The 72,089-nt window shown below is 39.9% G+C and overlaps 3 protein-coding genes across 3 annotated transcripts; all 3 read right to left on the bottom strand.

The window, feature by feature from the left end:
• Positions 1-1,404: 1,404 nt before the first annotated feature.
• Positions 1,405-6,531, bottom strand: krt78.7.L (keratin 78, gene 7 L homeolog). Its single transcript, NM_001135064.1, is given in 9 exon segments — positions 1,405-2,079; positions 2,163-2,197; positions 2,818-3,038; positions 3,126-3,251; positions 3,791-3,955; positions 4,576-4,671; positions 5,184-5,244; positions 5,414-5,634; positions 5,851-6,531. Coding segments are annotated over 9 exon segments (1,893 nt in total). The 5' UTR covers positions 6,460-6,531; the 3' UTR covers positions 1,405-1,720.
• A 5,547-nt stretch (positions 6,532-12,078) lies between these two features.
• On the bottom strand, positions 12,079-17,269 carry krt78.8.L (keratin 78, gene 8 L homeolog). Its single transcript, XM_018247589.2, has 9 exons — positions 16,571-17,269; positions 16,152-16,372; positions 15,921-15,981; positions 15,311-15,406; positions 14,450-14,614; positions 13,792-13,917; positions 13,484-13,704; positions 12,837-12,871; positions 12,079-12,753 (listed from the first exon to the last, which is right to left on the bottom strand). The coding sequence occupies exons 1-9, from the start codon at positions 17,168-17,170 to the stop codon at positions 12,395-12,397; spliced, it is 1,884 nt and encodes a 627-aa protein (XP_018103078.2). The 5' UTR covers positions 17,171-17,269; the 3' UTR covers positions 12,079-12,394.
• Positions 17,270-32,857: 15,588 nt separating this feature from the next.
• krt78.9.L (keratin 78, gene 9 L homeolog) lies at positions 32,858-39,987 on the bottom strand. The gene is made up of 9 exons (XM_018245729.2): positions 39,351-39,987; positions 38,864-39,084; positions 38,225-38,285; positions 37,941-38,036; positions 36,204-36,368; positions 34,606-34,731; positions 34,298-34,518; positions 33,773-33,807; positions 32,858-33,688 (listed from the first exon to the last, which is right to left on the bottom strand). Exons 1-9 carry the CDS (start codon positions 39,891-39,893, stop codon positions 33,408-33,410), a joined length of 1,749 nt encoding a protein of 582 aa, XP_018101218.1. The 5' UTR covers positions 39,894-39,987; the 3' UTR covers positions 32,858-33,407.
• Positions 39,988-72,089: the final 32,102 nt, after the last annotated feature.

The following is a 72,089-nucleotide window of genomic DNA, read 5'->3' as shown; positions in this document are numbered from 1 at the left end:
ACAATAATCACAACCACAGAGCACCTAGGACCAAGCACACTGGGACCTATAACAGGCAACAAGTCAGTGCAGAGCAGGGGGTTTATAGCCAGACAAATGGCTAACACTGAGCAGTGTGTCCATATTAGCAATAGCTGAGTTCACCATACCTACCAGGGAATAAAAGGGGATACCAATAATAGTTACCCAGGTCTTTACCTGGCTGCCTGAATAGCACAGCATTATCGAAGACTACATAACAACTTGCAGGTTAATGGTTGAAACCCAGGCAGGATGTCCCACTAGCCAATCTTTTCCTTTCAAATGTAATCTTACCCTCCCAATTTAAACATGTACTTATCACTTTTCTACTGAAAAAATCCTTTCTTTCTCTCATCCCTTTGCAATACTCAGTTCCAGATCTTCCACTGATCTTGCCAACCCCTCACCATGTATCTCATACTCCCTTTCTCCCTTTAGTGTGGTGGCAGATGGGGAGATTAGTCGCCCAGTGACAAATCTCCTCTACTGCGGGTGATTAATCTCCTTGAACCTCCTTCCCGCCAGCAAGAATACAAATCGCCAGCAGGATTGATTCAGATTTTCCGAAGTTGCCCATAATTGACGATCCCACCAGCGATTCATATTCTTGCCAGCGAAAAGGCAGTTCAGGGAGATTAGTCGCCCGCAGTAGAGGAGATTTGTCGCTGGGCGACTAATCTCCCCGTCTGCCACCACCCTTAGACTGTAAACTCATATAATATATAATCAGGACTCTTTTTACCTCCTTTCAGTATTTTTGTGGAAGCTGCATTAATATATCTGATGTATATTGTTTTTTTCTTATATTACCATCCTCTGTGCTGGGTGTGCAGTAACAGATCCTTCACTGTCTGCGGCTACACCTAAGGTAAACAAACTCCCATATTTTTCCTCATAAATATTTTTTTTTAATAGAGGGCATGTAGGCATTCACCAGTAGCCTCATATACTTCCATCAAGTTGAAGATTTTCACATTTTCATGTCACTTTTGTGTCAATTTCTTTCTATTTTTTTAACTATTCATTGTCACCATTTTGGGGGATCATCTTCCAAAGACATCTGAAACTGGCAAGGAATGGATGCAGAAAGAACTGTACAAAAATATACTGAGGTGCCCAATGGTTTCTGTAAAATGAATTTCCTTTTTATTATATTTTGGTGGAAAACTTGGAGCGTCCCTACTCATACAGAGACTCCCACATCTCACATCTCTCAACTTAAGGCCACACCTCAAGGTAGAAGAATCAAGTGTTGAACATCAACTCCACATAAAATTGATTTTGGGAAGTTTGTTAACATTGTTAACATTGATAACATTAAACCTATATGCATGGGTTTTTTTTCCATCATATTATCACTATAAAATAAATTTTGCTACACAGTTTGAGATCCAAATGCAGTTTATTGAAGATGCAAAGAAAAGTTCTAGAACATTTTAGGAAAATGCAGCAACGCATTTAAGAGGAAGCTATGTACAAACACCCAGGCTCCCCTTTCCTCTCAGCTAAAGGTTAAGCGGAAATTTACAGAACTAGATGCAATCATGACTTGCATGATTGGAAACCTGTTTTCTTGGATATTTATGATGGAAATTGAAACAGGAACAGATGTAAATGACACAATCATTACAAACTACTCAATGTTAGTTAGGCAAAAGTGTAGTGATCTGTGGCTTTAAGGTGTGGCTATCGCTGTAAATTAATAGGTTTTCTTGGTTGTGGATGTTGTTGATGCAATTGCCACTGAGGTTTTGCCTCCAGAATGGCCATATGAGCTTCCTCCTCCATGCATGGATCCACCTTCATATCCCATTCCTCCAGCTCCGAAGCATGCAGCTCCTCCATGGCCATATCCACCACCATGGCCAGATCCCATGCCACCTCCCATTCCGCCACCTCCCATTCCGTCTCCCATGCCGCATCCCATGCCGCCTCCAATTCCCATGCCGCCATATCCACCACCGTGGCCAGATCCCATGCCGCCGCCGCCACCACCTCCCATTCCGCCTGCTGCACCGCCAAGAGCAGTGTATACACTTGAGCCTCCACTGAGAACAGCTAAGATGTAAGGAGGAAATTAATTAGTTACTACTTAAATCGGCAAAACATAATTATAACATAAACGCATTGTAGTTACTTACATATGCTGACATTGTTTACAATCTGTCCAGACATTCTGCAGAAGTAAAAAAATAAATATTAGGACACATTCATTTTTTAAAAAAAACTTAATGTTGCACAGGTTGCTCTCTTTAACCTAAAACGTCCTACTAAATCTGGCAAAATAAATGTACTAATAGAGTTTTATTGTATTTCTCTGGATTAACTATGAGGAATGCATGTGCAAACCCCTTACAACCTCTTTCAGGTTCAGCCCTGACATCAGACAATATCCTTCAGGTTTAATGCAAGCCCCCCCTACTGGTTTCCTGTAAGGAATTATGAGCACTATGGAAAAGTTTTGCCATATAATGGAAGGTGATGGGCAGCCGTGTGGACAGCCAATCTATAACTATTTGCATTAGAGGAAAAATAAAACAAAAGCATTTTGAAGTAAAGACTAAGATTGTAGCAGCAAAACAGTTGGCATTAATCAAGCTTCTAATTATTAGCAAAAACAATGATCAAAATGATATAATTCATTGCATATAATTGCAAAGTATTTCAGATACACTAAACATTTTGATCATAGTATCCCTATAAGAATGTTACAGATTTTGTATAACCGAAATGGTCCCCCTTAATATAGATTGATAGATTGATGGCAAAAGCAATTATGTCCCCCATTTAACTGACCTGCCCTCTTCTCCTTCCAGCATGTATCTGTAAGTGCTAATTTCAAGGTCCAGAGCAAGCTTAGCAGACATAAGTTCTTGGTATTCCTTAAGCTGACGAGCCATGTCTGCTTTAAGTTTCCTTTCAGCATCTTCAAGATCCTTAAGTTTCTTTTCTGCGTCCTTGAGAGCAAGGTTTCCACGTTCCTCAGCCCCAGCAATGGATTGATTCAGAGATGCAATCTATCATTTAAGGAAAGGCATGGGTCCTGAGTATGGAGCTGCAACTGATTTTATACCTGAGTCACTATTGGCACAGCTCTGACCTACCTGTTTCTTGACATTTTCAATTTCAGCCTTCAGCCTCTGGATCTTACGGTTCAGATCTGATATTTCAGTCTTGGAATTCTTTATGCTGTCACCATGTCCTTCAACTGTTTGCTGCAGCTGCTTGTACTACAGTGAATATATATGAGTGAAAAACATCACTAACGTGTATCACAAACAGACTTCTTTTTATATTTCCTTATGATAACAAGCCATAGATTAACATGTTTGATTTCATAGGCTGGAAGTTTTAAACTTTTGTTGTATTTATTATTGGGCTAAGCTGTGCAATTGCAACCTAAACAAAATGAACAAAAAGATTCTAATGAATATAATTGAAGACTGTCAAATCCAACAGTCAGATGTGGCTACAGCCGATACTAGAGAAAACTGCTATCCATTCAAGCAGAGAAAAAAAAGCAAAATTTAAGGGGCTCTACTTCACAAACTAATAATATCAAATGGTACTACGCACATAATGGCTGTAAGGTCATTAAAACACCATAACACCATACAATTGATCTAGACCATTATTTGTGGTAATTTAGTTGAAAACTGTAGCTTTGAAATGGCGAATTGTCACCTTTAATAACTAACTTTACTTTATTGCAGAATATTGCATTCATTTCTCTTTCATTGAAGTTACAGTAGGGTATAGACATACTCACCTTTTGATCGTACAATGCTTCAGCTTCCAATTTGCTTCTTTGTGCAATTTGTTCATACTGACATTTAACTTCTTTAATGATGCTATCCAGATTCAAGTCACGGTTGTTATCCATAGTCAGAACAACTGAGGTGTCGGTGACTTGATCGTGTACCTGAGACAATTCCTGAAAAATACAAAATCATACAAAAACATTAAACAGAAAAGGGGCCACGTTGGTTCCCTTTGAAGTTTTTGCACAAAGTAGGGGAACACGGAACTAGGAGGACAAAAATGCACTTTACGTGTGATCCATCCCACACTGAGTTTAGTTGTTATGGGGCCTGGTGCAAATCAGAGCTTTGGGCACCTTTATATAAAGTTGGATGGATCAACCTGTAGTCCATCTACTTGTGTTAAATCCATCTGGATTCACCTGCCCAGAACCTCAGGAAAGTTGTGCTTCAAGATCACCTGTAGGGTCCCCTCTTGAGCAACTGATTGCCCTGTTGCCATCTTGCCCTAATGCCTCCATCTTAAACTACTATGCCTCCTACCACAACTTTTACTAAGTTCAATAGCTACTCTACAGGGTCCTATTATGTGTGTGTCTCCTACCTATGACAGTATGTTGTGATTTGTCTTTGGCTAAACAATACTATTGCTTTAACTTGAAGATAACATGCATAGAAGTGATACAGACTACAGAATAATCTGGAAAAACTCTGATATTGTATCTATGCTGAATATAACAACAGGGGATTGTAACAATATCATTCCTGTTTTATACATATAGATGGTTCTTACTGCAGCATAAAGAGTTCTTAAGAAGTTGATTTCACTTGTCAGTGTATCCACTTTGGCCTCAAGTTCAGTTTTCACCATGTAGGCAGCATCAACATCCTGGAAAAGGAACGATAGTTCTTTTATTAATCTTGAGAATTTGCTAAACTGGCTTTCAGTAGGAGGGAGAGACAAACACTGATCAGAGGATGATAAAATGTATTGTTCTTGTTGCTCTCTGTCTCCATTGACTATTAGCTGGGAATTGTTTGCAGCCGAGGAATGGGACCTATTGCCTGGAATGTGTGGGGCCGTGGGTTTTCAGGGTAAGGGATCTTTCAATAATTTGGAACACCATACCTTGAGACTTCTAAAAATGTAAATATTAAAAAAAGCAATAGAATGACTTTGCCTCCAGCATGGATATATGCAGCTTAGTCACTCTCATTATTACTGCAGAGAAAAGGGAAATCATTTTAAAATGTAATATCTTTTTGCTTAAATTGAAATGATATTCCTATATTTTGGAACTTTCTAGACCACCCTATACCTGTCAGTGCCTCTCACATGATATATAACAGCATATTATAGAAGCTTAATATTGACGTTATTAACCCAATGATGAGACTCACCTTCTTAAGTACCACAAAATCGTTTTCTGCTTTTGTACGCTTGTTAATTTCATCTTCATATCTGTTTTAAGAGAACAGTGTTGTGAAAGCAGTCTTTATTGTCAAATCAACAAGAACATGCAGGTTACGCGTATGAGCAGAGCTTTAACTTCACAGTTAACTGTTCTCAGTGAACAGATTGAAAATAATCTAACTGTACACCTGAGAAAGTAAAACCTGTGCAGACATACTTTTTCTTATAGTCCTCTACAAGAAGTTGCAGATTCTTCAGTTCTTGCTGCAAACGACTCTTTTCACTTATTAAATTATCTAAATATTTCTTCAGGTCGGCAATGTATTTCTCAAACAGGGGGTCTAGGTTGGCTCTTTTGGTGGTGCCCATAGTGCCCTGTTCCTGCAACAGTTTCCATTTTGTTTCCAGGACTTTATTTTGCTGTTCCAGAAATCTGACCTGCAAGCAAAGAAGAGAGTTTAGCACTGAAAATTTAGAAAGATAGAAAAGTTAACAAGACATGTCTTAGTTCTTTTCAGGACTTTGGTACTATACTTTTGTACTTTATAAACTAAATGCCTTCTAAAAGGCAGCTTACATTATAAGTTAAAGGTATCAAGCTATAAACACTATAAATTTGGACTTTTGGAATATTAACATTAATAACAGCCTTACCTTGTCAATGAAAGTTGCAAACTTGTTGTTGAGAGTTTTAATTTGTTCTCTTTCCTCTGCTTTTACTTTCTGGATTGCTGGATCTATAGCCAGATCAAGTGGTAGCAGAAGTTGTGAATTGATAGTAACCTGCTGGATTCCACCAGGTGGGCAAACTGGGAATCCCATATCCCCTCCATCAAATCCTGGGCCTCCCATTCCACCCATTCCACCCATGCCTCCCATGCCTCCACCACCCCTGCCACCCATGCCCCCTGCACCACCAAAACCGCCACCAAACCCACCACCAAACCCGCCACCTTGTCCACCTCCAAAACCACCACCTTGTCCTACTCCAAAGCCACCACCCTGTCCACCTCCAAAGCCACCACCATATCCTCCACCAGCAGCACTACCAAGTCCTCCTGCCCGAGTACTGACTGCACTTATGGAAGTTTTATATTTTCCACCAAGGTTATAAAGACTGCGTGACCCAAAGCCACCTCCAGCCCGAGATCCTCCTCCAGTTCCTCCAAGCGAGCATGCACTAAAACCCCCCATTCCACCACCACCACCACCAACACTGCTAACAGTGTGCCGCTTCTTGATGGAGACTTGGGAGAAAGACATAGTGGCTTTGGATTAAAGCAGTTAACAGAGAAGATCAGAAATTTGAAGGGACAGATAAGACGAAGGAGATTTTGCCCCTTTGCACTAAGAGAGAGATGTGTCTCCCTTTTATCTGCTTGAAGTTAAGGGCTTGGTTGCATGGGTGTCAGAGGACCAGTTTACAGCAATAGTGGGTTTGGCATAGTTGGCAGGCACCCATCCACTCAGTCTATTACATTGATCACACCTATGGAAGAATATTGCTTTGCTTGCAGTCCTCGATCCCGAGACATTAACTTATGCAGGGTTTGTTTTACAGGTGCAGGTAATGACTAAAATAACAGGTGAATAGACATGCTAGTTATTTAATAAAACATCTAGGCTGAAAGAGTCACCTGGAATTATTGATTTTTTAAGCGTTTGCAATAGCTGGTGCAGAAAATAATTCCAGCTTTTGGGAAAATCTATTTGTATATGCAGAGGATGATCTAGGGATTAAAACACTGCAATGGGTTATTTATAGTGACTCCTGAAAGGAGTATGTTCCTGGGGAATGGCATATTCTTGTATTTGTATTATCCAAGAATCCATGGTAGTGAAGCTTTGACTTTCAACTGTAGGTTGCATTTCCACTTCAACACAAACCAAAGAGGAAAATGTCCTTTAAATTAACCTGTGGTACGATACAGGCAATTATATTTTAAGATAACTTGCAACTGGTCTTACTCAGTTTTCCTTAGTAATTAGAAAGTAGTTAGAATAGCAGCATGTGATGAGTGATAATAATTATAAGAAAGTATCTAATCTTAGAATTACATGATATAAGGCCTGTGATCCTAATAACCAATAACATTTTAAGTTGGAAAGAGACAAAATGAAAAGGCAAATAGCTAAAATCTTACAGACACACAGAAACTAAGACCAATTGTCTCAGGATATCACTGTCTGTGTCTCACGCTGCTCTCCATAGTTGATTATAAAATTATAGTCCTCTTTGAAGTCTGATTTAACACTAATTTATTGAAAATTTTTAAGAATTTACTGAAAAATAAAAGAATGCCGACCTGGGTGACAAAAAACAGAGGATCTATAAAATGTAACCTAACAAGCATTGTATTAATTCAAGTATTGCAACATAGTCTCTGGTTTTGCACAAGCCCACGACATCAGGAACAAAGATTATTGCCTTTGGATTCTGTCCAATTAAGCAGCTTTACACATTGGGATCAGAGGGCCACACCTCAGGGTAATTAGGCCCAGAGCTTGCTGTCTATGCAGAATTCATATAGATTATCATTCACTGGGGGTGACTGTTCCAGTTTATGGATCATTTGCTAAATGTAGCACTGCAGACTCTTTCAGACAAGTACAAACACATTGATAGCATGACCATAACATGTATTTTTAATATTTATTATCCTTTGTGATGTTTAAAATTATATTTTTTATTACCAACATTGAGTTCATTGGAATAAAAATATGCTATGGTGCCTTGGGCCCCACTGACCCTAGAAACCAGGCACTGGCTGGAAGAAAATTAGGAGTGGGCTTAATGGGATACTGTCATGGGAAAATATTTTTTTTTTTCAAAATTAATCAGTTAATAGTGCTCCTCCAGCAGAATTCTGCACTGAAATCCATTCCTCAAAAGAGCAAACAGATTTTTTTATATTCAATTTTGAAATCTGACATGGGGCTAGACATATTGTCAATTTCCCAGCTGCCCCAAGTCATGTGACTTGTGCTCTGATAAACTTCAATGACTCTTTACTGCTGTACTGCAATTTGGAGTGATATCACCCCCTCCCTTTCCCCCACAGCAGCCAAACAAAAGAACAATGGGATGGTAACCAGATAAGAGCTCCTTAACACAAGATAACAACTGCCTGGTAGATCAACACTCAATAGTAAAAACCCATGTCCCACTGAGACACATTTAATTACATTGAGAAGGAAAAACAGCAGCCTGCCAGAAAGCATTTCTCACCTAAAGTGCAAGCACAAGTCACATGACTGGGGGCAGCTGGGAAATTGACAAAATGTCTAGCCCCATGTCAGATTTCAAAATTTAATATAAAAAAATCTGTTTGATCTTTTGAGAAATGGATTTCAGTGCAGAATTCTGCTGGAGTAGCACTATTAACTGATGCATTTTGAAAAAAACACGTTTTCAGATGACAGGATCCCTTTAATATAAGCAAAACAAAATAATGAGAATTATTAAATCAGTTATCTGGCTGCTAGGCAATGTTGACCATTATACCACTATATTACATTATGGGGCCCATTTATTAAACCTCAATTGAGGGGCAGATTTATCAAGGGTCGAATTTCGAAGTGATAAATACTTTGAAATTCGATCATCGAATGGCTTTACTTCGAATATCGAAGTCGAAGGGGCACATTTACCTAGGGTTGAATATCAAGGGTTAATTAACCCTTGATATTCGACCATCTAAGTAAACGATTCGAAGGATTTTAATCCATCGATCGAAAGATATTCATTCAATCAGAAAATTGTTAGGAAGCCTATGGGGACCTTCCCCATATGCTAACATTGGCCTCGGTAGGTTTTAGGTGGCGAACTAGGGGGTCGAAGATGTTTTTTAAAGAGACAGTACTTCGACTATCGAATAGTCGATTTTTAGTTCCAATTGTTCGATTCGAAATCGAAGGTCGTAGTCGAAAGTCGAAGTAGCCCAATCGATGGTCGAAGTAGCCAAGAAAAACATTTGAAATCCGAACTATTTTTCCTCTATTCCTTCACTCGAGCTAAGTACATGGGCCTCGAAGTTTTTTTCACCGAATTTGACCGTTTTGCGGTCGAAGTAATATTGTCCGATTGAACGATGAAATCCTTCGAAACGAACGATTCGAAGGATTTCATCCATCGATCGAATGATTTTTCTTCGACTTCAAAAAACGTAGAAAACTGCTCTAGAAGGTCCCCATAGGCTAACATAGCACTTCGGCCGGTTTAATGTGGCAAGATATTAAAGTCAAAGTTTTTTTTAAAGAGACAGTACTTCGATTATCAAATGGTCGAATATTCAAACGATTTTACTTCGAATCGAATTCAAAGTGGAAGTCGTAGTATCTTATTCGATGGTCGAAGTATACAAAAAATTACTTCGAATTTTCTTCGAAAATTTCCTCGAAATCACTTCGACCTTTGATAAATCTGCCCCTTAACGTTTTTATGGGGAAAACTCAAATTTTTTGTGGGAAAATAAAAACTTACATTTTTTATCATACCCCAAAGTTGCTTAAAATCAGAATCTAAATATACTCCATCTCAAACCTGTTGACATCATGTAAAAGTCAATGGCAGATGTTCCTGAAGTTGTTTCTTGATATTGTGATCTGCGCTGAATAAGTCTTGGGTTTTGGACGGCAACTCAGAAAGATCGTTAGTTTCGGGTGATGATTCGTCCAATACGAATTGACACTTAATATTGTCAGGATGTTTTGATGCTCTGATATATTTGAGAAAAATTAATGATAAATAAGTTCAAATCATGAAAGGGAGTTTGGTTGATTTTGTTTTCATAAAAAATTGATTAATTTGAGTTTTAGCAAATCAGCCCCTAGATGTAAAGTAGGGATGCACCGAATCCAGGATTCGGTTCGGGATTCGGCCAGGATTCGGCCTTTTTCAGCAGGATTCGGATTCGGCCGAATCCTTCTGCCCGGCCGATCCGAATCCGAATCCTAATTTGCATATGCAAATTAGGGCGGGGAGGGAAATCGCGTGACTTTTTGTCACAAAACAAGGAATTAAAGAATATTTTCCCCTTTCAACCCCTAATTTGCATATGCAAATTAGGGTTCAGATTCAGCTCGGTATTCGGCCGAATCTTTCACAAAGGATTCGGGGGTTCGGCCGAATCCAAAATAGTGGATTCGGTGCATCCCTAATGTAAAGGTGGCCATACACGGGCCGATAAAAGCTGCCGACAGACCGAGTCGGCAGCTTATTGGCCCGTGTATGGGGGCCCCCGACGGGCTTCCCCGATCGAGATCTGGCCGAAAGTCGGCCAGATCTCGATCCGATGGGACTAAAAATCCCGTTGGAACGCGGCCGCATCTGTTCGTTGATGCGGTCCCGCGATCCGACCGCCTGTTCGCTAGGATCCGATCATTGGGCCATAGGGCCCACGATCGGATCAGGCCGATATTGCCCACCTCAAGGTGGGCATATCGGAGGGAGATCCGCTCGTTTGGCGACATCGCCAAACGATCGGTTCTCTCCATGTATGGCCACCTTTAGACAGGGAAAAAGCAAAATAATTCTTATTGTTTCAGAGAATCAAGTTCTATATCATTGTAACTGTAAAAGAGACATATGGTACCTGCACATCACTTTCATTAAAGGTACTTGTTCTCTCCTTGCACTTTTGTATAGTTGCCACTGCTAAGTCTTTCTTGCCTTCCGTTTCAAATTGAGCACTGCTGTCCTGGAGCTACCACCACCTTCAGCCAGATGGTCGCTCCATGGTTCCTTCAATGCTCTGCTCCAATTTTAGCAGTTGTGCTGAAAGAATCACTCACATGCCAAAATGATGCCAGCAAACACCGGAAATAATGATAATGTACTTATCACTTTTCTACTGAAAAAATCCTTTCTTTCTCTCATCCCTTTGCAATACACAGTTCCAGATCTTCCACTGATCTTGCCAACCCCTCACCATGTATCTCATACTCCCTTTCTCCCTTTAGTGTGGTAGCAGATGGGGGTGACTAATCTACTTGAACTTCCTTCCCGCCAGCAAGAATACAAATCACCAGCGGGATTGATTGCGATTTTCCGAAGTTGCCCATAGTTGACGATCCCACCAGCGATTCATATTCTTGCCAGCGAAAAGGCAGTTCAGGGAGATTAGTCGCCCGCAGTAGAGGAGATTTGTCGCTGGGTGACTAATCTCCCCGTCTGCCACCACCCTTAGACTGTAAACTCATATAATATATAATCAGGACTCTTTTTACCTCCTTTCAGTATTTTTGTGGAAGCTGCATTAATATATCTGATGTATATTGTTTTTTTCTTATATTACCATCCTCTGTGCTGGGTGTGCAGTAACAGATCCTTCACTGTCTGCGGCTACACCTAAGGTAAACCAACTCCCATATTGTTCCTTATAAATATTTTTTTTTAATAGAGGGCATGTAGGCATTCACCAGTAGCCTCATATACTTCCATCAAGTTGAAGATTTTCACATTTTCATGTCACTTTTGTGTCAATTTCTTTCTATTTTTTTAACTATTCATTGTCACCATTTTGGGGGATCATCTTCCAAAGACATCTGAAACTGGCAAGGAATGGATGCAGAAAGAGCTGTACAAAAATATACTGAGGTGCCCAATGGTTTCTGTAAAATTAATTTCCTTTTTATTATATTTTGGTGGAAAACTTGGAGATGTTCCTACTCATACACAGACCTACATAACATTTTCTGGCTCTCACATCTCTCAACTTAAGGCCACACCTAAAGGTAGAAGAATCAAGTGTTGACCATCAACTCCACATAAAATTGATTTTGGGAAGTTTGTTAACATTGTTAACATTGATAACATTAAACCTATATGCATGGGGTTTTTTTCCATCATATTATCACTATAAAATAAATTTTGCTACACAGTTTGAGATCCAAATGCAGTTTATTGAAGATACAAAGAAAAGTTCTAGAACATTTTAGGAAAATGCAGCAACGCATTTAAGAGGAAGCTATGTACAAACACCCAGGCTCCCCTTTCCTCTCAGCTAAAGGTTAAGCGGAAATTTAGAGAACTAGATGCAATCATGACTTGCATGATTGGAAACCTGTTTTCTTGGATATTTAGGATGGAAATTGAAACAGGAACAGATGTAAATGACACAATCATTACAAACTACTCAATGTTAGTTAGGCAAAAGTGTAGTGATCTGTGGCTTTAAGGTGTGGCTATCGCTGTAAATTAATAGGTTTTCTTGGTTGTGGATGTTGTTGATGCAATTGCCACTGAGGTTTTGCCTCCAGAATGGCCGTATGAGCTTCCTCCTCCATGCATGGATCCACCTTCATATCCCATTCCTCCAGCTCCGAAGCATGCAGCTCCTCCATGGCCATATCCACCACCGTGGCCAGATCCCATGCCGCCTCCCATTCCGCCACCTCCCATTCCGTCTCCCATGCCGCATCCCATGCCGCCTCCAATTCCCATGCCGCCATATCCACCACCGTGGCCAGATCCCATGCCGCCGCCGCCGCCACCTCCCATTCCGCCTGCTGCACCGCCAAGAGCAGTGTATACACTTGAGCCTCCACTGAGAACAGCTAAGATGTAAGGAGGAAATTAATTAGTTACTACTTAAATCGGCAAAACATAATTATAACATAAACGCATTGTAGTTACTTACATATGCTGACATTGTTTACAATCTGTCCAGACATTCTGCAGAAGTAAAAAAATAAATATTAGGACACATTCATTTTTTAAAAAAAACTTAATGTTGCACAGGTTGCTCTCTTTAACCTAAAACGTCCTACTAAATCTGGCAAAATAAATGTACTAATAGAGTTTTATTGTATTTCTCTGGATTAACTATGAGGAATGCATGTGCAAACCCCTTACAACCTCTTTCAGGTTCAGCCCTAACATCAGACAATTCCCTTCAGGTTTAATGCAAGCCCCCCCTACTGGTTTCCTGTAAGGAATTATGAGCACTATGGGAAAGTTTTGCCATATAATGGAAGGTGATGGGCAGCCGTGTGGACAGCTGATCTATAACTATTTGCATTAGAGGAAAAATAAAACAAAAGCATTTTGAAGTAAAGACTAAGATTGTAGCAGCAAAACAGTTGGCATTAATCAAGCTTCTAATTATTAGCAAAAACAATGATCAAAATGATATAATTCATTGCATATAATTGCAAAGTATTTCAGATACACTAAACATTTTGATCATAGTATCCCTAAAAGAATGTTACAGATTTTGTATAACCTAAATGGTCCCCCTTAATATAGATTGATGGTAAAAGCAATTATGTCCCCCATTTAACTGACCTGCCCTCTTCTCCTTCCAGCATGTATCTGTAAGTGCTAATTTCAAGGTCCAGAGCAAGCTTAGCAGACATAAGTTCTTGGTATTCCTTAAGCTGACGAGCCATGTCTGCTTTAAGTTTCCTTTCAGCATCTTCAAGATCCTTAAGTTTCTTTTCTGCGTCCTTGAGAGCAAGGTTTCCACGTTCCTCAGCCCCAGCAATGGATTGATTCAGAGATGCAATCTATCATTTAAGGAAAGGCATGGGTCCTGAGTATGGAGCTGCAACTGATTTTATACCTGAGTCACTATTGGCACAGCTCTGACCTACCTGTTTCTTGACATTTTCAATTTCAGCCTTCAGTCTCTGGATCTTACGGTTCAGATCTGATATTTCAGTCTTGGAATTCTTTATGCTGTCACCATGCCCTTCAACTGTTTGCTGCAGCTGCTTGTACTACAGTGAATATATGAGTGAGAAACATCACTAACGTGTATCACAAACAGACTTCTTTTTTTATTGCCTTATGATAACAAGCCATAGATTAACATGTTTGATTTCATAGGCTGGATGTTTTAAACTTTTGTTGTATTTATTATTGGGTTAAGCTGTGCGATTACAGCCTAAACAAAATGAACCAAAAGATTCTAATGAATCTAATTGAAGACTGTCAAATCCAACAGTCAGATGTGGCTACAGCCGTTACTAGAGAAAACTGCTATCCATTCAAGCAGAGAACAAAAAGCAAATTTGAAGGGGCTCTACTTTAGAAACTAATAATATCAAATGGTATTACGCCCCTAATGGCTGTAAGGTCATTAAAACACCATAACACCATACAATTGATCTAGACCATTATTTGTGGTATTTTAGTTGAAAACTGTAGCTTTGAAATGGTGAAACCTTTAACAACTAACTTTACTTTATTGCAGAATATTGCATTCATTTCTCTTTCACTGAAGTTACAGTAGGGTATAGACGTACTCACCTTTTGATCGTACAATGCTTCAGCTTCCAATTTGCTTCTTTGTGCAATTTGTTCATACTGACATTTAACTTCTTTAATGATGCTATCCAGATTCAAGTCACGGTTATTATCCATAGTCAGAACAACTGAGGTGTCGGTGACTTGATCGTGTACCTGAGACAATTCCTGAAAAATACAAAATCATACAAAATCAGTGTTTTTTCTCAACAATAAAAAAACATTAAACACAAAAGGGGCCACGATGGTTCCCTTTGAAGTTTTTGCACAAAGTAGGGGAACAAGGAACTAGGAGGACAAAAATGCACTTTACGTGTGATCCATCCCACACTGAGTTTAGTTGTTATGGGGCCTGGTGCAAATCAGAGCTTTGGGCACCTTTATATAACGTTGGATGGATCAACCTGTAGTCCATCTGCTTGTGTTAAATCCATCTGGAATCACCTGCCCAGAACCTCAGGAAAGTTGTGCTTCAAGATCACCTGTAGGGTCCCCTCTTGAGCAACTGATCGTCCTGTTGCCATCTTGCCCTAATGCCTCCATCTTAAACTACTATGCCTCCTACCACAACTTTTCCTAAGTTCAATAGCTACTCTACAAGGTCCTATTATGTGTGTGGCCCAAAGCAGTTGCCCTTTTTTGCACCTCCTGAATATAGCTTTGCATCAATGTAACAATGAACTTGCAGTGTCTCCTACCTATGACCGTATGTTGTGATTTGTCTTTGGCTAAACAATACTATTGCTTTAACTTGAAGATAACATGCATAGAAGTGATACAGACTACAGAATAATCTAAAAGAACTCTGATATTGTATCTATGCTGAATATAACAACAGGGGATATACATATAGAAGGTTCTTACCGCAGCATAAAGAGTTCTTAAGAAGTTGATTTCACTTGTCAGTGTATCCACTTTGGCCTCAAGTTCAGTTTTCACCATGTAGGCAGCATCAACATCCTGGAAAAGGAACGATAGTTCTTTTATTCATCTTGAGAATTTGCTAAACTGGCTTTCAGTAGGAGGGAGAGACAAACACTGATAAAATGATAAATATATAAATTATGATTATAAAATGTATTGTTCTTGTTGCTCTCTGTCTCCATTGACTATTAGCTGGGAATTGTTTGCAGCCGAGGAATGGGGCCTATTGCCCGGAATGTGTGGGACCTTGGGTTTTCAGGGTAAGGGATCTTTCAATAATTTGGAACACCATACCTTGAGACTTCTAAAAATGTTAATATTAAAAAAAGCAATAGAATGACTTTGCCTCCAGCATGGATATATGCAGCTTAGTCACTCTCATTATTACTGCAGAGGAAAGGGAAATAATTGAAAAAGTAATATCTTTTTGCTTAAATTGAGAAAGAATGATATTCCTATATTTTGGAACTTTCTAGACCCTATACATGATGTATAACTGCATATTATAGAAGCTTAATTTTGACGTTATTAACCCAATGATGAGACTCACCTTCTTAAGTAGCACAAAATCGTTTTCTGCTTTTGTACGCTTGTTAATTTCATCTTCATATCTGTTTTAAGAGAACAGTGTTGTGAAAGCAGTCTTTATTGTCAAATCAACAAGAACATGCAGGTTACGCGTATGAGCAGAGCTTTAACTTCACAGTTAACTGTTCTCAGTGAACAGATTGAAACTTAATCTAACTGTACACCTGGGAAAGTAAAACCTGTGCAGACATACTTTTTCTTATAGTCCTCTACAAGAAGTTGCAGATTCTTCAGTTCTTGCTGCAAACGGCCCTTTTCACTTATTAAATTATCTAAATATTTCTTAAGGTCGGCAATGTATTTCTCAAACAGGGGGTCTAGGTTGGCTCTTTTGGTGGTGCCCTTAGTGCCCTGTTCTTGCAACAGTTTCCATTTTGTTTCCAGGACTTTATTTTGCTGTTCCAGAAATCTGACCTGCAAGCAAAGGAGAGAGTTTAGCACTGAAAATGTAGAAAGATAGAAAAGTTAACAAGACATGTCTTAGTTCTTTTCAGTACTTTAGTACTATACTTTGTACTTTATGAACTAAATGCTTTCTAAAAGGCAGTTTAAATTATAAGTTAAAGGTATCAGGCAACACTTTTGGAATATTAACATTAATAACAGCCTTACCTTGTCAATGAAAGTTGCAAACTTGTTGTTGAGAGTTTTAATTTGTTCTCTTTCCTCTGCTTTTACTTTCTGGATTGCTGGATCTATAGCCAGATCAAGTGGTAGCAGAAGTTGTGAATTGATAGTAACCTGCTGGATTCCACCAGGTGGGCAAACTGGGAATCCCATATCCCCTCCATCAAATCCTGGGCCTCCCATTCCACCCATTCCACCCATGCCTCCCATGCCTCCACCACCCATGCCCCCTGCACCACCAAAACCACCACCAAAACCGCCACCAAAACCGCCACCTTGTCCACCTCCAAAACCACCACCTTGTCCTCCTCCAAAGCCACCACCCTGTCCACCTCCAAAGCCACCACCATATCCTCCACCAGCAGCACTACCAAGTCCTCCTGCCCGAGTACTGACTGCACTTATGGAAGTTTTATATTTTCCACCAAGGTTATAAAGACTGCGTGACCCAAAGCCACCTCCAGCCCGAGATCCTCCTCCAGTTCCTCCAAGCGAGCATGCACTAAAACCCCCCATTCCACCACCACCACCACCACCACTGCTAACAGTGTGCCGCTTCTTGATGGATACTTGGGAGAAAGACATGATGGCTTTGGATTAAAGCAGTTAACAGAGAAGATCAGAAATTTGAAGGGACAGATAAGACGAAGGAGATTTGGCCCCTTTGCACTGAGAGAGAGATGTGTCTCCCTTTTATCTGCTGGAAGTTAAGGGCTTGGTTGCATGGGTGTCAGAGGACCAGTTTACAGCAATAGTGGGTTTGGCATAGTTGGCAGGCACCCATCCACTCAGTCTATTACATTGATCACACCTATGGAAAAATATTGCTTTGCTTGCAGTCCTTGGTCCCTTGCATATATTTAAATGTACCTGACTGTGATGAAATTAAAAGGCAATCCTGAATAAATGTAATCTTCTTCTATCGGTTACCAATGTTGCTGAAAGAAGCCTTGAGGGGTTTTAACGCACCTTTCTCACAATTATTATGAGACATTAACTTATGCAGGGTTTGTTTTACAAGTGCAGGTAATGACTAAAATAACAGGTGAATAGACATGCTAGTTATTTAATAAAACATCTAGGCTGAAAGAGTCACCTGGAATTATTGATTTTTTACGAGTTTGCAATAGCTGGTGCAGAAAATAATTCCAGCTTTTGGGAAAATCTATTTGTATATGCAGAGGATGATCTAGGGATTAAAACACTGCAATGGGTTATTTATAGTGACTCCTGAAAGGAGTATGTTCCTGGGGAATGGCATATTCTTGTAAGTATTTGTATTATCCAAGAATCCATGGTAGTGAAGCTTTGACTTCCAACTGCAGGTTGCATTTCCACTTCAACACAAACCAAATAGGAAAATGTCCTTAAAATTAACCTGTGGTACGATACAGGCAATTATATTTTAAGACAACTTGCAACTGGTCTTACTCAGTTTTCCTTAGTAATTAGAAAGTAGTTAGAATAGCAGCATGTGATGAGTGATAATAATTATAAGAAAGTATCTAATCTTAGAATTACATGATATAAGGAATGTGATCCCAATAACCAATAACATTTTAATTTGGAAAGAGACAAAATGAAAAGGCAAATAGCTAAAATCTTACAGACAAACAGAAGCTAAGACCAATTGTCTTAATCACTGTCTGTGTCTCACGCTGCTCTCCATAGTTGATTATAAAATTATAGTCCTCTTTGAAGTCTGATTTAACACTAATTTATTGAAAATTTTTAAGAATTTACTGAAAAATAAAAGAATGCCGACCTGGGTGACAAAAAACAGAGGATCTATAAAATGTAGCCTAACAAGCATTGTATTAATTCAAGTATTGCAACATCAGGAACAAAGATTATTGCCTTCGGATTCAGTCCAATTAAGCAGCTTTACACATTGGGATCAGAGGGCCACACCTCAGGGTAATTAGGCCCAGAGCTTGCTGTCTGTGCAGAATTCATATAGATTATCATTCACTGGGGGTGACTGTTCCAGTTTATGGATCATTTGCTAAATGTAGCACTGCAGACTCTTTCAGACAAGTACAAACATTGATAGCTTGACCATAACATGTATTTTTAATATTTATTATCCTTTGTGATGTTTAAACTTATATTTTTTATTACCAACATTGAGTTCATTGGAATAAAAATATGCTATGGTGCCTTGGGCCCCACTGACCCTAGAAACCAGGCACTGGCTGGAAGAAAATTAGGCGTGGGATTAATATAAGCAATACAAAATAATGATACAATAGATTCAGCTTCAGAATAAATCAGTTTTTCTGGCTGCTAGGCAATGTTGGCCATTATGCCAGTATATTACATTATGGGGCCCATTTATTAAACCTCAATTGAGGGGCAGATTTATCAAGGGTCAAATTTTGAAGTTATAAATACTTTGAAATTCGACATTCGAATGGCTTTACTTAGAATATCGAAGTCGAAGTTTTTTTCACCGAATTTGACCGTTCTGCGGTCGAAGTAAAATGGTTTGATCGAACGATGAAATCCTTCGAATCAAACGATTCGAAAGATTTCATCCATCGATGATTTTTCTTCGACTTCAAAAAACGTAGAAAACTGCTCTAGAAGGTCCCCATAGGCTAACATAGCACTTCGGCAGGTTTAATTTGGCGAAGTATTAAAGTCAAAGTATTTTTACAGTACTTCGATTATCAAATGGTCGAATATTCAAACGATTTTACTTCAAATCTAATTCGAAGTCGTAGTATCTTATTCGATGGTCGAAGTATACAAAAAATTACTTTGAATCTCAAATTTTTTTACTTCGAAAATTCCCTCGAATTCACTTCGACCTTTGATAAATCTGCCCCTAAATGTTTTTATGGGGAAAACTCAATTTTTTTGTAGAAAAATAAAAACTTAAATTTTTTACGATTTATCATACCCCAAAGTTGCTTAAAATCAGAATCTCAACATACTCCATCTCAAACCTGTTGAGATCATGTAGAAGTCAATGGCAGATGTTCCTGAAGTTGTTTCTTGATATTGTGATCTGCGCTGGATAAGTCTTGGGTTTTGGATGGAAACTCAGAAAGATCGTTAGTTTCGGGTGATGATTCGTCCAATACGAATTGACACTCAATTTTGTCGTGATGTTTTCATGCTCTGATTTTTTTGAGAAAAATTATTGATAAATAAGTTCAAATCGTGAAAGGGAGTTTGGTTGATTTTGTTTTCATAAAAAATTGATTAATTAATTGATGTTTTTTTCAAAACCCACCAGTTCATAGTGCTACTCCAGCAGAATTCTGCACTGAAATCCATTTCTCAAAAGAGCAAACAGATTTTTTTATATTCAATTTTGAAATCTGACATGGGGCTAGACATTTTGTCAATTTCCCAGCTGCCCCTGGTCATGTGACTTGTGCCTGCACTTTAGGAGAGAAATGCTTTCTGGCAGGCTGCTGTTTTTCCTTCTCAATGTAACTGAATGTGTCTCAGTGGGACATGGGTTTTTACTATTAAGTGTTGTTCGTAGATCTACCAGGCAGCTGTTATCTTGTGTTAGGGAGCTGTTATCTGGTTACCTTCCCATTGTTCTTTTGTTTGGCTGCTGGGGGGGAAAAGGGAGGGGGGTGATATCACTCCAACTTGCAGTACAGCAGTAGAGTGATTGAAGTTTATCAGAGCACAAGTCACATGACTTGAATATAAAAAAATCTGTTTGCTCTTTTGAGAAATGGATTTCAGTGCAGAATTCTGCTGGAGCAGGACTATTAACTGATTCATTTTGAAAAAAAAAATTTTCCCATGACAGTATCCCTTTAACTTGAGTTTTAGTAAATCAGCCCCTAGATGTTAGACAGGGAAAAAGCAAAATAATTCTTATTGTTTCAGAGAATCAAGTTCTATATCATTGTAACTGTAAAAGAGACATGTGGTACCTGCACATCACTTTCATTAAAGGTACTTGTGCTCTCCTTGCACTTTTGTATAGTTGCCACTGCTAAGTCTTTGCTTTCTGTTCCAAATTGAGCACTGCTGCCCTGGAGCTACCACCACCTTCAGCCATATGGTCGCTCCATGGTTCCTTCAATGCTCTGCGCCAATTTTAGCAGTTCAGTTGTGCTGAAAGAATCACTCACATGCCAAAATGATGCCAGCAAACACCGGAAATAACATCAGGCAGTTGCATCATAAGTTGCAACGGTGCCCAATTTGTGAAAAATAGTGAGAACAGTTGCACTAGTAACCGTGGATCGGTAGGTGCAGCACAATTTTGTTTAAACTGTTGCCTCTGTGTAAAAATGTCAAAATTATGGGGAAAAAAATGCTGCATTGAGGGAAAAAAGATGGCGCTTGCATTCAAAACTGTACTTTGTGGGCATACATGTGTGCTATTAATATTGTTCAGGGAAAATAACAAAGCACATATATGTACACAGCTGCACATGCACTTCATCGTACATCAGGCAACATTAATAAATTCTATACAGAAATGTCTTCAGGAACCCCCAGCATTCTCTAGGCCCTTGCCCAACCAACCAGCTGATTGGACCACTCCACTAGGTATGACAAAACAGTGTGTGAATAATAAGCAGGCAGTTCCCCAGTGGTCTAACAAATAATGTCTGAAGAAAGCAAACATGCAAAAAGAGTTGAAATTAACCTGAAGGGGAACGTAATGCAACAATGTCCATGAAGTTACCTGCAGCCCCTAAATTAAAGAAGGCCTAATGAATTCTTCAAGTTTAGCTGGATCTGGATAGGAAGGAAGAGACAGTGCAAATATATCTAGAAAATAATCTTCCCTAACACATCTGGGTGTTGTTGTTTCCTGACTTTACTGAGAAGTTGTAGCTCCAGTTTCCATGTGTTCCTCCACTCAAGTAGGAGGAGGAGAGGGATGCACTAAGGGTTTTTTAGAATGAGGGCCTAAAACAGGATGGAAATTCATATCAGCGGATATCCACTGTGATGGCAGGTTGTCAGCTCTTTGCATTGGGCACATGTGTGACTTACCTCTGCCCTGGTGATCAGGTTCTCTAGTTGACTGGGCAGGTCAGACAGCCCTTTCCAGTTTCATTGTTCCGGCTAGTCTCTGCAGCAAGAGTCCAAAAATGAATAGCATACTGAATACTCTGCTTCCTCCTAGTCCAGACTTTCAAACCATAATACCAAGTGACCTTGAAAGTATATCAAGCTCTGCAAGCTACTTAAGAAGCTCTGTTTACCTAAAGAAGACTCTACATGGTTCAACATTATACATGGAGGCTTTTGAAGCGCAACAGAGTCACATAGGGTAAACTCTGGAAGCCCTATTCACCTGTTTGCTTTCTACCACCAGGCATCTGGGAATCCAGTTGCAACTGTCACTTCTGTGCTTACAGCTACTGCTGACAAAGAACCCCATATTCCACCTCTTTCTCATTACACCAGGGATCTTGACACTTGCAGGAACTTCATCAAGAAATGCCTCACACAATTCAAAAGTACAACACCTCATTGAGCAGGAAAAGCTTAGTTCTGTAGGTTTCTGTCTCTACTGCAACTGTCCATTGAAGCAGGGAAACTCTAACTCAAGCATTGACAGGTAAGTGTTGGGAGTCTAATATAGGCAGTATGAACCCATCTCCCTAGAAAGTTCCACACTGATCCATGCTTCCTGTACAGTTCCAGCTGTCTGCTAAGATCTTCACCACACATGAAGAATTTAACATGGAATTTATCTTCAAGCCATGCCTATTCCCCAACATGTGTTGGCAATAGAGAACAGAACACTGACCTCTGGAGTGATTTATAGGTCATGGTTCCTTCATGTTTGATCATGTGTTCTTTCCTGGCCCCTGTTTGTCTACTTTCCTACTATAGCCACTCATATACAGGACAAATGGACTTCTCAAAACCTCTGAAAGTCCTTCTTGATTGGTGGGTTTGAATAATGCTAGCGTATTCAGAAAGTTATTGGTAGTTGCCCTTTAACCATCTGCCATTTGAAATATGCATGTTTCTGTATCTCCTTAAAATAAGTGGCAGTCATTGTCCCTTCCTGATTATTGATTATGCATATTTACCTGGGTCCTATTCAATTCTGGTTTCAGAGGGCCCGATTCATTGTTTATGCAAATTTGTTTTAGCTGTGATGGCCAATACTAAGCCAGTTCTTTGTCTTCTAAATTAGAGAGTACTAGTGATGGGTGAATTTGCGCCGTTTCGCTTCGCCGAAAAATTTGCGAATTTCGTGCAAAATTCGCGAAACAGCAAAAAATTCTCGAAACGGCGCCGGCATCTCGTTTTTGACGCCGGCGTCCGTTTTTTTGAAAAAAAAATTAACGCTGGCGAATTTTCACAGGCGTTTCGCGAATTTATTCGCTGGCGGCGAATCAAGCAAATTCGCCACAAATCGCACAAATTCGCCGCGAATTCGCGCCTGGCAAATAAATTCGCCCATCACTAGAGAGTACTCCTGTTGTGGCTCAGACAACAAAGTGACAAGTTAATAAGGCAGTTTCCAGAGTTTCAGTATTAATTAAGAAAAATCATATAGTGGTAGTACAGTCGATACAAAACAATAATCCTACAGTCCCCGCCTGTAAATGGGGCCCAAGCGACATGATCCCTTTCAATAAAATGTTTTTCCTACAGTTTGGAAATATTTTTCATATTTTCTTTCCTGTGCAAATGCTGTGGAATACAAGGACAGAAGTGATGTTAGAACCACTATTGACTGTATGCAACAGCAGCAGGATGTCATGATTTTTAAATGGCACCTATTTATGCTTAACCTCCTTTCAACCACATTCAGTACTATTACCCATATACTAGTCTTGCTCTAGGATGTTGCTGAACCCCATTTTTAGCAGGCTGTCACACAACCAGAGCATCAATGCAGAAGCCATGCAGTTAAAATAGTTTATTTAAAGAAAATACATCTCAAAAACCATAGGCTAGATGAATACTGAACATGCCACGGTAGTTAAACCTAATCATGTGTAATCCCTTTTTGGCAACCCCCCTGTGCCAAAGGTCATACATCACATATTTCTTACCACTTCAGGCACTATAGCAAATGGTTGTGCAGCAGCAAAACCTTGTGACACACTCTGGTATCTGCCAGACACACTGCACAGGGTCAACCCTACGATCCCTACACAAACATCACAATTAAATTGCCAATCAGAGAGAAGTTTACAAATGCAGTAGTGCATCTCTGACTATATTATTCCATTTTTCAAAATGAAAGTACAATTACAAAATCATATTATTTCAACTATTACAGAAAAAATATACTAAGTGCAAAGATTTGGAAAAATCCAGTTTAGTCAATAGTTAATACAAATCAAGAAACTCAAACGTCATCCCCATGGGCTGTCTAATACCCAAATGGAAAATCTACTTAACTTTTCTCAGTAGTAAATCGAGGATTTTCTCTTCCTCGATGTTGGCTAATTCTCTCAATACCTACTACTGAAAATTATAATTTCACTAACCTTCTTGACATAAATCCTTTTTTTCTAGTCCAGAAATATCAGTAAATACGGGGCAGTATTGTCCCTCCCAGACTAAGAGGTAGGACCTATAACATAGCCAATCAAATTTAATCATGACCTATAAGATCACATCAATTTACGTCAAGAAAGTAAGTAAAATTCTCATTTTCTTCTGCATAGCCTCCATGTCAGTACACATGGGATCTACTGAGCCATGCCTGAAAAACAACAAGGGGTGGGAATAATCAACATAAAAGAAATAACCAAACAGATGCTATAGAGGCCCTGAGTAACAAGGCCAGCATCACATCCATCCAACAGGGAAGTTGATAAAATGTATAGCTCCTGAAAAGCAAGACAAAAGGCACAAGAACATGAATGACATGTACTTGAACATGGTAAGCAACTGACAACAGGAGCTACAAAAAAACAACCACTAAATTACCAAGACTAGCACTTGATGAGAAACAAGCATTGTAGATCAAGAATAGCCATATTCTGCTTAAAGGCTTCCCTCCGCGACAAGAGGGATACCTGCATCATGGCTGTTGGACATAAAACCCCACCTTGGGGAAAACCCAAAATCCTCCAACTGTACCCCTAGGACATAACCAGCACCAGCAATCTCAGAATTAAAACACCCTAGAAACCACGAGGAAACCAAAATATCCAGATCAGAAACTAACCACAACTTGGATGCATCTATCACCAGTGCTCGAGAAATATACTCTATCCTCAGCACTAGCTGTTGGCCCTAGAAATTGGCACACACTAGCCTAGCCCTGCAGCTCAGTGGAAGCAGCTTACATCTGTGCTGACAGCAGTCAACTTCACACCACAGACCAGCCAAAGATCCTCAAACTCAAGGCTGGCAGACCCATGAAAGCCAGCGACCACAAGCCCCCCCCCCCTGACTATAATAAAAATTAGTAGCCACCTTAGCCAAGGGACACAGAAAAAAGCCAACAGCCCAAGAATCCTAGTAAAAGTTCAGCAAATACATGAGCTAATGATCATGGAAAAGCCAACAAAACACTCAAGCCAAAGGCCCTGGTAAAAGGCCAGCAGATAAATGACCCAATGGCCATGGAATAAAGGCCACATGAGCCAAAGGTCCATGCAAACGGCCAGCAGAAACAAGGGCCAAGAGCCCTGGCAAAAGGCTCACAGACACATGGGCCAAGGACCCTAGCAAATGGTCAGCAGAGACATGGGCCAATGACCTCGCGAAATACCAGCATACACATTTTATCAGAGTTTATCAGAGCACATGTCACATGACTGGGGCAGCAGGGAAACTTACAATATGTCTAGCCCCATGTCCGATTTCAAAATTAAATGTAAAAATAATATGCAGCACTATTAACTGATTTTGTGTTTTGAAAAAAACATGTTTTCCCATGATAGTATCCCTTTAAGGGAGTTCCCAAACATCCAGATAGTAGATGCTTCGATACATTTGTTGTTAAATTCAAGTGCTAGTGTGGATTTAACCACTTTACATTGCCTTGCATTACATTTTGTTATTGTTTGCTGTTCCTACTTTCTGCATTTAATTTCCAATTCATTTCAGCACAGTTCCTGTGTAATAAATCTGGATTCAGCTGCTGCTTGTGTTGCTATTTACTGGGAATATTTGGGGTGTCACCACAGTCATAACCTTAGGTGGGCTACACTAGTCTCTAGGGTCTTTAAATACATAGTAAAAAAAAAAAACTTGGTCCTAAGGTGTAGTCCAAGAAATTAGTCCAAATGTTTTCATGCTGGAAAGCTGCTCTTTTGTCAACTGCTGTGGATAAATTTACCTTAACAGTCTAATGATGGAGGTTCAACTAATACCTGGATTACCTGGACCTGTGAAATATGGTTTATTAGTCTTCATTGAAAAATATGATCCAAATCAACACCATACAGCTTACACCTGTGCTGACAGCAGTCAACTTTACACCACGGACCAGCCAAAGATCCTCAAACTCAATGCTGATAAAAACATAGTGAAGACTTAAAAAACATATGAACTTCAACTCTGCGATACCTTAAACCAGAATCCCACTGTAACCATTGTAGGGCAATGCTGGTACAGCCCTGCAGCTCCACGAGCAGCTCTTCATTGAAAAATAACATCCAAATCAACACCATACTTAGTCATAGGGAATATCGTCCTTTTCAATAAAAGCAATGCTACATTAAAGTTTGTATTAAAAGGTGACAAAAGCATGACCCACGCATCATTCTACACTCACTCACCTGACTGATCAAATAAAAACTGTGTGACAATATCATCACTGAAAATGATAATGGACACAGCTTTATTAAAGTTGCAACAGTACAAACATCAACACAATTTGATAAACATAGATAAGCAATCAACCATCTTCAGGGCCCACCAGAATTTCATAGCACACATCTTTCAGCACTCCGATTCCAAGTCATTGGAAAACATCTTTTTTTACAAAATGCATCCGTTATTAGTGCTCTTCCAGCAGAAATCCATTTTTCAAAAGAGCAAACAGATTTTTTTATATTTAATTTTGAGATCTGACATGGGGCTAGACATGTTGTTATTTTCCAATGTGCCCCCAGTCATGTGACATGTACTGCTGCACTGCATCATCCCACTTCTTTTCCTCCAGCAGCCTATCAATAGAACAATGGGAATGTATCAGAAAACAGCTCCCTGACATCTGCATTGCTAAAAATGCTCTCCACCTAGTGGTAGATATGAGAACAGCACTCAAAAGTAATAATCCATGAGTCACGACTCCTTCAGTTACATTGAATAGCATAAACCAGGGCTGTCCAACTGGCGGCCTACTGGGCCGCATGCGGCCAGCAACCCCATTGTGTGGCCCCCCACATGAAAGTCTGTCTGCTGTGTCTGCTTACCATGTGTAAGATTTAAAAGGTATTACTACAGAAATTAACTGGCCCTTGCATTGTTTAAATCTCAAATTCAGACAGTAATCCCCTGTATTGTTCACACTTGTAACACCGCTATTGTTCACACCCCTAAAGCCCTGTACTGTTCACACCGAGACCCAGACTGAAACTGCCCACATTGTTCACCTGTTCAAACTCATACAAACTGCTGGAGGGACACCAGCATAGTGTCACTGTATGTAGCACAGTATGAACTGTTCATATTAGAACCTGATAGGTTTCCGTCCATGTGTGTGCCATACTTTGCCTGTCCTACTCTGCCTGTGTGTGCCATAATCTGTCTGCCCTATGCTCCCTGTGTGTGCCATACTCTGCCTGTGTATGCCCTGCTCTGACTGTGGAACATAAGCCTGGTATTTGTTCTGGGGGTTTGTTAGCATTTGAAAATTATTGTTAGGGGCCCCTAAGGTGTTTAATCGTGTGCTGGGGGGGTGCTGTGTTATCCACCGGGGGTTGAGGCATATGAATTTAAGGGTATGTCTTAATATGACTGAACTTTGTGATGAGTGATATCCCTGCAGTGAGCACAAATCATTTGGTTTTTTTGGTGTGCTACCACAATGTGGATATGGTCTTGTGGTAACATGGGTGTGGTTTAAAGTGGGTGTGGTTTAAAAACATGGAGTGGTCAACACTGGCTTCCATTACCGGCCCTCCACCATGTAGGCCAGAACAAATCCGGCCCTCTGTACCACAGAAGTTGGACAGCACTGGCATAAACAAGAGCTTATCTGGAAGCAGTTCCATTTTGAAGTCCTGGCTATTTTTGAAAGCACATGACCACATACAATGACCCTGAGATGGCTGCCTACACACCAATAATACAACAAAAAAAAAACCAATACATTTATTGGTTCAAAAAAATGTAAAGATAGAATGAATTATGTGCAATGTACATAGTTTAATTTAGCAATATAAACTAAACCATAAAAATCATGACAGAATCCCTTTAACTATATGCCCACTCCACCCCCTCCTTCTCTAGACCTTCCCCTTTAACACTGACCAGCCTATCCCCAAACTAGTGATGCTGAGCTGGGTCATGCAGCCAGTCCTCCGACCTGTTGCTATACGGGACTCAAAGCACTTAAGGAAAATGACTGATTATGGGGTTGCAAGTCTCCTTTTACATCTGGAATCCAACTGGTTTCTCACCCAAAAGTCTAAATATCCTGTACATTTTTGTTTGCCTAAGAATGTCATAGGTATTTATTTATTTAAATAGCACCATAAATATCTATAGTGCTTTACAAGGCATAAGCACAAACAACGGTATCGTTATAATTAAGTTATTAATAAATTATTCGTCACTTAAGTGCTAGGTGTGTCAATATGTAGTTATGTTGAGTTCCCTTCCTGATCTGTAATTGTGTGTGTTCTGTAAGTTTTGGTGGATTTGCCCTCCACCCATTGCACAGCACAGACTAATACATACAGTAAGTGCTATATTATTGTTAATAATATACATAGTAACATAGTAAGTAAGGCTGAAAAAAGACACGTCCATCAAGTTCAACCTTTTAGTTTTTTTTTGTTTTTTTTTAACTGCCTAACTGCCAGTTGATACAGAGGAAGGCAAAAAAGCTCAAGCATCTCCAATTTGCCTCAAATGGGGAAAAATTCCTTCCCGACTCCAAAATGGCAATCGGACTAGTCCCTGGAACAACTTGTACTATGAGCTATCTCCCATAACCCTGTATTCCCTCACTTGCTAAAAAGCCATCCAACCCCTTCTTAAAGCTATCTAATGTATCAGCCTGTACCACCGATTAAGGGAGAGAATTCCACATCTTCACAGCTCTCACTGTAAAAAACCCCTTCCGAATATTTAGGCGGAACCTCTTTTCTGCTAATCGGAATGGGTAACCTCGTGTCAGCTGGAAAGACCTACTGGTAAATAAAGCATTAGAGAGATTATTATATGATCCCCTTATATATTTATACATAGTCATCATATCACCCCTTAAGCGCCTCTTCTCCAGTGTGAACATCCCCAATTTGGCCAGTCTTTCCTCACAGCTAAGATTTTCAATACCTTTTACCAGCTTAGTTGCCCTTCTCTGTACCCTCTCTAATACAATAATGTCCTGTTTAAGTGATGGAAACCAAAACTGTACGGCATATTCTAGATGGGGCCTTATTATTTAATGGAGCAACACTCTCAACCTGCATCTTTTTACTATTAATATATTTAAAAAACTTTTTAGGGTTAGTTTTCACCTCCACCGCAATTAACTCTTCATTTCCTTTCTTTGCCTTCTGGATTGCTGATTTACAACATTTATTACAGTGTTTATATTCATTAAATGCAGCTTCTGTCCCAACAGATTTGTAGTTTTTAAATGCCTTTCTCGTCTTTCCTATTAACTTCTTTACTTCTGTATTAAGCCACATAGGATGATTCTTAGAGCTTCTACGTTTACTCCTTAAGAGAATAAATTGAGAACAGTAATGATTTAGTATCATTTTAAATGACAACCATTTCTGTTCTGTGTTTTTAGCTGAAAACTTAATGCCCCGATCAATACTAGCACAGCCCTCAAGGCACTAAAATTAGCTTTCCCAAAATTCATTTTTTTTGTTGAACCAGTATATATTTGTTTTTTGCACCAGACATTAAATGATATAACATTATGGTCACTATTACCCAGGGGTTCAATGACTTGCACATTTGCTATAAGTTCTGGGTCATTTGAGATCACTAGATCCAGAATAGCATTTTTTTCTGGTAGGCTTCTCAACAACCTGTGCCATAAAATTGTCATGCAACAAGTTTATAAATTTGCTCCCAATAACTGATCTGGCAGTACTGTCGCTCCAGTCAATATCTGAGTAATTAAAATCCCCCATTATCATTACTTTACCCAAACTAGCAGCCTTTTCTATTTGCATCAGGAGCTTAGCCTCCTCCTCGTCACTTACATTAGGGGGTCTATAGCATACGACTACAATTAATTTGCTGGACTTTACAATTGGTGAAGAACTCCACCCATAAGACTTCTGCCCCCTCATTTTCTAACATAACCTCCTCCTTTATATGAGCTTTTAAATCCTGCCTAACAAACAGACATACCCCTCCTCCTTTTCTATTGCCTCTGTCCCTCCGAAACAAAGTATAGCCACTGATATTAACTGCCCAGTCATGTGACTCATTCAGCCATGTTTCAGCCACACCAATCAGATCATATTTTCCCTCCAGCACCAGCAGCTCCAGCTCTCCCATTTTACCAGTCAGACTTCTTGCATTTGCAAACATACATTTAATACTGGTACCATATTGAACATATGACATGTGGTCCTCCCTATCCTTAACACTACCCCCAGCCAAATCTCCTCTCCCATTTTCCCTTTCTTTGCCCACAATCTCATCTAACCTCTTTTCCACTGAATATTTTACTGAACCCTCCCCCCCATGCCTAGTTTAAAATCTCCTCCAACCCTCTAGCCATCTTCTCTCCCAAAACAGCTGCACAGTCATCATTGAGGTTCAGCCCATCCCTAGCAAAGAGCCCATAGCCGACTGAAAAATGAGCCCAGTTCTCCAAAAACCCAAAACCCTCCTCCCTACACAAAGATTAAGCCACGCATTAATCTCCCTACGCTCCCGCTGTCTCCTTAGCGTTGCTCGTGGCTCAGGTAATATCTCTGAGAAAATTACCTTGGAAGTCCTCACCCTCAACTTTACACCTAGTTTTTTAAAATCGTTCTTGAGGACTTCACCACCTCCTCTAACTTTGTCATTGGTACCTATGTGTACCAAGACTGCTGGGTCTTCCCCAACCCCTCCCAATAGTCTGTCCACTCGTTCCACCACATGCCGAACCCTAGCACCAGGCAAGCAGCAGACTGTTCGGCATGTAGGGGCCTTACGACAGATTACCCTATCAACCTTTCTAATAATTGAATCCCTATAACTAAAACCTGCCTTTCCTTCCTTGCTCTTCCCCCACCACCCTTATTAGAACCACTGCCTCCCAGTGTGCTCTGAGAGTCAGTCTGCTCCATACGCGCCAGTTCAGAGTTTTCCTCCCCAGCATCTTCAGCCAAAATGGTGAATTTGCTGTTTTGGACAAGCTGTGGACCAGCCCCCCTACCCTTCTGTCCCCTACTTCCCCTCCTGACTGTCACAAACCTTCCTCCCTCAATAGCCTCCACTGCCCCTTCTCCTCCCCCCACTCCACTAGCCCCTGCCAGTGGTTGCTCTGCGAACCTCCTTTCCTCTCCCTCGTTTGCCGCTGCTCTCAGAAAACCCATCGACATCTCTCACATGTAAATACTGCATGGAACTGCTGCTCCAACACCACATACATGTGACAAGACACACACTGAGTAATACTAGCAAACCCACTTGCACTCATATTTACACTGGGTACTTACAGTCTCCCAAATGCAATTCCTCACAAACACCTTTTCAGTTCGGGGGAATGTAATAAGAATCGCTAACGGAAAAACTATTCGCAATGCGAATAGTTATGCCTTTGCGCGAACAAATTTTGCTTTGTGCGAATTTAATATAGCTTTTGTGAGCCCGGAAACTGTTTAGCGACCACTTCCGACAGTGAAAGACCGTTTGCGAATTTTATAGTTTGCGCCAATGCGCAGTCAATGTAATAAAACTTCTTACTGAAAAAGTCGTTATGTTTGCTCCAAAAGATTACGACACCTTCAACACTTCTTATGAGTGCGCAATTAAAATTCGCAATGCTCAATTAAAATTCGCAATGCAATAACAGTTTAAGGAACAAGATTACATTGTGAGATGTGGATTTTTAGTCTTATTGATGCGAATTGTTTTGCTCTTTGCGACTTTTATTACATTCCCCTGTTAAGGTTTTTAACGCTGCTTAACACTTAATTCACATGCAACACTTAGGGACACATTTAGTTAGGGTCGAATATCGAACACTTAGGGACACATTTACTTAGGGTCGAAATACCTTCCCCATAGGCTAACATTGATGCTCGGTAGGTTTTAGGTGGCGAAGTAGGGGGTCAAAGTTTTTTTTAAAGAGACAGTACTTCGACTATGGAATGATCGAATAGTCGAACGATTTTTAGTTCGAATCGTTCGATTCAAAGTTGAAGTCGTAGTTGAAGGTCGAAGTAGCCAATTCGATGGTCAAAGTAGCCAAAAAAATACTTAGAAATTCAAAGTGTTTTTTATTCTATTCCTTCACTCAAGCTAAGTAAATGTGTTCCTAAATGATATGCTGGGTATCAGTGGTTTCAGCCACTTAAGGCCAGGGCTGGATTTGAAGCATCGGTGCCCACAGGCCAATGTACCTGCTTGTCCCTTGTCACTCCTCCTCTTTAGGAAGCCTTTGTGGCCTTCCCATTGATCCGGGCCTGCTCAAGGCCAGGGCCGGAACTAGGGGTAGGCATAAGAGGCACTTGCCTAGGGCGCAAAGGCACAGGGGCGCCAGGCACGTACCTCTTCTGACGCCTTACATATATATATATATATATATATATATATATATATATATATATATATATATATATATATATATATAATCATATCCCTTTCTCCTTTTACTTTGTAATAATCAGCACCATTTTTACCCTCCTGTTTCATCACTATTTTTGCTTACTCTGCATGTATTTATCTCATGTTTATTACTTTAATGTAATGTACATTAATAAACTAATTCCCTCTTCTATTTCTATTTCCCTCTTCAGCTGCTGCCATTTTCAACCACTTGCATTTTCGAACTGTTACCGTGAAAGGCCTCATCTAAGTGGATATGGATCAAGTATTGCTCTATATAAAAAGGAATTAGAGGAGCATTGCCAGTGGATAAAGTGACCCTAAGGACATGAAAAGTTGAATGTGTTGTTTTTCAGTCATATCATCACCATAAAATAAATTGTGCTACAGAGATTGAGATCCAAATGCAGTTTATTGCAGATACAAAGAAAAGGAAAGATGTTCTAGAATGGTTTATCAAAATGCAGCGATGTTTTAGGAAGTAAACTATGTACAAACACCCAAGATCCCCTCTCCTCTCAGATAAAAGTGAAGCAGTAGTTTACAGAACGAAAAGCTATAATGATCCATGTCATTAGTAAATATCTTCTTAACGTGTTGCTAGGATAGAGATGCACAGTTACTTCCACCCCAATGCCTGAGATTTCTGTGTGATAAGCTGCTCTTGCGTTGTTCATCTATTTCACAAAAAGTTAGTTCTTTTTATCTAAACTTGATGGCCTCCCTATCATTGTTCCAGTGGCAATTTATGGCAGAATATACAAAGGCATGATATAACTGTGTTATAAAGAAGTACTGTGTTCCAAACCCCAATTTTCTCAGATATTTATGATGGAAATTCAAACAGTTACTGATGACACAATCATCACATACTAGTCAAGGTTCCATTAGTTAGGCAAAGGTGTAGTGATATATGGCTTTACAGTGTGGCTGGAAACCTAAATCAATAGGTTTTCTTCATTGTGGATGTTGTTGATGCAACTGCCACTGAGGTTTTGCCAGAATGGCCACTTTCATATGCCATTCCTCCACCTCCATAGCCACATTCATATCCCATTCCTCCACCTCCATGGCCACTTCCATAGCCACCTCCACAGCCGCTACCTCCACGGCCGCCACCTCCACGGCCACTTCCATGACCATATCCACCATGGCCAGATCCCATGCCACCACCGGCTGCACCGCCAAGAGCAGTGTATACACTTGAACCTCCGCTGATTACAGCTAAGAAGTAAGGAGAAAATGAATTAGCTAAAAAGCCCAATCAGTTAAACATAATTATAGCATAAATGAATCGTAGTTACTTACATATGCTGACATTGCTGGTGATCTCTCCAGACATCCTGTGAAAACAAGAAAAGAAGTATTAGGACACATTGATCCATACCAAAATAATGTTGCTCTCTCTCTTTATGTTCCCTGTGTCACGTTTTTAAAGAGAAAGAATGGTCCAATTGATATAACTCATTTATGATTTGTAGCCCTAGACTTTTGTAGAAAATGAGCAACACTTCTGCTTAACTTTCGTTGTCCATATAAAAATAATAAATGCAAAAGTTTTACCATTTCTAGCAACAAATGGAAGACGTTAAGCATGTAGAATTAGTAAAAACTTTTAGTTGGCTTTTAGACGTGGGAATACTTTGTACCAGTAAAACAACTGGTGCCACATCCATTACGAACCACTTTTCAGAGACCAGCATCCACTGTGACATCTGACTCAACTCTTAACTCTACTATTACAGAGTTTGTATAGTCCATGGGTTTCAAATGGCCCCCTTCACCTTGGATTGCACTGAAATCAATTATGTCTCATGGACCCATTTAACTGACCTGCCCTCTTCTCCTTCCAGCATGTATCTGTAAGTGCTAATTTCAAGGTCCAGAGCAAGCTTAGCAGACAGAAGTTCTTGGTATTCCTTAAGCTGACGAGCCATGTCCTCTTTAAGTTTCTTTTCAGCATCTTCAAGATCCTTAAGTTTCTTTTCTGCGTCCTTGAGAGCAAGGTTCCCACGTTCCTCAGCCCCAGCAATGGATTGATTCAGAGATGTAATCTATCATTTAAGGAAAATAATGGGTTCTGAGTATGGAGCTGCAACTGATTTTATACCTGAGTCACTATTGGCACAGCTCAGACCTACCTGCTTCTTGATATTTTCAATTTCAGCCTTCAGTCTCTGGATCTTACGGTTCAGTTCTGATATTTCACTCTTGGAATTCTTTATGCTGTCACCATGTCCTTCAACTGTTTGCTGCAGCTGCTTGTACTACAGTGAATATATATGAGTGAGAAACATCACTAACGTGTATAACAAACAGACATGATCTTTTTATATTATATTTATATTCATCACCCCAGAGATGACCTGATCTCACAAGCCAGTAGTTTTGACGTATTGTATTTATAACTGCACTTGTGTTTTAACATTATTACATTTTATTTTTATAAATGTTGCATAAGATAGTTAAGGGTTTTCTTCACCTGTCACCACTAGTGATATGGATATTCCATGAAACATATTGGCAGGCCAACCAGGTAAGGTTAGACCCTTCTCCATCAATTAAAACACCGGGACATAATTCTCCCTATTTGCCAAAGGAATGATGTCCAAAAATGCTTGTCACAATAAGTCTGTGGATGCAGTCAAATACACAATTTTTTTTTTCATTCAAGTGAGACTTTGGCTTTTTTGATGTTGATGTCTGGCCTTTTTTATTGGTGTTGATGTCCATTGTGGCCTATCACTTGACATTAAAGGGGTTGTTCACCTTTGAGTTAACTTTTAGTATGATGTAGAGAGGAATTGCAATTTGTCCTCTTTTTTTATTATTTGTGGTTTTTGAGTTATTTAGCTTTTTATTCAGCAGCTCTCTAGTTTGCAATTTCAGCAATCTGATTGTTAGGGTCCAAGTCACCCTAGCAACCATGCATTGATTTGAATAAGAGACTGGAGTATGAATAGGAGAGGGACTGAATAGAAAGCTGAGTAATAAAAAGTACCAATAACAAAACGTTTGTACAGATCATTTGTTTTTAGAAGGGGTCAGTGACCCCTATTTGAAAGCTGGAAAGAGTCAGAAGAAAAAGACAAATAATTAAAAAACTATAAAAAATAAATAATGAAGGCCAATTGAAAATTAGCTTCGAATAATGCATTCAATAACACACTAAAGGTCAGGGCACACAGGCAGATTCGGGGAGATTAGTCGCCCGATGACAAATCTCCTCTTCTTTTAGCAAATAATCTCCCCGAACTGCTTCCCCTGCCTTCCCGTCGGCTAAAATGTAAATAGCTGGCGGGATTGTGCTCGGAGCGATTCGTTTTCCGTAGTCGCCTGAAGTTTCCTTTTAAGGCAACTTGCCATCCCGCCGGCGATTTACATTTTAGCCGGTGGGAAGGCAGTTCTGATGATTAGTCCCTCCGAAGAAGAGGAGATTTGTTGCCGGGCGACTAATCTCCCCTAATCTTCCTGTGTGCCCTGACCCTAAAAGTTAACTTAAAGGTGAACCAACCATTTAAGGGAATAAGCATACCCTGGTACTTGGTAATGTAACCTGATAAAGTTACCCTTTCAGTGACATCAGCACTAATGTCAGAGGGTTGGTCTTTTAGTCCTCAGCTACCATAACGTTAACCACAATGGAGATAAAGACATATATGTACATTGGCTAAAGGAGACTGTGATACAGTAAATACCTGCTACATAAAGTTACAGTAGTGTGTGTAGACCTACTCACCTTATTATCGAATAGTTGTTCGGCTTCCAGTTTGCTTCTTTGTGCAATTTGTTCATACTGACATCTAACTTCTTTAATGATGCTATCCAGATTCAAGTCACGGTTGTTATCCATAGTCAGAACAACCGAGGTGTCGGTGACTTGATCTTGTACCTGTGTCAATTCCTGAAAAAGACAAAATCATACCAAATCAGTGTTTATTTCTGGAAAGCAAGATCTTTCAGGCAAATAATAAGTAAGATGTGTTAATGGGATGTGGATACATCATCCTCTCAAGCTACTTGAAATTGATTCATGCCACCGTGTTGTATGTGTCAACAATAGAAACCCTGCTCTGAAGTTCAGCAGGATCAAGCAAGTACCCTGACTTCAGGAAACTCTCTTTTTTGAGTGATAACACCTGGAGTGCTCTTAATGGATTTTCCACATACTAAGGTAAAGCTGCATTTAGTTTTAATGGTGCCTGGGGAAAGTCAAAACTTATGGAGTCCCTATAACTAAAGACTGGCTAAACAGTGGTTCTTCCAGTGGTGTTGAACATATCTCTAAGCACTGACCTTCATGTGGTTCTGAGCAGCTGTGTTTTTTTTGTAATTCCTTGGAGGTGCAAATTTAAGAGCTCTAAGGGGTGCAAAGGCTCGCCCCTTACTGTTTACTTGTTGAGCAGTTGCACCGCAGGGATTGCTGGTACTGAATAAAGACTCCCGACTTGTGAGTAGAAACAACTTGCCAGTTTTCATGATTCTACATTAGCTACATTGTGGTTTCTTGTCCTCTAGGCTGTGAGAGATCTTGGAGTGTCTCACACCTATGATACCGTACTATTGCTTTAAAGGGGACCTGTCACCCTAAGAAATAATTTCAAATTCTTTTCTGCCATGTTAGTTGCATAAAATAAACTTTACTTTATACTTTATAAATTATATAAATTTGGTTTCCTTCAGTCTTGGAATTTACAATCACAGCAAGCCGGTATGCTTTACTTTGTTGACACTGTTATAAGGCAAGTTTTGTATCACCCCAAAATCTTGTGTATGTGCCAGAATAGAGGACCTAATACCCAGGTCGATAACAGACTACACAGTTATAGACCATGAGGAGAGAGGGGGAATGGGAGGAGTGCAGTGACATTTACGAATTGCTGAGTGGAAAGTAAAAGCAGTTGAGTTAACTCAGGCACAGATGTGGGGCAGGCAATATATGATCGAGAGCTCAGATTTTTAAATACCTTTAAAACAGATATTTATGGGGGTTTTAAAATTGGTCTTCATGTTTTATTTGCAAAGGACTTTTATTATACAGCTTTTAATATATGGCTACCATGCTCAGATCCCCTTTAACTTTCCGGGGGTTATTTATTAAAGTCTGAATGCTAAAAATATTAAAGATTTGAATTTTTTTTTACAATAATTCCACATTTTTAGTGGAAAAAAACAAATCAAAATTTTTGAGATTTATTATACCCCGAGGATGCAAAAAGTCTGAATCTGAAACTCAAAGTCAAAAAGTTGTATATAAGTCAATGGGAGAGGTCCTTATCCTATTTGGAAGTTTCTGCGGTCTGCGCTGGAATTAGCCCGAAAATCAGACTATTTCTTTTTTTTTGGACAAAAATGAAAAAAAAACTGATTTTCCGGGAATAAGCCAGAAAAAATCATAAGATTTGATAAAGAGTACAGCCTGTGAAATGTCTTCTTTCACGTTTATAACAATTGTATCCATTTTTTGGGGATTTACCTTAGAATAAAGAGTTCTTAAGAAGTTGATTTCACTTGTCAGTGTATCCACCTTGGCTTCAAGTTCAGTTTTGATCATGTAGGCAGCATCAACATCCTGGAAAAGGAACAATGGTTCTTTAAAACACATCTTGCCACACTGGCTTTCAGTAAGAGGGAGAGACAACATTCAGCACACACTGATCATGTATTATTAATGTTCCAAGAATACATGAATATTGTATGCGAATATTGTAGAAGCAGTTTATCAACTCAATTTTTACTTTATTAACACAATAAACTCACCTTTTTGAGTAGCACAAAATCGTTTTCTGCTTTCGTACGCTTGTTAATTTCATCTTCATATCTGTTTCAAGAAAAAGTTATTTTTAAATAGTCTTTCTTTTCTAACTTATTGTCATGGATACAGAAACATGCAGGTTACATGTATGAGCAGAGCTTTAGCTCATTATCAGTTGAACAATTTAAAGGAACAGTAACGTCAAAAAATAAAAGTGTTTTAAAGTAATGAAAATGTAATGCAGTGTTGCCCTGCACTGGTAAAACCTGCTGTGTTTACTTAAGAAACACTACTATTATTTATATAAATAAGCTGCAGTGTAGCAATGGGGGCAGCCATTCAAAGGAGAAAAGGCTCAGGTTACGCTGCAGATAGCAAACAAGCTCTGTCTAATGGTGTTATCTGTTATCCATTAGTTAACCTGTGCCATATAGCCGTTTTTCAATTTCCACCATTGCTCCACAGCAGCTTGTTTATATGAACTATAGTAGTGTTTCTGAAGCAAACAGATCCGTTTTACCAGTACAGGGCAACAGTACATGATATTTTCATTACTTTAAAACACTTACATTTTTTGGTGTTACTGTTCCTTTAATATGTATTCTAAATGTATAATTGGGAAAGTAAAACCTGTGCAAACATACTTTTTCTTAAAATCCTCTACAAGAACTTGCAGATTCTTCAGTTCTTGCTCCAAACGGCCCTTTTCACTTATTAAATTATCTAAATATTTCTTCAGGTCGGCAATGTATTTCTCAAACAGGGGGTCTAGGTTAGTTTTTTTGGTGCTGGTCTGAGGACTCTGTTGCTGCAACAGTTTCCATTTGGTTTCCAGGACTTTGTTTTGCTGTTCCAGAAATCTGACCTGCAACCAAAAGGAAAAAGTAGGACAAAATGTAAAAAAGACAACAAACGATTTAGCAACAGATTTTGGCAAATTCACTGTCCAACACCTTCTGACGGTCTTGAAAACAGGCTCACAGAGACATGACTTCGTTTTTCATTTTCAGTACTACTTTCTAAACTATAAATGCCCTCTACATGGCAAATCACATTACATATTAAAACTATCTATGCACACTTTAAATTTGGACATACAATATGCAATATTTACATTAATAACAGTCTTACCTTGTCAATGAAAGTTGCAAACTTGTTGTTGAGAGTTTTAATTTGTTCTCTTTCCTCTGCTTTTACTTTCTGGATTGCTGGATCTATAGCCAGATCAAGTGGTAGCAGAAGTTGTGAATTGATAGTAACCTGCTGGATTCCACCAGGTGGGCAAACTGGGAATCCCATATCCCCTCCATCAAATCCTGGCCCTCCCATCCCACCCATGCCCCCTGCGCCACCAAACCCGCCACCAAATCCACCACCTTGTCCACCTCCAAAGCCACCACCTTGTCCACCTCCAAAGCCACCGCCTTGTCCACCTCCAAAGCCACCACCATATCCTCCACCAGCAGCACTACCAAGTCCTCCTGCCCGAGTACTGACTGCACTTATTGAGGTTTTATATTTTCCTCCAAGGTTATAGAGACTGCGTGACCCATAGCCACCTCCAGCCCGAGATCCTCCCCCACTTCCTCCAAGTGAACATGCGCTAAAACCCCCTCTTCCACCACCACTGCTAACCATTTGCTGCTTTTTGATAGAGGCTTGGGAGAAAGCCATGATGGTTTTGGATTAAAGCTGTTGAAAGGGAAAATCAGAAACTTGAAGGGACAAGAAGACGAAGGAGATTTGGCCCCTTTGCACTGAGAGAGAGAAGTGTCTCCCTTTTATCTGCTGGAAGTTAAGGGCTTGGTTGCATGGGTGTCAGAGGACCAGTTTACAGCAATAGTGGGTTTGGCATAGTTGGCAGGCATCCATCTACTCAGTCTACTACATTGATCACACCTAAGGGAATATTTGCTTTGCTTGCAGTCCTTGGACCATTGCATATATTTATAGGTACCTGTGTTGCAATTAATGGACAGTCCTATATATAGGGTATATAATCTGATATACCCTAAATATTTCATATTCTGACTCCCACCAAAGGACTCTGTTACGAAAATAAATAATTGAGGGTTTTGAGGCAACTTTTTCACAATATTTTATGCAGGATTTGTAAGATTCTGGGAAAATTGATTTTTATAGATGCAGAGCAATATGTGGGAAATAGAATATATGCAATGAATTATTTATATTGACTCCTAAAAGAAGTATGTTCCTGTGGGGTGAAGTATCCTTTGAAGACTTTGCATTATCCAATGATCCATGGTAGGGAACGTTCTGAAATCCAACAGCAGTTTGAATTTCCACTTAAACACAAATTAGAGAGACACATATCCCTTTTAATATCATACAGACAGCAATATTGAAAGACTTTATATGGTTATTGTTATAATTACATTTTTGTCCAGCGGTTAAAACTGTTATCTGGTCCCTGGAAATGGAATGTTTGCAACCAGGCAGTTGTTAGAATTGCAGCCTGGGAAATTAAAACCTGAGGCTCTGAATAGAAAGATAACTCGCTAACTAGCAAAAATGACCTGAAAGCACAATTACTGTTCTTCCTTGCTGTAAGCTTTGATAACCAATATCATTTTAGGCTGGAGAGAGGCAAATTGCATAAAACACACGCATAAGCTAAATTCAAAATGTGGACGAACAGCCTAAAAATGTAACCTAATGTGCACTGTATTCATTAATTATTGGAACATAGTCTTTGGGTTTGCACAAGCTATCAACATCATGAATAAAGATCATTGCTTTTGGATTCTGTCCAAGTGAGAAGCTCTACCCACTGGGATCAGAGGACCACACCTGATAATATCTCAATAATTAGGTCCAGACCTTGCTGTCAGGATGCCAATAGAATATCATTCACTGAGGGTGACAGTTTAAGTCCATACATCTTTTGCTTAAAAGCAGTCTCTTTCAAACTTGCATTAACGTATGTTAATATCCACTATGAAATTATATTTTACGTTGTACATCATAAAATATTGTTGGGTCTTTTTTAATTGATTGCTCTCCAGCTTGGAATTAAAAACAGTTTGTAGGATGCAAAATGAAATGTAGCTTCCAAATATAATGTGGCAACCAGTCATACTCATTTTGGATGGCAAAGCCATGCATGCTCCTAACAATTTCCAGTGGGGGCATTGTTCTCATCCATCGTGTTCTGATGAACTGCATTAAAGTGAACACAACTCAAAGAAGAACTGAACTTGTTGTGAGCATGAACGTGGAGGTAGTTCCAGGGCTTCACCAGCAGGTTGTATAACTATTTGCAATACAAGAGCTGTCCACTGCCAATCAGGAGTGGGACCTTCTAGTGACATAATGACACTGACAGCTAACACAGGATTTCTCCTGAACACTGTTAATTTCTCTTCCATCATGATGGAGATCTTTATTTTCTCAGTTGGCCTTATTTCTAAGTATTGATTTTTTGTTTTATTTTTTTGCTTAATATTATCTACAAGGGGCAGATTTATCAAGGGTCGAATTGAAAATTCAAAGTTAAAAAATTCGAATTTTGAGCTATTTTTACGTACTTTGACTAGGGAATAGTCCAATTTTCGATTGAATTTGTAAAAAAAAATCTAAATTCGAATATCAAAAATTTATCATGTACTGTCTCTTTAAAACTTTGCCATCTAAAACCTGCCAAATTGCTGTTTTAGCCTAGGGGGGATCTCCTAGAACCTATTTGGAGTCAATTGATGGAATCTAAGGTTTTTTTTTTTTTAAAATACTTCGAATTGAATTCGATCGAATACAGTCTTACTTTCGATTAGAATGATCGAATACAGCCTATTCAGCCGCAAAAAAACCTTAGATTTTTTTAATAAATTTCAGTTGGTCTTTTTTTTATTAAAATTTATTCAGAAAAACTCTCATTACTTCGAAATTCGACCCTTGATAAATCTGCCCCTTAGTGTTGCTTTAATCCTCATTAACTGAAAATATAACTATGGTGTATTTTGCATTTGCTTCTGAGAAATAGGTCTGCATACTGTATATATGGATTGTTGATATTGCATGTTTGTTATATGCATGACTTGAACACCAATATTTGTTTTTTATTTATTACCCTCTTAATTTAACCAGTACTTTACCCAGATTGTTCATAGTATTTACACAAGTCCCTGTTTCTTATAATCTAAGGTCTCTTACACATACCTCATTTATTTTAATTGAATTGCAATGCCAAAACAGGAGGCACATTCTTATTGCCATATTTATATGAAACCTGGTTAATGTCCATTTTTGATTTTCAGCACAACTGCATTTGATCTAATCACACAGTTGTGCGGAATTTAACATACCTTTTGTGTCATGCTCATCACCATTTTATGGCCACAATTATGATGGAATTGAGGGGGGAAAATGCATTGTGGGTAAAATACATGGTGCCCGAAACTGCAGTTGCACAATGCACTTATGCTCATAAATGAGTCCTTTTGGCCTTAAATATCACTTTTATGCAGATGACATCCAGATATATTTAGACACCCCTTCATTAACTGCTTCAAACAAGAAAAGAGGCAAGTGGCACTTAAGAAGGTAGACTTTATACTAGGTGATGTATCCTTGTGCTTTTTGGGTCAAAGCCCTTAATTATAGGCACACAAAGATGAAGTCATCAGAGGGTTTTATAGATCATAGTCAAACACCCTAACATGTCCCCAAGGATTTGACCTTAGATGAGCAGTTCCTTTAATAGCTTACAACATAGCAATATGGTATTATGTACAAATTATGTTTTGGATAGTAGCTATTTGCCCTAAATATTGTGTTACCTGAAGTGGGTTTGCAGTAGACTTTAGACTCAGTTTGACAGTGAGACTATTAATAACCTGTGAGTGTGAGATCTTACAACTTAACCAAAGTTACATCAAAACCCATTGTGAAATCAAAATCATTATCATTAACATATGTAGTAAATTACTTATAGACAAATACAAGAGTCCTCTGCACTCAACCCATTATCAATATATATAAGACAGAGACATTTTGTGCATACTGCTACTGAAAAATGCCTTACCCTTTAAACAAAACAAGGATCGTTTGTCCATATATTGCAATATATTTAAGCTGGCCAACAACGTCAAAGTCATCCCATATCTGGCCAGTCCTACGCTTAATTTTCATCTGATTCATTAAGAATTCTATTGCTTCATTATACATTTTACAAAGGGTCTAGTTTTACCTGCAACTTACTTGCTGCTTTCAAAGTAAAACTCCCAAACTTGGCTGCCCTTTTATTAGACACCAGTGGGATCACCTGACTATAGTTGGGAAGGGGTGGGAGCTAGTGATGGGCGAATTTATTCGCCAGGTGCGAATTTGTGGCGAATTTGCGCGTTTCGCCGCCAGCGAATAAATTCGCAAAACGCCCGCGAAAATTTGCGGCAAAAACGGGTGCCGGCATCAAAAACAGGCGCCGGCGTCAAAAAAATGGCGTCAAAAACGAGACGCCATCGGCGTTTCGTGAATTTTTCACAGTTTCGCGAATTTCGCGCGAGATTCGTGAATTTTTCGGCGAAACGGTGCAAATTCGCCCATCACTAGTGGGAGCTACAACATGGAGCTAGTCACTGCTCCTGTATAACTATAACAAACAAGGGAAAATTGTGCTCACCACTAATTTTTAAAACCATTAGGCGGGGGTGCAATGAGGCTGTGACCACAAAATACATATAGACATATACTCTATAGACATATATAGATGTAGTTGGCCAGCTTAAATATATTGCAATATATGGACAAACAATCCCTGTTTTGTTTAAAGGGTAAGGCATTTTTCAGTAGCAGTATGCACAAAATGTCGACTCTTGTATTTGTCTATATGTATTTTGTGGTCACACCCTCGTTGCACCCCAGCCTAATGATTTTAAAAATTAGTGGTGAGCACAACTTTCCCTTGTTTGATGTAGTAAATTACTATAGTTCCTCACTAGTATTCCTCCCATATAAACATGGGGTCATGAATGGAATTATGATCTCCAAAGATGCAGGTCCACTCCCACCAACCCATATAGAGGTTGGCGAATAAGAGGGCAAAAGATGCCCCATCTCAGTAACACATCTGTGGAGATCAAAGAAGCAAACATGACTAACATATCAAAAAATACTTACATAGCCATTAAAAGCTTATGGTGAGTTAGAGATGTGTAGAAGGACTTAACCTCCATAGTAGCCCAGCTCTATGGCGGAACAAACTTTCACTTCAGTGTGGGTGATCTCCGATTGGTTCCAGACATCACGTGTCTCTGAATCCGGGTTCCTGGCCTAGGAACTTTCATCTACATCACACATTACGGATTTATTCAAACACGGTTTCAAATTTAAAAATTATGTTGCTTTATTAGTTCCATTAAAATTTGTTAGCTTTGGTACAGTGCATGACAATCACCACTGACGCGCTTCATGCCCTATGGCACTTCCTCAGAGTGTCCCAGCTCTATGGCAACACATTTTATGTCGTTTTTCAAAAAGATATCCAGAATCCCTAAAATAAGCCAGCAGGTCAAAAACCAGTGCTTTCAAACAAAAACCAATCCAGCCAGATAATCTTTCATTCAGTGGGGCAAATTTACTTACGTGCAATTTTTTGCTTTGGAAGGCTCCATCATACTTCATGCAACTATGTCAGATATTATTTTGTAGCGAATAAGTGTATTTATAAAATTGTGAAACTTGGGGGCACATTTACCTAGGGTCGAATATCGAGGGTTAATTAACCCTCGATATATGACCGTCAAAGTAAAATCCTTTGACTTCAAATATCGAAGTCGAAGGATTTACCGCTATTCCTACGATCGAACGATCGAAGGAATAATCGTTCGATCGAACAACTAAATCCTTTGAATCAAACTGATTAGATCAGAAAATTGTTAGGAAGCCTATGGGGACCTTCCCCATAGGCTAACATTGGCCTCGGTAGGTTTTAGGTGGCGAACTAGGGGGTCGAAGAATTTTTTAAAGAGACAGTACTTCGACTATCGAATGGTTGAATAGTCAAACGATTTTTAGTTCGAATTATTTGATTCGAAGTCGAAGGTCGTAGTCGAAGGTCGAAGTAGCCCATTCGATTGTCGAAGTACATATTCGACCATTCGAAATTCAAACTATTTTTCCTCTATTCCTTCACTCAAACTAAGTAAATAGACCCCTTAGTCTCAGCAAATGAGTGCTGGCGTGCTTTCGCCAGCAAAAATTTATTAGCGAAATTTTCCTAGCGTTACTTTCTTTCAAGTGAAACTTCATTAACACACTTACACTTACGTCAATTTAAATATGACGGGTACAAACAGGTCATATGTATGTGTTTATTAGTGATATTGCTGTAAGTGGTCACTTATTATTAAAAATGTCAAAGGTAGCAAAATATAAACAAAAGAGATACTCTATTGTCCTAGACATGAGCCTACCCTAAAACAAATCTGGCATGAGCATCAAATGGTTAAAAAAGTGTAAATAACATATATATAACAGTTACAACTTGTAAACATAATCCTACATTAAAAAATGCCAGTGTTTTGTCTTTTTTTATTATTTTTTTGGAATACAGGATATGATGTCACAGACATAATAATGTTGAGGATGTAGCATCTTATCAATGCATCAGGTAGAACCAGGCGAAATTGACTTTGGCAAAATGGTAATGTATTAGAAAGTTCACACTTTGATAACATTGTTAAAATTTGCCTGGCTAAACGGCAAAAACTTTTTCACTAGCGAATTGTCTTCTTCGCCTTTTAGTAAATTGGCAATGTCCCTGTGAATTGTCATTTTGCAGAATATTCGGTTAAAAAAAAATGTGCCTAGTTCTTTTTGCCCCATTGAGTCAATATGGGCTATTATAAGATGGACCATTGGATTTTTTGATCCTGATAAAAATTTGCCAAGCATATCCCTCCAAACTCTGCCCAGAAATCCATCTGGCATAAAAATGATATTGACCTAATGGCTCACACTGTCTAATGTCCCACAATGCTTCAGAGCAGCAACAAAGCCTTTACTCTTGCACCCTGAATAGAACTTGCTTTCCTACCACAGTGGTTCCCCAGTTACTTCATATATGCATTGATCTAGGCACCTTGCAGACTCAATCCACTCTCTGCCTGCTTTCCTTCTAGAACTTCCTTTTCCATATACAATCCCTCCGTCCTGTTAGCTCACTTGTTTATAAGGGTGACTCAAGGCTGAAAACAGTTATAACAAAGAGTAAGATCAGATTGTTGTAACTCCTAGGCCAACACTCCCCATAACTCACATCTTTCCACTGTGCACTTTCTATCAATTTGGACTGACCCATGCTACTAAACTTTGTGGCTCTATCACCAGCTACCAACCCCAGGTGAGCCCTCCCTAAACTTTGACTCATTTTACTAATTCCATTCTCTCTCTCATCTCTGTCCCCCCATAACACCATTTCCTGGGAGGTTGGCCAGTGTGCAAAGAACAGGCACTATCCACAATATCTCTACATATATAATGTAATGGAAACGTGTTGTGTTTTGTTTTCTCTTTGAAGATCCAAGCTGGGTGCATTATGATAAGATATGTTTTATCTACGGTAACCAGTATCTACAGGTTTATTTTAACAAGATGTATAATTAAGAATAGGGCGACATTTGTTTTGTAAGTTTTTTGACACTTAATTTTATGTTACCTTTTGGAGCAGATAAGTCATTATGCCAAATGCAACTTTCTCATTAATCATTTCTATAATAATCTCACATGAAATACCTTCACATAACATCTTTTCATAGAAACTGAGATTTCTGAGTAAAGGTTCTGGCACAGGGGAAAACAGTAGAGGGAGGGTGCATATCTCCTAGATTACTCTATGAGACCCATCACATGAGGAACATAATAGTGGCTGGTTGCAATCAACAGGTAAATAGTACAGGTATGGGACCTGTTATCCAGAATGCTCAGGACCTGGGATTTGCCGGATAACGTATCTTTCCGTAATGTGGGTCTTCATGCCTTAAGTCTACTAGAAATTGATTTAAACATTAAATAAACCCAATAGGCTGGTTCTGCTTTCAATAAGGATTAATTATATCTTAGTTGGGATCAAGTACAAGCTACTGTTTTATTATTACAGAGAAAAAGGAAATCGTTTTTAAAAATTTGGATTATTTGGATAAAATTGAGTCTATGGGAGACAGCCATTCTGTAATTCGGAGCCTTCTGGATATCGGGTTTCTGGATAAGGGATCCTATACCTGTATAGGACTTTGCTGCAGGAAGCAAGACCTCTGTGGTCTATCTGGAAGACTGTTCAGGTTAATGAACAAAAACTGTAAGTTACTTTTGTTACACACTTTTAGGGTGGTAGCAGACGGGGATATTAGTCGCCCAGTGACAAATTTCTTTTACCACGGATGAATAATCTCCCTGAAATGCCTTCGGGGGAGGCAGTCTAAATCAGGTAACTCCCGGCAAAAAGTTGACAATATTAACATAATACAACATTAACCCTTTATAACATTTGTGTTCATTCTACCATCTTTACACTAAGAGGAATATGTATTAAAAATGTACAGTTTTTTCTTGATTCAAGGAAAAATGCAGTGAAAAAACAGAACGCAAATGTTCTTCAAAGTATATTTTGAAACCTCGAATAGCTGAGATTTATTAAAGAAAAAAACTGCAAAATGTCATCAGAAAAAACTCAGCATGTAAAAGCTGGAAAATTTCTGTAGAAACCAATGGGAATTGCCGACAGGAGGGCCCTGTGATGCTCCTTAGGTATCATCCACCTGATCACCCTGGCTCTACCACCTGTCTGAAGGGTTTCCTTTGTGGGCAGATAGGGCATTGAGGTCATCAGTGTGATCTACTAGCTGATCAACTGAACACGTAAAGCAAGGTGGGTCAGCTTTCAAAAAGGAACACCTGGGGAAACAGAGTTTCAGAAGTGTACCCAGTGCAAGATTCAGATATACATTTAATTCAGTTGTGGACAGTGTACCCGTCACTACATTATTTGACACAGGCTCTTGATTGACTATTATTTACAGGCCTCTCTACCAGTAATACCTTAGTCATATCCCTTTGAAGCTTGTGGGCCCTTTGTCAGTTTTGGTGCGGGGGAAGCTCTTGTCTACACGGATGGTTGCCTGGAAGTAGAGATGTCGCGAACTGTTCGCCGGCGAACTTGTTCGCGCGAACATCGGGTGTTCGCGCTCGCCGGAAGTTCGCGAACGTCGCGCGACGTTCGCCATTTTGGGTTCGCCATTGTTGGCGCTTTTTTTTGCCCTCTCACCCCAGACCAGCAGGTACATGGCAGCCAATCAGGAAGCTCTCCCCTGGACCACTCCCCTTCCCTATAAAAACCGAAGCCCTGCAGCGTTTTTTCACTCTGCCTGTGTGTGCTGAAGAGATAGTGTAGGGAGAGAGCTGCTGCCTGTTAGTGATTTCAGGGACAGTTGAAAGTTTGCTGGCTAGTAATCGTTTTGATACTGCTCTGTTATTGGAGGGACAGAAGTCTGCAGGGGTTTGAGGGACATTTTAGCTTAGGTAGCTTTGCTGGCTAGTAATCTACCTTCTACTGCAGTGCTCTGTATGTAGCTGCAGTGGGCAGCTGTCCTGCTTCTGATCTCATCTGCTGACTGCTGCAATAACAGTAGTCCTTGTAAGGACTGCTTTTATTTATTTTTTTGTTGTTTTACTACTACTACTACTACTACTACTATAAGAGCCCAGTGCTATTAGTCTAGCAGTGTTGGGGAGTGGGACTGGTGTGCTAATCTGCTGCTCCTAGTAGTTCAGCAGCACCAACTTTAATTTTTTTTTTTTAATATTCATTTTTTTTTTATTTTACTTTTTTTTATTTTACTACCGCTGTAGTAGTGTATAAGTTGACCTTTTAGGCATTATTTGCCCTGTAGGCATTATTTGCACACTGTTTTCTTCAACCCGCCATCGAGCTGTGTGACCTTGTTCCCATTCTGTCTAAATATCCATAATATTACCGTCTCCAGAAAAAACACCGGAGTCACTTTTTTCAAGCAGCATTCATATATTTTACGTAATCCGTATCCACCGCTGTAGTAGTGTATATGTTGGCCTTGTAGGCATTATTTGCACACTGTTTTCTTCAACCCGCCATCGAGCTGTGTGACCTTGTTCCCATTCTGTCTAAATATCCATAATATTACCGTCTCCAGAAAAAACACCGGAGTCACTTTTTTCAAGCAGCATTCATATATTTTACGTAATCCGTATCCACCGCTGTAGTAGTGTATACGTTGGCCTTGTAGGCATTATTTGCACACTGTTTTCTTCAACCCGCCATCGAGCTGTGTGACCTTGTTCCCATTCTGTCTAAATATCCATAATATTACCGTCTCCAGAAAAAACACCGGAGTCACTTTTTTCAAGCAGCATTCATATATTTTACGTAATCCGTATCCACCGCTGTAGTAGTGTATACGTTGGCCTTGTAGGCATTATTTGCACACTGTTTTCTTCAACCCGCCATCGAGCTGTGTGACCTTGTTCCCATTCTGTCTAAATATCCATAATATTACCGTCTCCAGAAAAAACACCGGAGTCACTTTTTTCAAGCAGCATTCATATATTTTACGTAATCCGTATCCACCGCTGTAGTAGTGTATACGTTGGCCTTGTAGGCATTATTTGCACACTGTTTTCTTCAACCCGCCATCGAGCTGTGTGACCTTGTTCCCATTCTGTCTAAATATCCATAATATTACCGTCTCCAGAAAAACACCGGAGTCACTTTTTTCAAGCAGCATTCATATATTTTACGTAATCCGTATCCACCGCTGTAGTAGTGTATACGTTGGCCTTGTAGGCATTATTTGCACACTGTTTTCTTCAACCCGCCATCGAGCTGTGTGACCTTGTTCCCATTCTGTCTAAATATCCATAATATTACCGTCTCCAGAAAAAACACCGGAGTCACTTTTTTCAAGCAGCATTCATATATTTTACGTAATCCGTATCCACCGCTGTAGTAGTGTATACGTTGGCCTTGTAGGCATTATTTGCACACTGTTTTCTTCAACCCGCCATCGAGCTGTGTGACCTTGTTCCCATTCTGTCTAAATATCCATAATATTACCGTCTCCAGAAAAAACACCGGAGTCACTTTTTTCAAGCAGCATTCATATATTTTACGTAATCCGTATCCACCGCTGTAGTAGTGTATACGTTGGCCTTGTAGGCATTATTTGCACACTGTTTTCTTCAACCCGCCATCGAGCTGTGTGACCTTGTTCCCATTCTGTCTAAATATCCATAATATTACCGTCTCCAGAAAAAACACCGGAGTCACTTTTTTCAAGCAGCATTCATATATTTTACGTAATCCGTATCCACCGCTGTAGTAGTGTATACGTTGGCCTTGTAGGCATTATTTGCACACTGTTTTCTTCAACCCGCCATCGAGCTGTGTGACCTTGTTCCCATTCTGTCTAAATATCCATAATATTACCGTCTCCAGAAAAAACACCGGAGTCACTTTTTTCAAGCAGCATTCATATATTTTACGTAATCCGTATCCACCGCTGTAGTAGTGTATACGTTGACTTTGTAGGCATTATTTGCACAGTGTTTTCTTCAACCCGCCATCTAGCTGTGTGTATTATCGTTTCCAGAAAAACCAACTGAGTTTTTGTTGTTGTTGTTGTTTTTTTAAAAATAATGCCAGGCAAAGGCAGGCCGCCACGCAGAGGCCGTGCTAGGGGCCGTGCTGCTATGCAATCCTGTGGCCCTAGCAAATTGCCCAGTTTTAAAAAGCCAATGACCCTGAACTCCCAAAATGCTGAAGAGGTAGTTGACTGGCTTACACAGCACACCCCATCCTCTACCGTTTCTAACTTTACCACAACATCCTCCTCATCCTCCACTGCTATGGCCACCCCACGTAACACTTCCTCCACCACCGGTGCCCCTTCTTCACTGGGGTCAGAGGAGTTATTTTCCAATGAGTTTCTTGAACTGAGTAATGCGCAACCATTATTGCCAGAAGAAGATGAAGGAGATGAGGACCTTACACCAGATTTAATTCTGGCAGAGAACACGATAGAGATGGACATAATGAGTGATGAGGAGGAGGTCCCCGCTGCTGCTTCCTTCTGTGATGTGTCAGAAGAAATTGATGCATCTGAGGAGAATGATGATGAGGAGATTGATGTTTTGTGGGTGCCTAGTAGAAGAGAGCAAGAGGAGGGTAGTTCAGATGGAGAGACGGAGAGTCAGAGAGGCAGTAGGAGAATAAGACTTAGAAGAAGCAGGGAGGACAGCCCGCAGGGATCAGTAGGGCAACAACATGTATCGGCACCTGTGTTCAGCCGGCCAACGCACCCGCCATTGCCGCCAATACCGCCAACTCCGCCAACTTCTACTGTTACCGCCAGATCGCACACTTCCAAAAAGTCAGCAGTGTGGGATTTTTTTAATGTGTGTGCCTCTGACAAAAGCATTGTAATTTGCAATGAGTGCAGTCAGAAACTGAGCCTTGGTAAGCCCAACAGCCACATAGGTACAACTTCTATGCGAAGGCACATGAGCGGCAAGCACAAAGCACTTTGGGAGCAACACCTCAAAGGCAACAGGCAAACTAAAAGCCACACTCCTTCTGGTCCAGCATCTTACTGCTCTACCTCTGCTCTCCTTGACCCGTCTGAACCACCCTCCACTCCGCCTTCCACCTTGACCACCTGTTCCCATTCCCAGTCATCTGCCACCAGCCAAGTTTCTGTGAAGGCCATGTTTGAGCGTAAGAAGCCAATGTCTGACTGTCACCCCCTTGCCCGGCGTCTGACAGCTGGCTTGTCTGCACTCTTAGCCCGCCAGCTTTTACCATACCAGCTGGTGGACTCTGAGGCCTTCCGCAAATTTGTAGCAATTGGGACACCGCAGTGGAAGGTACCCAGCCGCAATTTTTTTTCTAAAAAGGGAATACCACACCTGTACCAACATGTGCAGAGCCAAGTTACCGCATCTCTGTCACTTAGTGTTGGGCCAAAGGTCCATATGACTACTGACGCATGGTCCTCCAAGCATGGTCAGGGCAGGTATGTCACCTACACTGCCCACTGGGTGAACTTGGTAATGGCTGGGAAGCAGGGAATGGGTAGCTCAACAACAACAGTGGAGTTGGTGTCACCGCCACGGATTGCACGCGGTTCTGCCACCACCTCTACTCCTCCATCGCTCTCTACCTCGTCTTCTTCTTCTTCTTACTCTGCTGCTGGGTCCTCCTTCTCCTCCTCCACACCTGTGCACCCCCAGCTCCCCCTAGGCTATTCGACGTGCCAGGTACGCCGTTGTCACGCTGTCTTGGGGATGACGTGCCTGGAAAGCAAAAACCATACCGGATCTGTACTCCTGTCATCTCTGCAGTCACAGGCCGATCGGTGGCTGACCCCACACCAACTGCAGATCGGAAAAGTGGTGTGTGACAATGGAAGCAATCTGTTGGCAGCGTTGAGACTAGGCAATTTAACACATGTGCCCTGCATGGCACATGTGTTAAATTTAATAGTCCAACGTTTTGTCTCCAAGTACCCAGCATTCCAGGACGTTCTCACCCAGTCCAGAAAGGTGTCGGCCCATTTCAGACGTTCCTACACAGCCATGGCACGCCTTGCTGACATTCAGCAGCGCTACAACATGCCAGTCAGGCGTTTGATTTCTGACAGCCAGACTCGCTGGAATTCAACGCTCCTTATGTTGGAACGTCTGCTGCAACAACAAAGGGCCGTCAACGAGTACCTTTTTGAACTGGGTGGTAGGACTGGATCTGCACAGCTGGGGATTTTTTTCCCCCGTTACTGGGTGCTTATGCGCGATGCCTGCAGGCTCATGCGACCTTTTGAAGAGGTGACAAATATGGTCAGTCGCACCGAAGGCACCATCAGCGACCTAATACCCTTCGCTTTCTTCCTGGAGCGTGCCGTGCGACGAGTGACAGATGAGGCTGTAGACCAGCGTGACGAGGAGCTGGAAGCGCACGATTTCTGGTCGGAATCACCAGAACGAACCCAGGCACCTGCTGCAATGCAGGGAGAGGTGCCAGAAGTGGAGTCAGAGGAGGAAGGTGGCTTTGTGGAGGAGGAGGAGGAGGACCAACAGGAGCAGGCTTCCCAGGGGGCTAGTGGTGACCTTTTGGGGACCCCTGGTCTTGTACGTGGCTGGGGGGAGGAGACCGTGGATGATGCAGTCCTTGATAATGAGGAAGCGGAGATGGATAGCTCTGCATCCAACCTTGTGAGAATGGGGTCTTTCATGCTGTCATGCCTGTTGAAGGACCCCCGTATCAAGAGGCTTAAGGAGAAGGACCTGTACTGGGTCGCAACGCTACTAGACCCTCGGTACAAGCATAAAGTGTCAGAAATGTTACCAACATACCACAAGTCCGAAAAGATGCGGCATTTACAAACCAGCCTGCAAAACATGTTGTACAATGCTTTTAAGGGTGATGTCACTTCAGGAACTCATCAACATTCCAGGGGCAGAGGTGCCAGTAATCCTGCCACGAGCACACCTGCAAGGACAAAGCCCTTTGGCCAGTCTGTAACGTCAGACATGCAAATGTTTTTCTGTCCAAGGCAGCGCCACAACCCTTCTGGATCCACCCTCAAAGAACGCCTCGACCGGCAGGTAGCGGACTACCTGGCATTAACTGCAGATATCGACACTCTGAGGAGCGATGAACCCCTGGACTACTGGGTGCGCAGGCTTGATCTGTGGCCAGAGCTGTCACAATTTGCCATGAACCTCTTGTCTTGCCCAGCCTCAAGTGTGCTCTCAGAAAGGACCTTCAGTGCAGCAGGAGGGATTGTAACTGAGAAGAGAACTCGCCTAGGTCACAAAAGTGTCGATTACCTGACCTTTATTAAAATGAATGAGGGGTGGCTCTCGGAGGGTTACTGCACGCCGGAAGACTTGTTCTGACTTCTATGCAGCTGTCCTTCTCTTCAAGCCTCATGACTCCACACACAGCTGTCCTTTAGCGTCCTCCTCCTCCCTCCGCCACCGTTACAAACTAGGGTGCAAACCCTACTGGTTTAATTTTTTCTGGCCTCTGTGCTTCAGTGGCTGCGACCAAAAAAATGCCTATTTTCTGCATTTATATGACATAATTTTTCTGGCCTCTGTGCTTCAGTGGCTGCAACCAAAAAAATTTATATTTTCAGCATTTATATGGCATAATTTTTCTGTCAACTGTGCTTCAGTGGCTGCGACCAAACAAATGCATATTTTCAGCATTTATATGGCATAATTTTTCTGGCCTCTGTGCTTCAGTGGCTGCAACCAAAAAAATTACTATTTTCAGCATTTATATGGCATAATTTTTCTGGCAACTGTGCTTCAGTGGCTGCGACCAAAAAAATGCATATTTTCTGCATTTATATGGCATAATTTTTCTGGCCTCTGTGCTTCAGTGGCTGCAACCAAAAAAATTTATATTTTCAGCATTTATATGGCATAATTTTTCTGGCAACTGTGCTTCAGTGGCTGCGACCAAAAAAATGACTATTTTCAGCATTTATATGGCATATTTTTTCTGGCCTCTGTGCTTCAGTGGCTGTGGCCAAAAAAACTGGGCAAACAATGCCTACAAGGTCAACGACGTTGACCTTGTAGGCATTGTTTGCCCAGTTTTTTTGGCCACAGCCACTGAAGCACAGAGGCCAGAAAAAATATGCCATATAAATGCTGAAAATAGTCATTTTTTGCCATACGTTGACTCAACGTATATGGCAAAAATGACTATTTTCAGCATTTATGTGGCATATTTTTTCTGGCAACTGTGCTTCAGTGGCTGCAACCAAAAAAACTGGGCAAACAATGTCTACAAGGTCAACGTATGGCGAAAAATTACTATTTTCAGCATTTATATGGCATATTTTTTCTGGCAACTGTGCTTCAGTGGCTGCGTCCAAAAAAACTGGGCAAACAATGTCTACAAGGTCAACGTATGGCGAAAAATGACTATTTTCAGCATTTATATGGCATATTTTTTCTGGCAACTGTGCTTCAGTGGCTGCGTCCAAAAAAACTGGGCAAACAATGCCTACAAGGTCAACGTATGGCAGTTGTTTAAAGAGAACAGTAGATTACTAGCCAGCAAAGCTACCTAAGCTAAAATGTCCCTCAAATCCCTGCAGACTTCTGTCCCTCCAATACAGAGCAGTATCAAGCAGATTACTAGCCAGCAAACTTACTATCATCTGTCCCTGAAATCACTAACAGCTCTCCCCCTACACTATCTCTTCCAAGCACACACAGGCAGATTTTTCAGATACATTTTTGCCCTTGATCCCCCTCTGGCATGCCACTGTCCAGGTCGTTGCACCCTTTAAACAACTTTAAAATCATTTTTCTGGCCAGAAATGTCTTTTCTAGATGTTAAAGTTCGCCTTCCCATTGAAGTCTATGGGGTTCGCGAACCGTTCGCGAACCGCTCGCATTTTTGCGCAAGTTCGCGAACTTTTTTTCCGACGTTCGCTACATCCCTACCTGGAAGTAGAGCTCCAAATCCCTGCTGTAGTAGGAGACAAATTACCTCATATTAAAGGGGTGGTTCACCTTTCCGTTAACTTTTAGTATGTTAGAGAATGGACAATTTTAAGAAACTTTTCAATTGGTCATCATTATTTATTTTATATAGTTTTTTAGGTATTTGCATTTTTCTTCTGAATCTTTACAGCTTTCAAATGAGGGTCACTGACCCCATCTAGAAATAAGCACCCTGTAAAGCTACAAATGTATTGTTAGTGCTACTATTTATTCAGTGCATGTTGAGTGAAAACCCAAATAACTCAAAAACTACAAATACTAAAAAAATGAAAAGCAATTGCAAATTGTCTCATACTATCGCTCTTTACATCATACTAAAAGTTAACTTAAAGGTGAACAACTCCTTTAAAGTAATTGCTTATGTCTGTCCTTCTCCTTGTGTTACAGCACCTATGATTGTTGGTTCCAACATAAAAGCTGTTGAGCAAGCCTTCATCAAGTTTCTCCAGTCTACAGAGGGAACTCACTTGACTGCACTGCCTGTGGCTCTGGAGTTGCATGAAATTTGCCAGATGTTTGCCTCTGAATTGCCTGGGGTGTGTTGGAAACCCTTGGCACCCCAAGTCTCAGCTTTTCCTTTCAACTGTGATACCAGATCGGGATACATCATATTTTTAAGTGTTTTTATATTTCATTAATTCCCTCTTTTGATTTTAAATGAACTATTAAATGTTATGTTTTATTGAGTGATTCCTTCTTCTACAGACTAGTGGAACTGTTGCTTACGTAATTAGCAACCCTTACGCTATTGCACTTTATTAACTCTTAATTGTTTATCACAAGATATAATAATGACAACACATCAAAGTGTGGACACAATGAATTTATTTTGAATGAATTTATTTGCACTCATCAAAAAAAAGATTTAAAGGCATCAATTATTCCTTTTATGGTTTCCAAGTTACACACACAATCTAATTATATTTATTAACAAGGCTGTGCAACCTCGTTAGCTCTTCTTTGCAGTTCCTTTCTTTCTGGTACAAATCTATGCAGAATCTGTACCTGTTACTAATGGTAGTTTTGTTCTGAGACAGACCCAAGGGAAGCTACCAATAATGTCTGGAAGATAATTCCAGGGAGTAAGTACTATTGTTATAAATGTCCACAAACCGTTGTGGTTACTGTAAAGCAGTGATCCCCAACCAGTAGCTGGTGAGCAACATGTTGCTCTCTTGGATGTTGTTCCCAGTGTCCTCAAAGCAGGTGCTTATTTTTACATTCCAGGCTTGGAAACAAGTTTTAATTGCATAAAAACTAAGTGCCAAGCAGAGCCTCCTGTAGGCTGCCAGTCCACATAGGGGCTACCAAATAGCCAATCACAACCCTTATTTGGCTGCTGTAAAGAATATTACTTCTCAGCCATGGCATACTGCTATCCTATGAAATGTCTAAACTCCTTCCCTGTCAAACTTGGTGAGCATGAGTTTAAGTTTAATCTTAGCCAGATACCGAGAGAAGAGCAATCTCAGTTCAGTATTTTCTGTTGATGATATGGATGCTGGATCCTCTATAAGTTTATAACACAACAAGAGATTGCATGACAGCATACCATTCAAGCAGAGGATCTGGTGAATAACACAGAGAAACACCAAAAAATATTGATCTTGTCAGAGACTACTTGAAAAAGATAAAACAACAAAATATTATCCTGGAATCACAATCACAAAGACAGTACTTTCAATATCCACCTCAAGTTAATTATTAACAATCTAAAAAGCAAGGGCCCCTGTAGTACTCACTAAAAGCACTGGTCCAATTAGAAAATGCTCTACTTACCACCACTAGTTGTAATCTAGCCTTTACCCAGTTCTCTATCCAAGTACAAATATTGTGTTCTAGGCAAATATTCCTTAATTTACCCATTAACATTCTGTGTTGTATCAAAAGCTTTAGCAAAGTCTACACGATCACATCCACTGCCAGCCCAGAGTTTAGGTTTCAGATCACCCCTTAATAGAAGGCACTTCGATTGGTTTTGCAAGATCAATTATGCAAAAATCCATGGCGCAAACTCATAGAATTGTGATTTGCAAGGTATTCAAGTATCTTATCCTTTATTATCCCTTCCTTACTCTTCCCTACAACTGATGTCAAACTAACTGGCCTATAGTTTGCAGGCAGAGATCCTTTAGTCTTGGCACTATCCAGACCACAAGGAATTCTAAAAAATGAAGTAAATAGGTTTGGCAATCAAAGAGCTAAGCTCCCTTAAATATCCGGTCATGGACCTTTGTTTATCTTCACATGTTCTAATGTCTTTTAATGTATTTCTGAGTCACCCATCTGTCAATATTTGTATTATTAGAATCGGGTCTATTAAAAAGGAAACCTTCCTTAGCTGGTTCCTCAGTTGTGTAGAGAGATTGAAAATAACACTTCAGAATCTCTAATAACTTGTAAGCAAATGTTATGTGTGGATTAAAGAACAGCAGTGAGTGAATCTGATGTTTTGCCACAAATTTTGTGAAACTGCAGGAAAATCCATGTAATGAATTTGGACAATTTTTCTCAAAACATATCGGATGTGGTCATTTCTTCACAGTGACCTTTTCTGAGCCAACTTTTTTTGCTGCAACTATTTTGGCACAGAATACTTTGAAGTCCATGGGGTTTTCTCTGCATTTGTTTGTGCAAAATACATTGGGGTCTATAGGCACTTTGCCTCCACAGATATTTTTGTGGCAGCAGAAAATTTCTCTCATCACTAATAAAGAATAGTGATGGACGATTCTGACCCATTTTGCTTTGACGAAAACCAGTGAGATATTCGTCATGCGCATTGAAGTCAATAGGTGTAGTTATTTGTTATGGATTCCTCAACCAAATTTACTCTGACCAAGGGTGAGGCTTTGAGAGCTGATGAAGCAACTATTGACTCTATTAAACACTGAAAAGCATTTTACTATGCCTTATTACCATGTGGGGGAGAAAGTTTGAACTGCACCATACTGCATATGCTGGGTAACCTACCTGCAAATGCTAAACAATTCTTGATTTTCCTTGTAGGTGCAATAATTCATGTCTGCAATTGCACATAGAATATTCTGCAGTATTTCCTCCTTATTTGGTTGACTCCCAATCAGCATTCAGCTAGACATATCTACAGATAGAGTAGGGCATCAGGGTCACTATCAGAATGTAACTTGTCACCGAGAGGGTTAATAAGGGGCAAATTTACTAAAGCGCGAAGCGGCTAACGCTAACGCAAATTCTCACAACATCACGTCATTTCGTTACTTCGCCTATTTACTAACGGGTGCTGGCATAAATTGGCTAGCGAAGTGGACCTACTCTAGTGCTACTTCGCACCCTTCGCCAGGCGAAGTTTTGCTCTGTTGAAGGGACTTAACTACGCTAATTCAATAACTTACGCATTTTACTGAACGTTACCTCTTGCACCAGACTTTACTTCACCAGGTCAGACCAGGAGAAGTTCAATACAATAGATAAAAATAGTTGAAATATTTTTCTGTCTCAAAAAATGCTGGCGTCTTTTTTTCCTGGTGTTAGGCTAAAAAATAGCGTACATTTTTTTGGGGGTACCCTACTTCCCCCCTACATTTCCTAACATATGGCAACTCAACGATACAGTGGGAACATGTGAAGGGCAATAGAACACCTTTATTTTATATTTTAAAGGTTTCCTGGGCTTGTGTAGTGTAATGTAGTTTCTGCAGCATATACGTCCATTATATTTTAACTTTGCGCCGTATGCAACTTAGGCATCGCTAGCGTAACTTCGCTTTGCCTGATGAACCATTTGCCTCCCTGAGCGCAACTTCGCATTTTAGTGAATTTGCGTAGCGCGAAGTGCAGCGAAGCTGTCGCTGGCATAACTTCTGATATTAGTGACTTTGCCCCAGAGGTCTATTGCTTGCTGGAGTAAAACAATGCAAAGATAAATGCAGGTAACAATAGAAGCTTTGATTCCAGGGATTTATACAGAGAAGTGATGCCTGTGATAGTTTTTGTCACCAATTTTGGTCTCCTAGCCAAACATAAACTAGCCCATAGGTGAAGAAAAAAATGTTCTTGATGTGGTGGAAAAACGACCTAACATTCCTAACAATCTTTGGTACTGAGGGAATTATTAAGTAGTGGCACAAGAATTTATTTGTTTCCAGTACCCCAAGTTCCCACTGCTAAAACTGCTGCTGATGTAAACAATGCACCTACTATTAGTAAAGATGGCAATAACTGGTTTACATCCCTATCGAATAGTCCTGGACAGTCTAGGCTGCCTGTGGCAAGTAGTGTGTTGCCTCAAAGGGGTGGCTTGGCTGCTACTACTCCTTCCTTCCAGTCAAGAAGAGAAAATGAACCACCTTCTGCTCCTACTATCCAAGCATTCTTGTCAAAGACCTTCTGGAGCTTTACTTGGAGATTTAAGAAGAGACGATTGTATTAAGCAACCTCCCCCATTCTTCACTTATGACACTTTGGGGAGACCCTCTCATGCTGTGCCCTGTTAATCTTTTTCTATCATTGATCATTGTAAAAGGAGGCCAAAGGAGAGGTAGTCCATAGAAGACATATACATTTCACTGTGCTTATATGTTTATGTTGTTCCTTGCTGGGTCAGAAGGACTTTCACCAGGAGGAGAATGTAGGGACCTAACAAATGTTTTAACTGCGAGAATTCACATGTCTTCTCCAAGATGGCTCTGGAAAAGGACTCCTTCCATAATGCTCCCCATTATTAAAATACTCCTTGAGATACCAGATGCAAGTGCTGTGTAACTGACTGTTTCGGGTCCCAAATTTGCATAGAAGGTCAAAATCAACAAGATTTTTGTATTAAATTGACTTCTCCTTACTCATAGACTGGACAGAAACACGCTGGCCATGCAAAAAGATCAATACATATAATGTGGACATACTCATGGGTGCCATATTGCATTAAGATTTTATAGTCTCCTAGTGCAATATATATTTATGAGAAAAATACAGTTTCCATATTTAGAAACAGGGTATGTTGCCATTTAAATAAAGTCAATGCTGTTTTAGCATTTACATTAAAAGGTAACAAAGACAGCATTTAATAGATTGATTATAGGGTTGCAAGTCTTGTTTTACCTCTGGAATCCAACTGGTTCCTCACCCAGAACAAAATCTGCTTACTCCTACCTCGCCCATGTACTGTATATGCCTAAGATTAATAACATGTCAAAAGCTCATTACACCCTTTATTCCTTGTATTTAATTACCAGAATATTAAATCTGAACTTTGTTATATAAAACCATGATGAGTGTCAAGTAGGTCATGAGAGTGCTACTCTTATTTAATTGCATACACTTCTGTGTGTTGAATAAGTGGCACCGTCCATAAGGGACATCTGTTTGTTTTCACAACTCAGACATTCTCTTCCACTTTTGAAACTTTTTAAGACTTAAAGGAGAAGGAAAGTCGTTTGACACTTGGGGTGCCAAATGTTAGGACCACGGAGCGATCCTCTTCCGGCTTCTTCTTTCTTTAAATTTCCTGGGGCAGACGCATTTGCAGTAGAATGAAATAGCCGGCTTTTTGGTTAAAGTTCGGCTTTTCACTCTAATGCGCAATGCGCAGCTGCGAGAAGCAAGAAGAAGCCAGATGGTGCTCACTGGTATAACCCCGGGCCAGTGCAGTTTTCTACTGATAGGAGCACCGGCCCAGGGTTACAGGTAAGTAAATACATTCACTAGGTGGGTGCCTAACATTTGGCACCCCCAAGTGTGAAACGACTTTCCTTCTCCTTTAAGCTGACTTCCTACAGTCAGCACAAACCTCATAAAAAAATTAAATTTTTTTTTTTTTGAATAATTACTGTGACTCATCGGTGTAATGATTTTTTGTGCTTATAAACCATTTCTGCCCTGTCATTTTATCCACATGAAACAACAGCTGAAATTAGTTTTGTATTTTATTAGTGACTCAAATGCACAGGGCTAAAATTTTATTTTTATGAGCCTTTTAGGCTGTGGCCAAATTTAATATTGAAACACCTTCCAATGCTCATCTGTGTCTGTCAGTTAAGATACTAATTTGTGACTGAAGCTGATTGCTTTCCTGCAGTAACACTTGTTTGTTGCTGGGGAAATGCTAAAGTGCCCAAGACTAGTTCTGGCCACTGTACATGGCTAATATATGGCACAGACCAATACTGAATACTACTGAATAATACTGAATAATACTTGGTAATATGCCAATTGGGATGGCCATTATTAATACTGCCATACTGTTGTCATGGAAAAGTAAGGTAAATAATAATAAGTTAACATAACTAGGACCGAGGTGTTGGAACTATTGGGTTTTGATTTGGGTTGAGACTACACCAACTGATGGGTGCCATTGCTCAGTTGTTGGGATGGATTTTATATTTGTCACTGAAGAAAGGTAGGCCCAAGGTTCAATTGTGTCCACAAATCCCATCCGGCTCCCACTTGTATCCCTCCAGGATTTTATATTGTTTGCATGTACAATATAACTTTATTGTAACACTGTTACAAGTACAAAAAGCTCAAGCTGACCATTCACAGAGAACAACTCATTTGGAGGTTGGCAGATAAGGGAATCTTTACATGATTTGTCCATCGTTTTGTCCTCGTTGGACTGGATTTTTAAACCTCCTCAATATATATCTGACTAATTTTGGCGATCATATGGGTCTGCCCGGCAGATAAGCAGGTCTATAAGGGCCAAGTTGGCAACTTTTTTCAGCCTCTTTATGTTCAGTTTTACAATAACATATAGGATCAAATAACAGAGTAAACATGCTTCTAAGCATTGGCTCAAAAGTGCCAAGACTGTATCAGGTATTGTTTCCAGAACTACAACAGTTGGGATCTGAATGCCTTTTTTGAAGAGATTAAAGAGAGCAGGAGGATTCTATCAGTGGATTTTAAGATTGCAGGGGAGAGAGGTAGGAGTTATGAAGACCATTAAGTTGCAGGTTACAATACTCTATACAAGATAGGAGAAGGAAAAGAAAGGACATATATTCGTGGAAAACATACAAGGGTTTTTGGTAGTAGAATTAATATATCATAGGGAATGCTCAAAGATTATGTATCATGCCTAATTAGCATGGTTAATGAACATGACACCATAAAGGATTTTTATTTGAATGGAATGGCTGAGCACAAAAAGCTGAGCACGAAAATAAATGAGAAAAAGCAAAAATACATGAGAATAAATAAGAAAAAGAAAAATGATACACCATCGATATCAATTCTATAGCTGCCTAAAAACATATATAGTATATTATATTCGTTGAAATATCCCGGGTAACATGGCATTAGCTGAAATAACATGACAGTTCCCAATGGTGATTCATGCCCCCATATTCCTCTGTAGTCTTAAGGTGGTTGATCCAGTATATTTCTTTGGCCAACAGCCTTTTATTTACATCTCTTTTATTTACGTACTCGGCTTATCAATAACCTGAAAACAAATTTTGACAGGGTCTAGATGGTCCAACTTCATGTGTCTAGCTATAGCCGATTTCTCATCACCCCTCTCTATAGCCGAAAGATGTTCCAAGATCCTGGCTCCTACCGCACGGGTAGTCTGGCCCACATATTGAGCCCCACAATGGCAGATAGCCAGGTACACCACCCCTGTAGATAGGCAATTAAAGTATTGAGGAATTCTATATTGCTTTTTAGTATGTGTGCTAGTAAAATCTTTAGAAATCCGAATCACATTATACGCTTTACATCTACTGCGTCCACAGTTGTCCTTTATATTTCAAACAATTTTTATTTTGCACATTTTTATCCGAATGGTATAGGCTCTTAGAAATCCAGGAGGCTAGATTCTTACCTTTCCGGAACACAAATGTGGGTACCTCATCCAATACATTTGTAAAATGGGGATCTTGAAATAATATGCTAATAATAATAAAATGCCTTGGGGTTATCCTAGATGCTGCCCTGTCCTTCACTCCTCATATCCAGTCACTTATGAAATCTTGTCACTTCCACCTAAGGAACCTGTCCAAAATATGATCATTTATCACCCAAGATGCCACCAAAATTCTTATTCACTCTCTCATATCACGTCTAGACTACTGAAACTCTCTTTTAATTGGCTTTCCCCTCCAGAGAATGTCTCCTCTTCCGTCCATTATGAGGCTCATAAACCTCAGCAACCGCTCCTCCTCTGCCATGCCACTCTACCAATCCCTACACTGGTTTCCGCTACCTTTCAGAATAAAATTCAAATTAATGACCCTGACATTCAAAGCACTTCATAACTCTGCCCCACCCTACATCTCTGAACTTGTCACTATATACTCACCAACCTTACTACGCTCCTCTACTGACCTGCTCCTCAACTCTTCTCTCATTACCTCCTCACATGCTCACATTCAAGACTTTGCGAGGGCTGCACCCCTCCTCTGGAATTCTCTCCCACGGTCTGTGTGACTTTCTCCCAACCTTTCTGCCTTCAAAAAATCTCTTAAAACGCACTTATTTGGAGAAGTCTACCCTCACTCTGCTTAACTACCAAATGCAATACCACATACAGTACCACATCTCTCACCCACTTAATTATCATCATCATTTATTTATTAATTCTAATCTTGCCCACTCCCACACCTTTAGATTGTAAGCTCTTTTTGCACAGGGCCTTCCTTACCTTTTTGTACGGGCATTGGTTGTGAGGTATGTAACTCCATATATTCTATGTATGTAATTCATGTGACTTAGTTGTATAAACACATTTACTTTACAGTACTACCAAATATGTTGGCACTATATGAATACATGTTATTAATAATATAATATTACACTGTAGTATTAAAGTGTAATATTAGATTACTTCCGAAGTTTGAATCTCACGGACAGTAGAGTGGGCCCGGCTAATCCAATTAAGTGCAATACGGCTAACCCCCCAAAGACCCATCAGGAAAACTATTCCCCCTGATGGCATACCTGTAGAGTTTATCTTTCAAGGATAGTGTATTGATGTGATCTTTGTTCTTTTAGCTAGGGCATATAGCGAACATCTAAAATATAAATCGTTTTCAAATGGCTCTACTTTCACTGGAAGAGTCTGTAGGGAAGCACAAAAAACAAACCCCTGGTGCAATGCCATCAATGAAGTAAAGTGTGAAGTGTTGAAGTAAATTAGCATTTTAATAAGAAATAACTCACAAACAGAGATTCATAAAAGCATTAAATAAAACATCTTCAAAGTCCAATAAACTTCGGAGATCCTCTATGCATTTCACGTAGTACGCAATGCTTCCTCAAGAGATATAAAATAACTTACTTGGAGGAACTGGTAGAGTGGATCTTTTTTGTTGGAGTTTAAATCAAGTTATTACACCACAATGTAGCGCTGAATAAACTTTCTTTTGCTCTTTCACAGGAAGAGTAGTCTGTAACCATTCAGAGATAAAGTTTGACATTACATATTTTAGACACATTTAACTTGATGGCTGTATGAAATCATTTATTCTAGTTGCTCCATGTAGTTTTGCAGCACGTCTGGTCTCTTACTGCTTATTAATTTAACATTAATTTCTTTTTATTTGTTTATAGATATTGAATGTAATGCTTATAATGGAGGAGCAATGCTTGGCAGTGTAGTTATAAAGCTAAGGGGCCCAGTAAGCAGCAGTGGTCATGGAGCTCAGATTCCGTAGTAGGATGTACAATGTGTTAAGTAAGGTGCTGCTCAATACTCTCTTGTTTTGCTTCATTTGTACATTTATTTGCCTTGTACAAAGGGCAAATTGTATCTTTATCCTCCACTCCTAGGCTAGTGGGAAGCTGAGGAAGGGCAGAACTTGAAATAAGTGCAGGTCCGACCACTTGGAACTGAACTAGGGTGAACCCCACAATTTCCCTGTGCCTAAATATTAAGTCTTACTGTGCTGATGCCCATCCCTTGGTACCGATGTAGTGCGTCCATCAAGAACTGCGACAAGTTCATTTATTACCACTGGCATTCTTCATAAAAACCTTAGGTGGCGAGCGGCTGGACTACACTGAAATGATCGGTGCTGCTCCAAGTTCTGGACAGCGGAGCAGCAGCACACAGGGTTGTTTCATTACTTCTCACTAAAGCTATTCTCAGTCAGAAACAACCCTGCAAGTTTCTTTCCTGCTATTCAGAACTTGGGTAGTGATGATGGTTTTGAAGATCAGTTATCAGAACTAGTGGAGTGAAGGGAGAATTGCAGGCAAGGGATTGTGTTTTTTATAAAACCGGTAAAACAAAAATATATTAAAAATAGGTTAGAAATAGGTTTCTTTTTTAATAAAGAACCTGGGAGCATTAGTGCGCTTGGGCACCCATGTGTGTTTTTGTTTTTAAAAGAGTACTAAACCTACTAAAGAGAAAAGCCCCATCCACTATCTTTCATTGTCCCCAATCCCTGCTTCCTCCCCTCAAAGTCCATTACTGCAAAAGGTATGCCCGAATATAAGGCTGACTTAACCATGCAGAGTCGCGCAGTGGAGCTTATCGGCGCTATCTTCCGCATCTTAGGTTTTCTTCTGAAAGCCAGTCTGATATTTGCTCCAACTGTGCATGTGCCAGAAAGCTCCATAAAATGCCGAAGGGATGGAAGAGGATACGAAGATGGCACCTAGGAGCTCCACTGCACTAATCTGCATGGATCGTCAGTGTGACATTCAGGGACACTTTTTGCAGTAATGGACTATGCAGGGAGGAAGTAGGGGGTGGCAATGGAGGGTAGATGGGGCTTTTCTCTTTAGGGGGTTTTAGTTTTCTCTTAACCACTAGGCTCCCGGGGGGTCAATAATTTTGTTGTAACAGGCCCCATGATTTCAGGAATTTCTTTACCAAAGGGTCAGCTGCTGAACCACTTAACATTTATATACAATACACAAAACAAACTTAAATAATTAGTCTGTAACAGCACCTAGTGGCCTGTTCCAGCTATTTACTAGAATATTTCAAATTAAATGGTAAAAACAAGCCATGACGAACATTCTGCTAATTAACTTAAGCAATGCTGCAAGCAGCCTATAAAATCCTTTCAAATAAAATGTTGCAAGACGTGTGTACTTGTTCCACATGGATGTGCATTTACCTGTAACCTGAGAATAAAAAAACCTAATAAATTGTCATGTAAAAAAAAAGCGAGTTGTTTAAAAAAGTCTACTACTCATATTTTAGTTGTTATGTTTTTAATCAACACATCCTTATTTTACAGGCAATAAAAGAAGTGTGTTACTGCAGACCTGACATAGGGTTCCATGGAAAATAAGAGTTTTCCCTAACACAAGGGCATGTAGTGTGTAATTACTTGTCATGTAAGCGGAAGGATAAAACATTCAATTCTGGGTTTTTTTGAAGAATCAAAAAGCTTGAATTTCCACTAATCTGTCAGATAATACAATAGAAAAGAGAGCTGCCAGTTTAAATACTGATATAACAGAAAGAGCATTATCAGAACCAGAACCAGTGTTAAAGTGGCCATACATAGGCCAAAAAAGTAGGCCCTCCAGACCAAGTCAGCTGATCAGGGGCCTATATAAGGCTGACCATACATTAAAAGCTGACCAGATATTTCCCCTCAAGTTGGACGACAGTAGTTGAGAGCCAAACAATTGGGTCACAATGGTAAATGCATGCCGTCAGAAGATGCAGTTCTTGTCCGTATGGAAAAATTAATTTTCAATCAATTATCAATCAGGCAGGCCCTTAGCAGGCACAACACATGAGCCAATAAGCTGCGGACTTGGTCCCTAAAAAAGCCATCCTGAAGCCTTTTAGGAATCCAGGGTAGCAAAGTGCCACCAGACTAAAATGACACTGCTTGTCATGAACATAAACATATTAGACTGAATGTCAATTATTTATCAATTATATATTAAAATTCGAGATTTTTGTCCCTGCTATTTAAGAATTATTTGAGATTTACTTGAATTATTGAGATTTATCAATTGAAAAAAATCTCAAAAATGTAAATGAAAAAACTCTGCACCTAAAACCAGGGCAGCTTCTATAGAAATTAAGTGGTTTGTTTATGTATTTATTTATTTATTTAAAATGTTAAAATGAATAGAGCAATGAGATTTTTCCCCCACCAATTCACAAGTTTTGGCAATTCAAGTTTTATTGAAATATGTTAGGCATCAATTAAACAAAAATGAGACCACGTACAAAACATACTAATAGCAATTATTTATTACTATTTTTAAATGACTGAAATGGCAATTCCATAATGGAAAAGGACCTTGGAGTCCTTGTAGATGATAAACTTGGCTGTAGCAAGCAATGCCAGTCAGAGGCATCAAGGGCAAATAAGGTCTTGAGCTGTATTAAAAGGGGCATAGATTCACAGGAGGAGGGGGTTATTCTTCCACTGTACACAGGGCCACCATTAGAAATCACGGGGCCCCATACAACAACATTTTTGGGGACCCCTGGGCCCTGCCCACCATCACACCCAAGCCCATATCCCGCCCACTCCACATCACAGTTAAAAGACCACACAGACATCATCTCGTAAAAAAGTAACCCCCCCCACACACACAAGTTATAAAAAGCTATTAATGGTCAGGGCCCCCTTAAAAGTTAAAAAAAATTGGGGCCCCCAAAAAAATGTTTTACTTTTTTTTTTAAAAAAAAAAAACCACTGGTGGCAGGGGCCCTCTTACAAGTTAAAAAAAATTGGGGCCCCAAAGAAAATGTAAAAAAAAATTTTTTTTTAAAAAAAAAAACATTGGTGGCAAGGGCCCCTTACAATTTAAAAAAAATTGGGGCCCCAAAAATTTTTTTTAAAAAAAATGGTGCCAGGGCCCCCCTTACAAGTTACAAAAAAAATTGGGGCCACAAAAAAAAAATTTAAAAAAATGGTGCCAGGGCCCCCCTTACAAGTAAAAAAAAAATTGTGCCCCAAAAATTTTTTTTTTTTTTAAAAAAAAAAAGATTGGTGGCAATGGCCTATAGAATATTAAAATAATACATTGGTGGCTAGGGGATTAAAAAAAAACAAACCACAAACTGGTGTTGAATTGGAATTGTACTCAAGGCTTCAGGACTTCAACTTCGCCTCCTTTGTGACTTTTGGTCTTTTCGCCGCTTCAGGACTTTAATTTCGGCTCCTTTCGTGACTTTCATGATGGATCATTGGCTATTTTGCTGACTTGCCTTGAGTTCCTGTGCTCCTCTTTATCTTTCTCCGGTTGGTTCCTGAGACCTTGTATCCTGATCCTGTTCATAGAAGTTTGTTCCTGTGACCCTGGTCCTGCCTTGTAAGTCCTGCTTGTGAGAATATTACCTTGTGGTCCAGTGGGAATGCAGTTGTGACTTTTGCACCCCACTGGACCACCAGGTAATATTCTCACACTGCTCCTATTCTTGTTCCCCATTACCTGATCTTCCGGTTTTGACCTTGGCCTGTTATCTGACACTATGGTTTCTGCCTGTACTGACCTTCGGCCTGTTTGTTTACTACCCTTGACTTTTGGCCTGTCTTAAGGACTTTCATTCTTGCTGCCAGCCCTAATCCTTGGCCTGCCTTAAGGATTTAGTTTTTTCCTGCACTTTTCCATTTTCTGCAGAGGTCTGTGTGTTTTTTATGTGTTTAATTAATTAAACCTTTGTTTGAAGCACACAGTACATGTCAAGTGTAGTAGTGGTTTTACAGCACATTGGCTTCATGCAAACCAGCACTTATCCATAACACACCATTGCTTGCCTTCGCTGCCCAACAAAATACCATTCCATCATGCCAACTAACTGTTTAGGCTTCTTAAGAAGGTAAATATAAATGGCACAGTAAATATAAACAAATACAGCAAATCAAACATGGGGTAAGAGATAAGCAGGAACAGGAACTACTACCATGCTTCCACTTGCATAGTTTCATTCTGATGTAACATGACAACATCTGGTAATTAATTTGAGCAAAGCTGAAAGAAGACTATAAAAGAATCAAAAAATGTGTAGGTGTAATGTAATAACAGGTCCAAGGTTTGATCCATTTTTAGCTTCCATAGCAACCAATAAACATAAACATTTTGAAAAAGAAGAAAAACTCAGCAAATGCCCATTGACTTTTGTATTTTGCATGAAAAAAATGCCACGGAAAACCTCTATTGACTTTTGCACAAAAAGAACACAGAGAAAAAACACCCATAGACTTCAATGAGGTTTTGCAGTTGTCCGGGACATTTCTCAGCAATCACTTTGTAAAGAGGAAGGTCTCCATATATTGGCTATCCCCCTCCTGCTGTGCTTCTGGTAAGGAAGAGAATACCCACCCCTCATTTAAAACAGGGTCACTAGTTGAAGGGGTGTAACTACAGGCCCTATTTAATGAGCAATTTCAATTTATCTTGGTAGGCTAGGCCAACGGATCAATATTTTGGGGCCCTAAATTGAATTTGCTGTGGGGCCCCATAGCATCTAGTTATACCACTGACTAGCTGATCTATGGGAAGCTCCAAATAAAACTAAGGGCCTTCCCCTGGGATCTTCCAATGCCCAGTGTACACAAGCAAACCACACTTCTTCTTGTTATACTTAGAGATTCATTATTTCTGGTCAGGTGTTCTGTGAGGAAGCACACAAAATATCATAAAATGTCGGCTCAAGGCAAAAGATGTAAAAGGGCAATATTTATCCAGAATGCTTGGGACCTGATGGTTTCTGGATAATGAATTTTTCAAGTTATGTAAAGATTGAATAAACCCAATAGGCTGGTTTTGCTTCCAGTTAGGATTAATTATATCTCAGTTTGGATCAAGTACAAGGAACTGTTTTATTATTACATAGAAAAAGGAAATCGTTTTCAAAAATTTGGATTATTTGAATAAAATGGAGTTTATGGGAGACTGCCTTTCCATAATTTGGAGTTTTCTGGATTCCATACCTGTATATATATTGCAGTTTGGTAAGATTATTTAATAGGCCACTTAATGTGATATAAATTATCTGCTACTTAAGTATTAATTTTGGGGGTATAGTTTTCCTTTAGGTTTAAGGAACCTTGTGCATGTTATATTGCATATTGAAAACCTTGCTGGGAAAACTACAGCCCTGCCAGCAAATTACAGAACATTTTTAGTTAATGTGAATCTGTTCATATGTTGCACATGATGTCAGATTTGCTGACGGGTTTCAAAATTAACTTTCTTTTTTTATTGTACTTAGAATAAAGGATCTAAGAGGTCCAAAGCAATTTTGGCTCAGTCCTACCTTAAAACTGGGCCTGGTAATACTCCAATTACAAAATGCTAATCTGCTCTCTTCCTTCATAATCCTTCATAATGTTGATGGTTCAGCAATTTCCGAAAAAGAATGATGTCACCATTTACACATTTGGTTTCGGCTGCATTTCTGAACTCTGCAATGAATGAAAAATATGAGTTTGATTTAAAATGAGTCAGCGATTGTATGTGTCCTAACCAATAGATCTGACATGTTTCCCAGGGAATTTAAAGCTGCATAGTTGCAATTAGAAATAAAGGTTGAACAAGCCCAGCCTTGGACAGTTCATGCAAACACAGCAAGTTATTACAGGGATTTTCCTAATAGAGTTATTTTATGCAAATATGTTTAAAGAATATAATGTGTTCACAATTCAGTATCTGCTTGCATGCATACCTTATACAAGTGTTGCAATACTTCAGCTCAAGCTCTACTTCAATAGCTCTTGGTGTGGGTACTCCTTGAGGGTCCTACCTTTCATCAGGATCTTGCATGAAGGACCTACCTTTGATCGGGAACTCCCTTAGCTCATTAAATTAGAATTAATAAAGGGACATATTGGTGTATAAGGCATCTAGTCTAAGTTTTTATTAATATCTAAGGCAGAAAATACAGATTGAACCCAAATCACACCCTAACTAACCTTTATGCTGGACTATTAAGTGTGTCTAGGAGGTACATGTTTATCCTCCCTATCACCCTAACTAGTCTTCAGGCTAAGCCCCTCTACTGCTGCTGCTCCAATCCTCACAGTTTGAGAACCACTGCCTTAGACTAGTGGTGGTAGACATCAGCTAAAACTTGACCTCTCTAAAATAAGTATGAAGCCTGCTGGCCTATGTATGGATCCAAAACAATCACCTCTCAAACTGTTGACTGCATACACTTTATATTTACGCTTCAGGAACAAGTGAGATTGTTAGTCAGTGACAGGGAGGTGCTTCTCATATTTTTCAATATAGTTCAAAAAGTTGTGACTGTTCCTAAGGCCTTGCATACAGCCTTTAAGGCTAGTGCCAGACCAAGCAGACCTTGGCCTGTGGAGAAACACAGGCCAAGCATCCGCTCCTCCATTCATCCTTTGCTGCTGCTCTGCCTGTGGCAGATTTTGGTGCGAA

This window comes from Xenopus laevis, chromosome 2L (assembly GCF_017654675.1).
Source record: "Xenopus laevis strain J_2021 chromosome 2L, Xenopus_laevis_v10.1, whole genome shotgun sequence".
NCBI lineage: Eukaryota > Metazoa > Chordata > Amphibia > Anura > Pipidae > Xenopus > Xenopus laevis.
Note: the sequence above shows the minus strand (reverse complement) of the source record. Positions and strands in the feature narration are given on the sequence as shown.

Excerpts from the sequence above, each read along its gene's own strand:
- krt78.9.L (XM_018245729.2), bottom strand. The coding sequence starts at position 39,893 with ATGGCTTTCTCCCAAGCCTCTATCAAAAAGCAGCAAATGGTTAGCAGT. Across the intron at positions 38,037-38,224 it reads ATTTTGTGCTACTCAAAAAG|GATGTTGATGCTGCCTACAT; the intron begins GTGAGTTTATTG and ends TTCCTTTTCCAG. Across the intron at positions 34,732-36,203 it reads AACAACTATTCGATAATAAG|TACAAGCAGCTGCAGCAAAC; the intron begins GTGAGTAGGTCT and ends TATTCACTGTAG.
- krt78.8.L (XM_018247589.2), bottom strand. The coding sequence starts at position 17,170 with ATGTCTTTCTCCCAAGTATCCATCAAGAAGCGGCACACTGTTAGCAGT. Across the intron at positions 16,373-16,570 it reads TTGCAACTTTCATTGACAAG|GTCAGATTTCTGGAACAGCA; the intron begins GTAAGGCTGTTA and ends CTTTGCTTGCAG. Across the intron at positions 15,407-15,920 it reads ATTTTGTGCTACTTAAGAAG|GATGTTGATGCTGCCTACAT; the intron begins GTGAGTCTCATC and ends TTCCTTTTCCAG.